We start from the raw sequence: 72,089 nt of genomic DNA on the forward strand, positions 1-72,089 counted from the left end.
TTGAGATGATCCCTATCCCTGCCTACCAATGAAATGATCCCTATCCCTGCCTACCATTGAAATGATCCCTATCCCTGCCTACCATTGAAATAATCCCTATCCCTGCCTACCATTGAAATAATCCCTATCCCTGCCTACCATTGAAATAATCCCTATCCCTGCCTACCATTGAAATGATCCCTATCCCTGCCTACCATTGAAATGATCCATATCCCTGCCTACCATTGAAATGATCCCTATCCCTGCCTACCATTGAAATGATCCCTATCCCTGCCTACCAATGAAATGATCCCTATCCCTGCCTACCATTGAAATAATCCCTATCCCTGCCTACCATTGAAATGATCCCTATCCCTCCCTACCATTGAAATGATCCCTATCCCTGCCTACCATTGAAATGATCCCTATCCCTGTCTACCATTGAAATGATCCCTATCCCTGTCTACCACTGAAATGATCCCTATCCCTGCCTACCATTGAAATGATCCCTATCCCTGCCTACCATTGAAATGATCCCTATCCCTCCCTACCATTGAAATGATCCCTATCCCTGCCTACCATTGAAATGATCCCTATCCCAGCCTACCAATGAAATGATCCCTATCCCTGTCTACCATTGAAATGATCCCTATCCCTGCCTACCATTGAAATGATCCCTATCCCTGCCTACCATTGAAATGATCCCTATCCCTGCCTACCATTGAAATGATCCCTATCCCAGCCTACCATTGAAATGATCCCTATCCCTCCCTACCATTGAAATGATCCATATCCCTGCCTACTATTGAAATGATCCTTATCCCTGCCTACCAATGAAATGATCCCTATCCCTGCCTACTATTGAAATGATCCCTATCCCTGCCTACCAATGAAATGATCCCTATCCATGCCTACCATTGAAATGATCCCTATCCCTGTCTACCATTGAAATGATCCCTATCCCTGCCTACCAATGACTGCTCCAGTGGCCTAGTGGTTAGAGCATCCGCCTCGGATGCGGGAGGTCGTGGGTTCGATCCCAGGCCGAGTCATACCAGAGACTTAAAAAAGGGTACTAACAGCTGCCTTGCTTGGTGTTCAGCATTAAGAGGTTAGTGTTAGGACTGGTCGGCCTGGTGTCAGGATAATGTGACTGGGTGGGACATCATGCTACATGTCTGCGGCATGATGCCCCAGTGCTAGACATCACTATAAACTGCCACACTGCAGACATCATAGCGATATGACTGAAAAATTATTAAAGCTACGTTAAAAATCAAAATCACATCACATCACGCCTACCAATGAAATGATCTCTATCCCAGCCTACCACTGAAATGATCCTTATCCCTGCCTACCAATGAAATGATCCCTATCCCTGCCTATCAATAAAATGATCCCTATCCCTGCCTACCAATGAAATGATCCCTATCCCTGCCTACCATTGAAATGATCCCTGTCCCTGCCTACCAATGAAATGATCCCTATCCCTGCCTACCATTGAAATAATTCTTATCCCTGCCTACCAATGAAATGATCCCTGTCCCTGCCTACCATTGAAATAATCCCTAACCCTGCCTACCAGTGAAATGATCCCTATCCCTGCCTACCATTGAAATGATCCCTATCCATGCCTACCAATGAAATGAGGACCTGTCCCTGCCTACCAATGAAATGATTTCTATCCCTGCCTACCATTGAAATGATCCCTATCCCTGCCTACCATTGAAACGATTTCTATCCCTGCCTACCAATGAAATGATCCCTATCCCTGCCTACCAATGAAATGATCCCTATCCCTGCCTACCATTGAAATGATCCCTCATATATATCCCTGCCTGCCATTGAAATGATCCCTATCCCTGCCTATTTCTGAAATGATCATTATCCCTGCCTACCATTGAAATGATCCCTATCCCTGCCTACCATTGAAATGATCCCTTATATATATCCCTGCCTACCATTGAAATGATCCCTATCCCTGCCTACCAATGACATGATCCCTTATATATATCCCTGCCTACCAATGACATGATCCCTTATATATATCCCGGCCTACCATTGAAATGATCACTATCCCTGCCTACCATTGAAATGATCATTATATATATCCCTGCCTACCACTGAAATGATCCCTGGCCTGCCTACCATTGAAATGATCCCTATCCCTGCCTACCATTGAAATGATCACTATCCCTGCCTACCATTGAAATGATCCCTATCCCTGCCTACCAATGAAATGATCCCTTATATATATATATCCCTGCCTACCATTGAAATGATCCCTATCTCTGCCTACCATTGAAATGATCCTTCCTGTAAATATGTGCAGCAAGGACACAAAGCAATGGTTCTGTTACAACTAGGTCTAATATTACTCTGGAGAGATGTACACCTAAATAAAATCACTTTTCTAGTAAGTAATAAAAAGAAAACTTACAGTGAGTGTGCGAGCTACATATGCTGGTTGTTTATAAATTATAATAGCATGGAGACTTGATGCTTTGCTTCAAAAAAGATTTCTCTACCATGAAAATGCTGGATTTGAATAGGATATAATTACACTGTGCTGAGTTCTGACTTACAAGAGACCAAGGCTACTGGTGTGACACCTTACATGGGGGAAACTTTTTGACCTGAGACACTAAAACGACATTCAAAAACATTGACATATGACGTTTATGATGTATTGAGCCAGCTGCGGAAAGAGTTGTGAAGTATTTGAAATTTTTTCTGCATTATATATGCAAATGTATTTCTGGATGTGAGAAAGCTGTTTTAAATCAGGCGAGGGTGCAGAACTCCAAAAATATTGCAAAATCCAATGCATCTTGAATGACAAGCATATTCCCTTCATTTGCCGCTGTAGTATTTGATATATTCAAAATGTTGTTAAAGCTGAAGATTACAACTGTTGTCACCTCGTTCTCAACAAATTGACCATATCGAAGTGTTCGGGGCGGTAAAGCTTATTTGCATATATAAATGCTTTCTTGTTATATTTTGTTATGTTTTTTGATCAACTTCTTTTTCTTCATATTTATAACTTGGGATTCACTTAGTAATCTATATATTGTTGTGTCCATACTTTTTCGATATTGATCTAAGATATGAAGATTCTCTACTTGCTCTTTACAAGTTGGTATTATCTTCAGCAGTCATGAATCATTTGCCCTGTTATTCTTTAAATTGAGATATCATCTCAGATAGCCATAGCAAAGAATCAGCAAGGAGGTAGATTCAAAACCATGTAAATTAAAGTCAGCATGTTAGTTTGTTGAAGGGGATTGGCAGACCTGACAACCCTCCTGATTTAGGCGTGAGATTTGCAATTTTTAATGTACTCTTCTGCCTGGACTATAACTTTTCACGATTTTTTATCGTCGCCGACAAGAGACCCTGGTACAATTGTAAATTCGCAGTCCATTTCCATGTCTCAGTGTAGAGTCTGCATCCTTTTATATTACACTGGGCGACGGAACCGGATACTCAGTTGCATTAAACATAATAGTGGAAAGTTCTTTGTTCAACATCGACCATGTTGTTAAATTTTATAGAAATATATCATGCAAAATGGCAAAAATATCAGACACTTTTCAAGAAGGGATATACATAAGAGTTCCCATGTATAATAGAGTTTAGGAAAGTTATTTCTTGTGCATTTTGTAGCATATACTGGTGTGATTTCTCAAACTCTCATGGCAGGAAGAGTGATGTAGTGAAACACATGGATACAAAGAAACATAAGGATAATGTACATTGCATAGAAAGCAATAACAAAGAGATTTCATTTTTAGAGTTTTAGAGCACATGATGACAGCGTTATTAATGCGGAATTGTTCACGCCATTCCTTATTGAACACAGTTTGCCCTTAAACTGTGCTGATCACACTGGTGCATTATTTCAGACACTGTGTTTCCTGATATTGAAATAGCAACGAAGTATGGCTGTGCTAGAACAAAAACTGCAGTTATCATCAGGGAAATGGGTTATAGAGAAAAAGAAAAAGTTGTAATGGCTTTAAGAAGTGGGCTTTTTTCATTTGCTGCAGATGGAATCAACCAAAGTGGCTCAAAGTTATATCCTGTTGTAGTAACTTTTTATAATGAGGAGAGGCAGCAGATTGAAAGCTGCATACTTTCAGTACCACCATTAGAACATCACTTGGCAATAGCACGTTGGAAACACTTTTGATTGTTAAATCTTGGCAGCTAATGGTTGCTGTTTTGAGCAACAATTTGACACAGCATCTCTTAAGAGGGCAAAATCTGCAACAGTGTCGCTTCTGAAGAAAAAGCATCCTGATAAGTAATTCTACTTTGTCATAATGAATGAAACAATAACCAGTATAAACAAAATATCATTGCATGTAGACATGTTTATGATAATTATGCATTTAAAGTCTTAAAGGTCATGAGAGAAGAATCTCCTGATTTTTTATGTTTGAAACTGGGAGATTTTCTGATTTCTCATTTGGAAAGTTGGCAGCTCTGGGAGTGGGTGTTGTTAAACTTCCTTTCTCACTCACAGAAATAAGTGTATGTGTCCATGGCAGTTGTTTTGGATCTGGAGGAATTTAAATGTGATTTATTTGGTTCTTAGTTGTCTCCACTTCCATACTCAATGTGCACAAGGAATGTTCACTACTTTTTAAAAAAAGATACTACCTTCCAAATTTGAGCGAAGACCTGAAATAAATAATAAAATGTTTTAAAAGCATTTTCATCAATGGCCTAAAAGGTTGAATCAAAATCACTGACACTTGCATATTAATTTTTCTTGTCCAGGATGACAACAGCAGAAGAAGATATAATGATATGATATGTCTGTGTCTGTCTGTAATCTGATTGATAGAAGTAGTCAATATGCAGATACAAAAAACTTCCTCACAATACCTGACCAAGAAGAAAATATTATGAAGTTTGATATGAGTATTGATAATGTATTTTATCAGGATAATGTATCAGGAATCGTATTGATATGTGGCTGAGGTTTATCGTTTCATCACTATTTATAATGTTTGGAAATGTTCAGAGAATTGCTTCAAATTTATTTATATGTTACAGATTATTCATAAGGCACATAAACAAGGTGACAAATATTTCAGCCTATACAACACTGGAAGATTACTTTTTCCTACTTGCAAATAATGTGTAATGAAAAGAGTTGCTTGTATATACATGGACAAGGAAAGGAAATGTGTCACAAAAAGTGCAGATGTTGGAAAACAGTAATGTCAAGATATTTATAATTTACACAGTTTGATTTATTGTGTATTCGTGATTGTCTTTTTGTGTACTGTTCTTTTGAATGACACACATGTCAGTAAGTTGAAAGATTTCATTTCTCCTTGTTGTTTGGTGATAGATCCTAACTTGCATGGTACAGAACCTGCATCTCTCTCTGCAAAACCTGCTTGTGAGACTATATGTGCACCAGTCACCATGCACCTTCCATCTGCAGATGTACAAGATTTTTCTGCATCATCTTCCATACTGATGGAGCATACATCTCTAGGTAAGGGAGGTAATGATGTACTACATGCCATGACTCTCGAGTCTGCTCCACCTGTTAAAGTATTTCAAAAGAAATCTTTTGTTGGTTTATTATGGGTCTTTGTTCATAGACAGCCTGAATGACAGTATTTTCAACTTCAAAGTAAACCTAACAGTCTTCCTGTAGTCATGGGTCTTTTGTACAGCTGAAAATTAATTTTTGCCAAGAAGGTGAAAAATATTTCAGTCTTATATAACACTGGAAGATTACTTTTTCCTACTTGCAAATAATGTACTGTAAGGAAAAGAGCTGCTTGTATATACATGGACAAGGAAAGGAAATGTGTCACAAAGAGTGCAGATGTTGGAAAAGAGAAATGTCAAGATATTTGTAATTTACATAGTTTGATTTACATGCTATGAATCTTGAGTCTGCTCCACTTGTTCAAATATTTCATAAATGTTTTGTTGCATTATCATTTCTGTTTTTTCATAAGGCAACTAAGTTGAAGCATTTTCTAAATATTAAGATAAAATTTACAATCTATAAGCTGTCTCTGGATTTTTTCTACAACTGGAAATTTAGTGGGAATTCCCCCCCCCCCAACTATCCACCCTTACATATTCACTATACATTGGAATTGTCAGAGATCATAGTCACCAGAAGTGAACTTGATTATGCACATGATGACAAATGTACTTAGCTCAAGCCAAGCACATCCAATTTTTATAAACTTCACTGATGTATTACATTGATGAAAGGGAGTTCCTGTACATTTTTCAATAGAGATCAAAGGCCAACGCTACAAATTACATCAATTTTACATTTGTAATAGCGTATGTCCATGGGTCCAGGTGGGGGAACAATTAGGCATTTTCTGATATTTTTGTGGAAAGAATATGACTTCATACCATTACATGAAGAGTTGTGAAGCATAATGAAAGTAGACATCAAGAGTGTTGGCACATCAGCACATTAAATATAGGAATTTGTTAGCAACACTACAGTTTTGGACTAATGATTTAATTTTTAGGACTATTAGGGATTTAGTACTGTTAAGTTCCTTTTAAATTTTCATTTCGCAGTCTCTAGGGAAATAAGTTATTTGAATTTTACTTAAAGTGGTGGGGTATTTTTTCTGTTACTTAGCTTGAGACCATTGAGTTATACCAGTTGAATTTGAGGATTTATGGTCATATCTCAGATGCTATTCATTAGTCATAAAGTGAGTACATCTCCATGGGTACTACATCTGTATCAAAGAGGTATCTTAATGAGACCTAAATTTCAACTTGTAGTTTGGACTTGAATGTATTTTTATTCTGAAGTAAGAAGAACAGAAAATTTCCTTCACATTATGCCTAGAGCTAATTAAATATTATATTAGTGGTCCAAATATCAAGGTCTTGCTAGCTTGATGCATTTTTGTATGACAGCAAAATAATGCTGATAGACTGCTTGTCCATTATAGATCGTGTTTTTCTTTTCAGACATTAGACATTAGCTGGTGCAGAGTCCTGATATTATTGATGCATCTTCCGATTCCAGTATGTCAGCAGTGTTTGAGGTCCAAGTTAGTCTCTAGTTAATATTTGTTTCTCATTTTAGTTTGATGGTCTTCATCACATACAATATTACATTTTAAAAATGTTTGAAGTTTCCTGAAAGGTACTTTTTGTACATATTTTGACAAATTCTGTGCAAGGTAGCATTAGAAAGTTAAAGGAGATATATTTTCTTTCATTCCATTTTGGCATACGGGAGAGTTAATTATTATTTCCAAATTTCTAGATTGATATTCCCAGATTTTTTTAAAATCAGAGGTCCTTAAAATATACTTGCAATTGCCATGTAAATGTGTCATGAAATGTAAATGCTTGTTATTGCCTGCATACTTTACATAATATTTAATGTGATGATCGGATCAATATTGTATATTTCAGTTTATGTTCAAATAAAGAGAAATAATGGATCATCGTGCCACACAGCACTCTCTACTTTTTTGTGAACTCTTAAGAAAATTCCACATTCCTTTGAATACATTCCCCAATCACATTGCTGTAAGGGATGTTTGCCTACTACCTCATGAATCCAGCCTAACTTGAAAGACAAAAATATTTTGTCTTTCTAAAAATAACCTGGTTTCATCACCAAAAATAGGTTGCCTTCAGTGGATAACCAATGTATTGTCATTAGATCGCTAACGGCTATCAATAAGTCATCAGCAACGTTAAAACAAGATCAGGTTCATGCTCTCAGACTTTATCAGGGTTGTATGAAATTGATTAGAGGCAACCGTAAAAGACTCTTCCTACCATTGCGGGCTGGACAAGAAGATATTACAGCTCAAGCCCTAGCATCCTTGCTAAATTGGGTCATACGTGCCCATGAGATCAGAGCTATTGCAACCAGTCTGGCCTTTTAACGCAATACGTCGCTATGAGACATTATTCAAGCTGTGGGCTGGCATGCAGAATCGACTTTTTCCAGTTTTTATCTCAGGGAACTTTCTCTGCAGATACAAAACTTAAATATGGCTGGTCCAATAGCAGCTGCACAAATGGCTTTGAGAGTAAGTAATCAACACACACAACACATGCCTCGTTGGACTTGCCAGATAAATTTTTGGAATACGAAGAGTTCACATTATTACCTTTGCATATGCCTCATACATGTCATATTTATGACACTTTGTTGTGTTGATTATGCTTTGGGGAGATCGAGAGATCCATCGCAAAGGGAGAGAACTCTTCTTTCCCTAGATGGATAATCAGTGGGGGGGGGCAGATGCTTACCATTCTCACCACCTCTTACTTATTCTTCCTATAGTAATGTGATTGGGGAATGTATTCAAAGGGGAAAGCAAATTTTTGTAAGTTAATTAGTGTTTCTCCGAGAATACTTACCCAATCACATTATGATGAGACCTTCTCATCTTCTCATCCTCCCCACTTTTCGAACATCCGTGTGTTGTACACGTGGCTCAGCAAAAAAGAACTGAGCTAGGCTAGACTACTGTAGCCTGCTGGGTGGGAAAGGGGAGGTAACTAGCTATTTGGCTGTTCCCCTTCGGTCAGTAGCTATTTTTAGAAAAATGATATTTTCTCTCGTAATATCATCGGGTAAGTATTCTTGGAGAAACATAATTTACATAGAAAATTTGCTGTTTTTATGCATTTTCTTTTTCATCTTTAGGTATTCCAAATTCCATGTTTTTCTTGCGTTTCTTCTTTAAGACAAATAATTAAATGGAGTAAAAAAAATTGATTAAGTACATACTGCAAAGAGTATGGTTGTTTTGTTTGCATATTTTTGAAGAATGGTAATTATGTATATTGAGAAAAGTATCATTAAGTAATTATATATGCTTACATTATTTTTTCATTGCATTAAAATTCACGATACACAGCCTATAGTACAATACATTATCAATTCTCAGTTTTAAAAAGGCAAGTGACTAATAATTATTTATGACTGCTGAAGATTAAAGTAACTCATATAGTGTAAGTATCATTTTAAATAGACTCTTCACCTTGTGTATCAATACATGTAGCGATATGGCTAAAGTATCGATATATCGATGAATCGTTTCACCCCTAATAGTTTCTTTCTCTAAACTCGTTTGGTTTCATCTTTGGTCATTCTTGATACAGTCTCATTTGAGGAGAGTTAGCTCTTTATTCACTTTGAAGTCATTGGAGGTCAGTAGTAACTGCACTCTTGCCCTTTTAGAGGACTATTAACAAAAGGTTGTTGTAGAATGTACCATTTTCAGTACTGTTGGCTTTTAGCATGAAATATAATATAAGAAAATGTGGGAAAAGAAATGCCATTAGTATGCTTGATGTTCTTGGATCAAAGTTCAGGGACACAGTTGTCAGTACCTAATTGTTTTAAAGATCAGCAACTATGGAATGTGGTACAGTGTCTAGCAGGTGACATATATATCTTGTAAAAAATTTAGATGCGACAATTTCATCATGTGGCTGATTTCAACTTGTCATGTTTTAATTTGTGCAAATTCTAACACACATTTATTTTTAAGTTTTAGAAAGGAAAGAAAGTACTCTTGCATATGTACATTCAACAAAAATAAATGTTGTATCATGTTCAGAAATGCCCCTTGTTGATACATCCATTTCCTTTTTGTCTGTGCACTATAACCTTAGTTCAGCCTCATGTACATTTATGAAACCCTGTTGATAATATGCACTAGATGTATTGAAGAAAGGTGTTCATTTTTGAGTGCAGTGGTTAAATGCTGATGTCATAGGCCACCCCTCCATACTTCCACCGACCTGCCAACTTATGATTTTGCCATAAGTCTTACGAAAATTACCCTTGAAATATGGACTTATGGCATACTAGCAAAAACTACAAAAAAATGATTGTTGCCAAAAAATCTGGATAATTGGTTCATCTTAGAATTAGTGAAATTAGTCAGGGAATCACACTAACTTTACAGCAGCACCCAGACGCTTTAAAGTGCACCTATTTGTTCATGCGAAGCATCTGCATGATCAAACTGTTGCTTATAGAATTTTAAAAATGTCATCCAGAGAGTGATGCATGTTTAAGACGAAAGGGAAAATAAACTTCTAGAAAATTGTTAATAATCAACACAGAAGAAAAAAAAGAGTATTCAGATTCTTGTGAATGAAAGCTGGAAAGGACACAATTACATTTATTGGACATCCCATGCCATTTTGTATATGTTTCATGACGGGGATATGATTTCTGTCGTCATGTGAAATGGAAAAGAATTTCCAAGAATTATGTCAAGTTGAGAAATAGCAACAAGCCAGTGTGCTGCATAGGGTTTGGAACTAGAGTTTGTGCAACTGTACTAGTGGTAAATAAAGCCAACATGTACTTTAAATTTGTTTTAGTTGAACATAATGTTTATCGTCAATGCGTCGAACTTTTAATTACGTTTTTCAACTTTATAATAGCAGTTATTGATATTTTGTTACACCTTACTTAAAACTGGTCAATCTTATGGGAAAAAATCAACTGTCTTACTGAGACAGACTCATCAGGGTTGGCAGGTCTGCTTCCATTCAGTAAGGTGTAATAAAATATCAATAACTGTTTCCATTCTAAATCATAAACTTTCACTTAACATTGTACTTCATGCAAGACAAGTCTGTTCATATGCGGGTGAATGTGAAAGTCAAATATCACAAACATGGTGACTCAAAGGAGGAATTGTTCTCTACATTAAATCAGTTCCTGTACATTACATACTTTGACAAAACTTGGTTGATGTCTTACTAAACCATCAATAATTTTGAATTTTGACAAACAGTTTAATGGTCAAGTTCAGAGTGAGGAAAAAAGAAAGAATATGGTTTCAAGATGAAAACTTTAATTTCATTGCCAAAACTTCAGATCAACATGCTGTCTTGCAATTAAGGAAAGAATTAGGCCTGTTGTTGGGGTGGGGGTGAGGTAAAGGGTAATAGTTACAACTTGCAGTGATTATAAGACTAATGCAATTTATGTACAATGACTTTAATTGCAGAACATTTGTTTACAGTTTTCCAATGATCATGCATGGTATCTGTGGGTGCATGTAGCACTTGGGTTGTCTCTGTATGTGCAGCTGTTCATTGCAGTAAAACTTGTGTCTGCCATTTTTCCATGTAGTTTGGGTTAAGATGAAGCAGAGAAAATGTCGAAGTTTTTCATGCACTTTATTTTCATTTCATGCATTATAATTATCACCAGGCTGTTGGAACCCAATGCAAGAATTATAGTGATAAATCAGAAGTCCATTTTCATGATTATGACATTTTTATTCACCAAATAGCCTGCAACTACAGTTGGAATACATACAATTTGCCTTTTCTTTCCAGACAAATTTGTCTAGTAACGGTTATTAATTAGTGGGCTTTTATCATCAATGACATGGATATTTCTGAGGTTTACCATTTGTAAATTACTGTGGAAAAAGTCAAAGTTATCCAAATTCCTTCCATTATGGGAACTGGGGCTTCACTCAATTTGTTAATGTCAAAATTTGGCAAGGACAGTAAAGGCCTTTCATTGGAGGAAAAAGTTGTTACTGTCCAAGTTAACGAGAAATCAGATGAAATCACCAGATGATATGTTATATTTTTTAAATAGGTTATGAGTCTCAAAGAAGGTGAGCTGGATTGGCTGTCATGCCATTTAGGCCTTGAAGTTGACACCAATAAAACTTGCTACAGACTGCATGAGTCATCAGTAGAACTTGCCAAAATCAGCTGCCTATTGATGGCAATGGATAAGGGTAAGGTGGCAAAGTATAAGGGGAAAACACTGGAAGATACTGTCATTGATGATTTACAAGGTATATTAGAGTAGAATCTTGTTTATTACCAAAACATTTACATTGCTAGTGGAGCTGAAGTAACCTCAGTTACGTCTAGAAGTTAAAGTGCAGTTTGAAGTCTCACAGTAAGAGTGAACAGCATAAAATGAATGAAATTTTGACAATAGAAGTGAATTTAGGCTAATTTTTGCTTAAAGTCTGCCATCTCCGGAAACTTATATAAAGGACATGATCAGATTGCAGATTGCACATCAGTGATCGTGCCTCAAAACCTCTTGAGATAGTGTCTTCACCTAGGCCTAGTTGAACAAAAATATTTTGCAGTTCTTGGTTAACAACAAAAAGAAAACTGAGAATTTTGTGATCGGAGATTTAGAAGGAAATTATTGTGCCAATATTCGATACGCGATATAATGAGAATGATTCTGGCCTTCAAGCAATGAACAATAAAATAGTCAACAGCTGCAGTTCTTACACTGTCATTTTGAATCAATGGTTAATGAGTAAAGTCTGTTCTGCAGGTGAAATTAATGAGGAAAAATGCAACAAAGTTTTCTTTGAGAAATAATGTTCAGTTATTTGCAAATTGTATGACCTGCTCAGAATAATTTTTCATTTTCTATTTATTAGTATTTTTAATCTTTCAGAAGATGCCGAAATATGTGAGATGGATACTGATGGTGATGAATCAGATGAAGATGGAGAAATTAATCTGCACAGTCATGATGATATAGATGTCTTGATGACAATTTCATTACAGGTATGAAGCCATAACAGCAGTGGCAAGAGTTAATTTATTCCTACCCCTTAGCTGTGGTCAACTCTGAATGTATTAAAAATGGCATTGACATTATGCTCATCACAGTATCCCCAAAACCTGCCTCGCTGAATGATTTTTAAAACTTTTTCTTCAAAAATATGTAATGACGTTGCTGCATTATCTTCCTGAAAAGAAGTCGGTATATTAGGTACAGATTGGTATTTTTCCTCTTCATAAATCCAAAGTTATTTTCAACTATCAAGATACATGCATAAACTTGGTATTTGAGTTGGTACTGAAGTGTTGAGTTGCATTAAATTTTCAAAGTGCTTGTATGAACCATTGGTCAGTGGGGAGATTAACAGGTCAGAGTGGTCAAAAACTGGAACAAAGCAAAGTATATCATGAGTATGAAAGCAAGGGATTGTATTTTCTTCCTCTTACTAACCCCAAGGGTCATGTGGCAGGTGCAAAATGCGTAAATGAAAGTAGCACATCACCAAATTATATCATCTTTGTATCAGAATTAAAGGTTTGTGTGAGAACATAAAATGTACTATCTGCCCAGTGAAGTTCCTCTTTATTGACCACATTCATGAAGATGTGATATATTCATATGCATTTGTTCATAGGTTCTTCCATTTTGGAAATTCTGTCAGCACAAAACATAAACAAATGAAATTGGATAGGCATGTTTGTATTTATATGTAGATGACTTGGTTAGTATTTTCAAAATAAATGTTTTAAAAATAAACCTAAAAAAGGTATATACTTTGTAATGTTTTCAATTATTATCAATCATTTCTAGTAATTGACTGTCAAGACTGGTAATTTTCTTCATTGAAGTAAAATCTGATTAGTAGTTAAATACAGCACATTATTTTTCTGTGTTCCAAGACTTGGTCGTTGAGCTGTTGTTTATACTCTTTATGCACATATCAAATAAAATTTCAGAAGGTCTTGATTCTGGTCATGAGATTAGGGAGAGTGACATTGCAAAGGATGACATATATAATGGATCTAGTACAGGTAAAATTTTCAGAAAAGCTTAAATATGGATACAGTTTACATGTGTGGAGAGGTCAAGTCATTACAAAGCAAGGTCAGAGTCATATTGTCTTCCACTGTTTCAAAGTGAGCTCAGATTTATGTGAAAGTGCAACATGGTGGTAACATTCTGCTGCTACAGCAGTGACAGGTATTCATTAACATTTTTCATTTGCATACATATCCATAACCCAAGATGAACTTTTATACTTCATGGCATAACACATTATGCCTGCCTGTCTTTTTTCCTATGCATTTAATACATCAATCAATTCCATTTGATACAGATTGTTATAATTTTTTCCATGAATATATTAGTGGTTTGGTTTCTACACAGTAGCTTGAGTTTTCCATCAACATTCAGAGTTACCAAACTTTGTGGATACCTTGCACAATAACCCTGTAAATTTTGGGCACAAAAGTTCTTTGATCTGGATCGCAATTACTGAAAGTAGGGAAATCCATTTACAGGGTCAGTACAGGTCCTTGAAAGCAATTGAATTGCAAAGGCTCCTTGAAAAGCCTTGAAATTAGCTTGAAGTTTGTCTCACTGGGAATTATTTTAGGCAAGCTTGAAAAGTCAGGAAAAACCTTGAAATTTCCCAAAGAAAGAAAATACTGACAATGCTGGCTGAAATACGATGGAAGCCAGGAATGCCAAAGTCGGATCAAGTTGAAGAATATTTCTTTAACAAAATGAATAAAAATATACTAATATTGAAGTTAGTGTTTACATAACTTATATTCGTTCAAGATATTCATCATAGTTTTAACTGATTTTGTCATTCCCAACTTCCGTTGCATTCCAACCAACTGAAATGCTGGTTAACAGAACTTAAAAACACATCCATTTGCTTGTGAGAATTTGAATTTATTAGAAAAGATACATCAGAGTAAGTAAAGTTCGATAAAGCAACATTGTTTTAATTTGTGGAAAAGTGTCAATATGTGCTGCCAAGTGTGTTAGACATTCCTAAACATTTGGTGAGCACATCTAGAAAAGAAATAAATGGACAAAAAGAAAGATCCAGGTAGATCTGAGTGACCAGCACTGTACCTACTACATCTCAGAGAGAATATTATAGTTGTATCTGTCAAAATAAGTTGTGTGAGGGAATGCAGTTTTTTGTTTAGAGGTGGGGCATTTGTGTTCTTGGAATACATCAGGTTCTGTAGTTGCCATACTAATGAAATTTTTTTTTTCTTCCACAGTTCCTACAAGTAAAGAGACCTATGATGTGGTTATATAATGGGTTTGTTTATAACTTTTCCACAAATTAATTGTGCAATATTGTTATGTATATTTGATTTAATTTAATCTGATTTAATTGTTTGTAAGTTTTAAAATCTTTTTATTTTTTAATTTGATTATATGTCAAAATAATGTAGTTTTGTTTGCTAGGAATTTTATATTTTCCAGAAAATTCAGTTTGATCTCAATATTTCATCAATTAATTACCTACTATTAGAAACACTGTTTCTTATTTTGACTTAGTTCTTTGCCTTGATTGGGGGTCAAGTAAACAAATTTTTAAAATTCATTGTTAATGTGTGAATGATAATTGTGAAATCGAGGCTGTATTGGATACGTGACCCTCAACTTGTAAATAGGTTTTTAGTGAAGCAAACAACTTTTATTCTTAGAGTAAATTGATTGGTTTTCGGCAGTGAGGGCCATGCTGAGAGTACATGATGTAAACATGATCAAGTGACCCTTTTACGGGTACGCATTCTGCATCTCAAAATTACTGTATAACCATTGTTTTAGAGAAATAATCTCAGTTGGGCTTTTACAATGGAAAGTGTCTGTTGTGTCAGTTGGAGTTATAATTTTTATTCGAATTATTTGGATTCTAAAAGATTAATTCGTTTCTCTGGAAATATTTTGAGTGGTCATGCAGAATTCTTGAACAAAGAAATTTCATTAATTCAAATGCTGGATTATTTCTTGTGTTTCTACAGGGAACTGTAGACTTCAACACAGTACAGGTTACAGCATACATCATTGCCTTCCATTTTGGATTCTTCGTTGGGATTGAACTTAAAATCATTCTAACATTTTATTCGTGGATTATTCTTGGATTATTTTTGGATTTGTTTCTTAAAACCGTAAGTTCTTATTTTTTTCATTTTTACAGTATTTTTCCAAGGGAAATAAATTATTTTATTAAATTTTTCAAAGCTTGTTGTTTTCACTCTTTCTTGTGTTACTGCTTTTTCAGGCCTAAACACGTAACATAAGAGTATATGGGCTTCACATTATAGTAACAAAGATAGAATTATCACTGAAGTGAATGTTGTGTTAGAATAGGGCCAAAACCCATAATGGAAGATGTCTTGAACCCTTGCTAATAGTTTTGATTCTTCTTGCAGATTCGATGACAGATCCCTCGACACATCAGAGGAGAACATGTAAAAGAAGTAAGTTGCACAAAATTTAGATACGGTTATGAAGTGTCTTGAAAATATTTTTTTAATCTGAGATTGGCATTATGATGTATTTCAAGCTGCCCTAGTTTTTCATCCTTTATGTTCCAAGTCCCTTTCTTTCCCTAGTTTTTCCAGAATAGCCCTAGTATACCGACATTTTTAAGATTCTGTGTTGAAAGTCACTTAAAGACTCCATAAATGGCCATAACAAAGTCAGTTCAGTTAAGGTGTCTGTGATGTGGAACAGAGTGCTTAAGATTTTTGTGTGTATTTGCTACTACAGTAAATGTAATTTTTTTGAGTTTCTGAAACTTCAGTAAAATTTCAGTCAAAAACATTATAAATATATTTCTAAGAGTCTGGTAGGGTGCACAAATGCTTGAGTCATGACATTTTTTTAAATGAATTTGATGGCTTGGAGAGCAGTAGTGCATAAGAACTTGTGCAAATTAGTTTCAGGTCATGCATGGAATAATGTAATTTTTGCACTATAACATTTCTGTTTAACTAAATTTTTTGTCACGACGCAAGTCATACTGCTGGTAGATATCTCATAGCACATGCCTTGACCTCCCGTACAGAAATTTCTCATGGATTCCATATGGAATACTTCAGGAATCCGTATGGAAGAGATATGGACTGAAAAACGTATGGAATCAGACAATTTATTCCGTATCAGTTCCATAAGTACTTCACAGCAAGTGAAAATTCCATATGGAATAAAGTTGCAACTTTAATCCATAAGCACTATTTCCATATGAAAAGCAGGCTCATGTATTATAGCATCATGGAAAATACTCTGAAGAATTAATAACCTAAACTATCTGATTCAAATAGAAATATTGGTGGGAGTTAGAGCACATGTATATGTCTGTGTAGCTGATGTGGAAGGATGAATATATACTCAGATAAATTTGAAGAAACACATGTCAGTTTTCTTTAATTTATTTCCACAGATGTTTAAAAACAGACAAAGACAGGACCAAAAGAGTAGAGAAAATGTAAACATGATCAGAAAATTAATATCTGGTAGTACAAGCATAGATGAATCTTTGGACTTAGAAAATTTGGTGCAAGGTGGATTTTGGGCTTGATCTGATGTTTATTCTGAAAAGTAATTTGTTTGACTTACTATTAAAATATGCTCTACAAAAATCATACCCTAGTGAAATATGATTTAAATTTCAGTAAAATCACTGAACATTGCTTGACATTCACTCAAATGTCCTTTCTCACTAAAATTATAGTATTTTAGGAGATTTTACCAACATTTCTGAAAATATCAGTGGGAATTTGTGATTGAAATTTCACTGAGAGTTTGTCAAAAATTCTAAAAATATAGTGATATTTTGTGATTGTAATATCACTGACATTTAAGTAAAAAAACATCAGTAAGATATAATAAAATTTATTTTTTGTTTCTTGTACAGTTTGAATGATTTTCAGTAGCATTTATATTCCCTGCTTCTGATAGATGTAATTGTATTGTTTATTTTGGGCACAATAACTTCTTTCCACATCTTTCCATGTTATATTTCTTTATCAAGTTTTATTATTGTTGTTGCTGTATTTTTGTTTAACTTAAACTGGATTTAACTGCCCTCAAACAAATTTTCTTGTTTTCTGTTTTAAATCAGAATTTCGCTTTTCTCCTGACCTGAATCTGATTTTCCTAGATACGGACCCTTTTTTTAATATCGTCTCCGAATCTTTCTTTAAATAATGCACTATCTGGTCCCATTCTGCAATCAGTTTTCTAATAACTATTTGTTCCGTTTATTATTTAAAGGATGATCACTGTAAAGAGCTTTCTGATTGGTCAAAATTTTGTACTTGCCCAATGAATTGTTGTGTAAGGGAAAGTGATGGGAATGCTAAACATGGCGATTCGAGCGGGATACGAGTTTGAATAACCATTTGAAAAATGTGCGGCCATGAGAATAGCTTGAATATAAAGTTGATGGGAACGTAATTGGTCAGTCTGTATGAAAACTGAACGCCAGGACTAGCATTTTGCTTTTTGTGCCATAAAGAGCTTCACAGTAGCGGCAAACGTGCTAAATAGGACAAGGAATTGAACCAGGATGGTTTCAAAGTTTTATAACTCAAAACTGATTAACTTCCAGAATGAATTTAAGGAGGACAATGTATAGATCACTGGTGGGAATTATTGCAAAATACCCATGTCTATCAAAGACCGTCATAGCTTTGCGGAATTTTCTTGGCCCACACATAGACTCATCTTTCAATATCGTGAGGCATTATAGGTGTGTTGGAATTCAGTGTAAAATAAGAGTAATTATATCATGATAAACGTTTGTCATGGCTGCTTATGGAACAAGGACTAATTCGAGAGACCACAACAGCATCATAGTTTGTGCAATCAAAAATCCAGTCTACAGTACAAGTGACATATGGCAGGCTCCTAGTGTTTCTTCATTTCATGTCTCAAATGGATGCTTTTCTGTAATTTTGCATTATTTTCACAGTTGAATTTTTCAATGCAGATTAATATTTTATATATGTTTATGTGTTCACAGATGCCTGTGCATATATTCCAGGCTTGATACTTTGATTTTTAAAATCACTTAATTATTTAGTGTCAAGCCAGATTCTTCACATCATGTTGTATGTACTGTATATATTGTACATAACAGATAGAAGGCCTCAAGGTAGATTAGTTCTGTAACTAACTAAGTTACCTTCTCTAAATAAAGCCATTGTTATTATTATTATTATTATTATTATCTTCCATATCTCTTGCCTTGGATGTCATATAATTACAACATCTGTACAAAAAAATCATGCAAACTTAATATCACCTTGGTTAATAAAGTCCTGTTTAATTCATATTCATTATTAATTTGAAACCTTCTCAAATGTCTGAAAAACTATTGAAACTTCAGTAAAATACCATACAAATGTTTTAGTCAAATATTTGTGAAATCTCACCAAACTTTTCAGTGAAATGAAAAAGGCTTAAGTGATCCCATCATGGATTAGGTTTTGTATGTGAGAAAGAAAATGACAAGAAAAACCTAAATCTTATTTGATAACGTCTGTCAAAATAAAATTTATGATCCATTTTAAAAATTATTGTGAATATTCATCATTGATTCCCAATAATATCTAAGAATCATTAGGCAGTTTAATAGAAATCTGAAGCCGATTTTTTTTGGTTTAGACAGAAAATGCTTAAAAAAACCAGTTTGAAATCTGCTTTAAGTATGCCTGGAAAATTTTGTACGGGATGAACTATTACCAAATTCCATATGAACTATTTACAAATTCCATATGGACCATTTACAAATTCCATATGATATATTTGCCAATTCCATATGGACTATTCACAAATTCCATATGGAGTATTGCCAGATTCCATATGGATTATTCACAAATTCCATATGGACTATTCACAAATTCCATATAGAATTTTAATTTTATTCCATATGGACAACCTACAGATCTCATGGACTAATTTGGATATTCCATGAGATTTTCCATAAGAGTACGTAGGGAATCCATAACATTTCCATATGGATACACTGAAATCCATAAAAGTGCTTCAACTATAGAATAAAAATGTCCATATAGATATTTTTTTAAAAGTATGTACGGATTCCATATCCAATCCATGTGGAAAATTTTGTATGCGCTGTGTCTTTTGTTTAAGTAGGCAGTTGTTTGCAGGCATGAGTTTATCGTCTTGACATAAATGGTTGTGAAAGTAAATTTGATTGACACATTATGCCCTCATTCTGTGGTAGTTATAACATTGCAAGGAAGTTTTACAAAAGCAGGTTTAAAATATGTGTTGTCTAGAAAAACCAAAAATGGATGAATCCTAACATGGTTCATTTTCAGATGATTTCATTTGGGAAATGCAAGCTGATGATAGATAACCATTTTTAAATTTTTCAAGTATATCAGATTATTGGAGCTTTAAATTTTTTACTCATAATGTCAGTGTTTTTAAATGGTGTTGACTGCGATTCTGGTGTTCATTCAAGATTGGACAAAACAGATGGCATGCCGATCATCCCCCTATTCAGCAGTATTTTCAAATTAAATTTAGAAACACAGATTACCACGCCTGAATAAAATACAAGCAATTTTAAAGTGGAGAGTGCATTTTTTATCCCTTTTTTTGAAACAATTCAGCACTCAGGAATCTTTTCCTGCAAAACTGTCTAAAGTACTCTTAGGGTTAAGATACATTGAATCAATAAGAATCTAAAGGTAAAGAAAAATGAAAAAGAAAAGATATTTCATTTGATGAAATGCCTCAGTCTGAACAAGATAACAACGGAAGTGATGGACTTGAAACTCTGATACAGTACTATCATCAATGGAACAGATAAGAAATCTCGCACAGTAGTCAGCAAAACACTGATTCATGACTGAAACATTTGCAGAGCTAGTGTTAGTAAAAGAAGATTATTTGGGATCAGAGATATTTTGAGACCATACCTATGAGCTGTGGAAAATTGTATATCAGCAATAAAGAACCATTTCCAAACTTGTTCAGGCTGGCTAAGCTACCTGTTAGAGGCAGACTGAATGAGATTCTTAGCAAAGAACAATATTTATACATAGGAAAAGAACAGATTAATCTAAGAAACCATCAACAGATTAATGTTTCTACAACTATAGAAGACATCGTTCAAGAATTTTGAGTTCAGTAAAATTTAAACAGAATGGAGCAGGCGGAAAATAACATGGATACTTCAGTGTTAAGTAAATATTGAAATATGGTCATGTCCTCTGCCTCCCCCCTTCTTTTTCCTACTCACCTCTTACTCAGTAACAAGGTGCTCTTCTTGTAATAAAATCATGGCAGCATCTCTGTACTTAAAGGACTCCTATAAATGGGTATGAGAGAGCATCCAAAGATGTCTAAACACCAGGGTGGTCATCTAGTGATGTTATTGATGAGTAACCTCAACTTCACAACATGTTCTTAATGCATACTGCAAAACGTTTTAAAATTCTTCTGAATTTTGGAAACTAAAAACAGTTGCTTCTTTGATTGGCAATTGAGATTTTTTTACAGATTGTGTAGTTGTGTAGTAATATAATTTAGGTACTCTTGTCAGTTACATTAATTACATTACTTGCATGAAATCATGTGATCAGCTATAGTGTAATGACCAAAGTGAGAAAATCAAGCCTGAGAAAAAGAAATGACCAGGAGTAAAGACACAGCTAGTATGTAAGGTCATGCTATTGTTGAAGCTTACAAAAGGAAGTGAAGTAATGTGATTTTCTTTCTCTCAGTAACTTGCATACATTCATACTATTTTTAAATATGAAATAACCATATTGGCCCTTACTTTTTCCATTGTTTTCTTGTTTTTAGTGTAACCGTACTTGATCCCAAAATCATAAAGCAAGGGAAACTTTTTCAAACCTGCATTTTGGGCTTTGAATTTCACAGTTGCCATCTTAACATAAACTTCTCAATGATCAGTGCAAATAATGAAAATCTGCTATCAAGTATCTCTGCCAGTAGTAGAAATGAAGAAACCTTTACACAGCATCTTTAGATCTGCAGGATTTTGACATTTCATAGTGCATCATTCTAACTCTGCAGGATAGAATTTTGACATTTCATAGTGCATCATTCTAACTCTGCAGGATAGGATTTTGACATTTCATGGTGCATCATTCTAATTGTGCAGGATAGAATTTTGACATTTCATAGTGCATCATTCTAACTCTGCAGGATAGGATTTTGACATTTCATGGTGCATCATTCTAACTCTGCAGGATATAATTTTGACATTTCATAGTGCATCATTCTAACTCTGCAGGATATGATTTTGACATTTCATAGTGCATCATTCTAACTCTGCAGGATAGGATTTTGACATTTCATAGTGCATCATTCTAACTCTGCAGGATAGGATTTTGACATTTCATAGTGCATCATTCTAACTCTGCAGGATATGATTTTGACATTTCATAGTGCATCATTCTAACTCTGCAGGATAGGATTTTGACATTTCATGGTGCATCATTCTAACTCTGCAGGATAGAATTTTGACATTTCATAGTGCATCATTCTAACTCTGCAGGATATGATTTTGACATTTCATAGTGCATCATTCAAACTCTGCAGGATATGATTTTGACATTTCATAGTGCATCATTCTAACTCTGCAGGATAGGATTTTGACATTTCATGGTGCATCATTCTAACTCTGCAGGATAGAATTTTGACATTTCATAGTACATCATTCTAACTCTGCAGGATAGAATTTTGACATTCATAGTGCATCATTCTAACTCTGCAGGATTTTGACATTTCATGGTGCATCATTCTAACTCTGCAGGATAGAATTTTGACATTCCCATGGTGCATCATTCTAACTCGAGAGATATCACATCTGTAAAATTTATGCTGACAGGTTAGTACATGTGAAAAACTTGGAAAATCTTTTCAAGACTGTTCTTGAACCCATCCATACAATGCTTCTACATCAAGTTCTTTGACATCTTTACATTGGTAACTCTTAATGAGTGTAAATTTTATATTAAATTACTGAATCACACCAATAATAAGTATTCAAAATACTGCAGTAAAATTACTGAACTTAAGAATAATTTACAAGAAGATGCATTTAGGAAGAATCATATTCCCAGTTAAACAAATGTCATGATTTTGCCAAATTCACTTCACATGTATTGTATCTTCATGTGTATTGTATCTTCATGTGTATTTGTATCTTCATGTGTATTTGTATCTTTATGATACATATGCATAACTAAAAATCTTTATCTCCTTGGCTAGAAGTAGACATATGCAAGTATTTACCTTCAGTTCCACATGGGCGTAGTTGCAAATCATCTTATTTCAATATGAACCTCCCATCACACAACCAGCCACATATATTGATGATATTCCAGGAATATAATGCCTGTAGACCAACCTCCAACCCCAAAAGTGACATATTCTTTACTCTTATACAAATAAAGGATGAAAAATATGCATTAACAATTTTATCATCAAATGTGTAGTTCAGAGCCAATAGTTAAATATGTACATATCATATCCTTATTTTATTCTAGGACTTGATGGACCACAGATGAATGTTATTGCACATTGAAATGTCTAAATGCAGTTGTACAAAAATCTGTTTCAGGAACAATTAAAATAACTGAAGAAGGAGTATCCACTATCAAAACAGCATTTGGCTACCTGCTTGTGAAAGGACTTCTTCCAGGATGCCGCCAAATAGAGAGCCTGCAGGATAAGAAAAGGTGCCTATAGAGGTGGTCAAAGGCACGAATCAAGAGTAAATGCCACCAGCTCATCAATAAGGAATACTAGAGATCCTCAAGCTGGCATGGTGGTCATCCTAAAAAAACATTTCTATTTCCTCATTAATGGATTCCCACATTAACATTTTTTTTCTTCACTGAAACACTTCTTATTATATCTTTTTGACTTGAAATGAAAATGGTGCCCATTGGAAATGCAGTAGGTATGTTATTCTGGCCATCTTGAAATTCATTTTATCTTCCAGAATAGCTGATTTTATTGAAACTTTGGTTTTAGTAACACTTTTTTGGTGTTTGGTTGGTGCTTAATGAAAGGATTGAACCAAGGTGTAGTTATATCTTGACATTTTTGCACCACAAGTTTATTGATCAGTGAATTTTGTACTTCACTTACAGGTTTACTTTTGGACATGTAAACTTGTACTTATCATAAAACATTTAGATCACCAAATTTGGCATATTGCACTTTGTTAACAATATCATATATGATTTCAATACTCAGTCATTAGTGCTGTTCCTGTAAAACGTACCTGGGACCCAGCGAAAGCACTTCTAATGTGGGGTATTCACCCATAGATGCAGTTAAAATTTTATTGTAAATTTTTAATAAGAACTCTGTGATATCAGAGTACCCTTGCACATATTTAAAAAAAGGCCTTCCCTGGGTATAATGTATGTTTAAAAGAAACTGAGCGTAGCAACTGTATAGAGACAGATGAAACAATAAATGGGCTTATATTGGAATCCTAAAAAACTGCCATTACAGCATGTCTCTTTGAGGGATTTAAGATGATCAGAACATCAGCATATGAACAAGTGACTTTGTTCTAGTAATGTTTTTTGTAGTTGCTAGCCATTTTTGTTGTCTGCTAGCACTTTGTGACACAATCTCATTAGTGGTTTGTCAGCAAGTATTTTGTATGATTTTGTGCCAAACCTTTACATATTATGGTCATTGTCAAAAGATGGGCATATATGAATCTTTATTCTCTATCAAGTTTTTATGCAAATTGGTGACCTCTTTGGACTTAAAGCTGAATATAGTGTATGACAGATTTTTATGAATGCAACTTCATGTGCAGAATTTACTGGGTTGCTGTGAAACTTGGTACAGATCTTATTCATCATCATCAGATGTGCATGTTGACAAATCATTGTACCTGAACTCTTCTGAGAACGGTTCTGTGTTTCATTGCTCTATACATTCCACTCCATCAAGGGATAGGTATGCAGGAGATGAGAGAGTATATGTACACATACAAATTACTGACTGTTCATTTAGTTTGTGGCACTTTCTAAGGTCTGTCTTAGGTCTTTGACTGCCATTTGTTTTCTTCATAATGTTAATCGGGTTCTTGAGGGTATTGGGGATATTTGGAAACACTAGATTTGAGCAATACTAAGTCATAACTGGGGTAGCCACCCATAATTTCAGGTACAATTTTGCTTTTGGTTTACTTATTTTAGACACATATTGAATATTACTGCGACTAAAGCATCCCACCATGTGGAAAAAAGGAAACGAGAAGCAAAAACTTATCTTAAATTATTTGACTGTAATACCAGTTATCACACCGCATACAAGCTGTTTTACTGTAATGTTTCCTGTATCCAGGAATGAAATGACTGTAGCAAATGTAATGAAGCATATATTTGGTATGTATTTCCGATATGGATATGCTGTTATTGCGAATAAAAACTCAAACACATCATTTATCAATAGTGCATTTCTGTATTGCTCATTTGTTTAACCTGTGATGTCACTATTAAATAAATATTTTTGTAAAAGCAACAGTGCATGTTTTTAGCACAAATATTTTTTCAGGTCAAGACTTTTGTACTCCATATCAGATAATGATCATAAATTTGATTAAATGGCGTGATGTATTGCAAAACAGCAACAGTGTTATAGCAACTGTTCTGTCAGTCTGCCTATCAGATATTTCAGGAGTTTAAATTGAAAACCATTTAGAATATATGTTTGAAACTTTGTTCATGAATAAAACTTGAAGTGTAAATGTCCCTTGTACCTATTTGCAGCACTTCATTATCACTTGCTTTTCATGCAAGTGATAATGAAGTGCTGCAAATAGGTAAATAGGTTATCACTTGCTTTTCATGCTACCGCTCCGATGGCCTAGTGGTTAGAGCATCCACCTCGGATGTGGGAGGTCGTGGGTTCGATCCCCGGCCGAGTCATACCAAAGACTTACAAAAACGGTACTAACAGCTGCCTCACTTGGTGCTCAGCATTAAGAGGTTAGTGTTAGGACTGGTTGGCCCGGTGTCAGGATAATGTGACTGGGTGGGACATCCTGCTACATGTCTGCGGCATAATGCCCCAGTGCTAGACATCACTATAAACTGCCACATTGCAGACATCGTAGCGATATGACTGAAAAATTGTTAAAGCTATGTTAAAAATCCAAATCACATCACACATCACATCACTGCTTTTCATGCAAACGAGTTATAAATTGACACAGACACTGTTGAAACAAGGAACAAAATCTCATGCTAAATATTCTTAACATTTTCCATGGAAATGACTTGAAAATGCCAAATTTATTTGGAATTGGTCTGCCCCCAAACTTGTATTCTGGATGTGCTATTAGGAACTTATAAGCATATATATGTTTCCATAGTAAAGAAGCTGTATAGTTGTAAGATTTGTTTTGTAAGCATAACTTAGAATCCATTTTGACACATGTTCCTAAAGCTCTATACATCAAACTAGTGCTCTAAATGTGCCTTCGTTCTCCTTGGTTTTCTTTTCGTTTAAACAAGTACCATCTTGGCAACCTTAGTAACAGAAGTGTGGCTCTAACATTTTCATCATATGTGTTCATGAAAACTAGTATTAAAAAATGATGAAATAGTTATTTCAGTTGAAAGGGTATCAACTTTCACTGAAGGAAATCCTCAAAAACTGAAGAAAGTTCATCAGATCTTCTATATTCATGCAACCAGTAATCTCATGTGCCTTGTCTAGTAAGAATTTTTATCTTATGCCATTCCCATGGGTTGAGCTGCATAAAACTCAAATTTGATAATTACACTGCACATTACTTGCAAGATTATGTGCATCTATGGGGGGGATTATCTGTTAAATTCTAAAGTGTAAATATTCATTCCTGATTTAAATTTGTGCAAATAGCTTGATCTATCAACATGCAGAGGCTGGGAACATAGGTGTCTGTTTTCGTTATTAAATATTGATGTTTCATTTTGACCTCTGTATAAGGGATCAGGATTAAACTTCGGAAAAGGCTGGATGTAAATACAGAAGTATTATTTGTTTACAGAGGATTTAAATGTTATGGCAGAGTGTGTTTCAGTTTCACACAATAGTTAACAGGGTTCCCGCACTACTGGAAAATTGGGGAAATAATCGTGAGAAAAGTTTTTTATTTTTCCGACCATGAAATGCCCTTGAGCTTTGCAACTATGGATGAAAGTTGGGAAAACTCAGTAATTTTTTGCCACCACGTGATGGAAGACTTTTATAACTGAGTTGTAGCTGAACTAATCGTGATTTAAATTTATTGAGTTCTGATCAGAATATTCTGAGGTTACAGTACAGATTATTTGGGTGACTGCCATACACATATTTATATAGTCAATCCTAATGCACAGTGGATTAGATTCATCTAGTAGACTGTTCAGTTCAAAGACAGCTAGATATCTGTATCATATCTTGCATGGAAGTTATGAAAACCAGTCTACCATCACTATAAGCCAACATGGTGGCAGCATAGGGTAGCCAATTACCAGATTCTGTGTAGCAAACTTAAGCACTGTTGCATCAAGTCATACCTGCATAAAATTGATAGGAAAATTATTCATTTTCTCAGTTTGTAAATGTGAGCTCTTTTGTGTTGCACATTTGTTATCTTTCAAGATATTTTTTTATAAGGATTTCAGCATTTCCTAGTTTTACCAGTCAAAAAGGAACAAACATAATGGAATGGCCCTTTATATTTTCCTGTCTTGCCTGTTGAGTATTTCATATCACTACTGTTCTACAGGTAAAGTTGTCACATGTTTTCTTAATAGGGCCTACTTAGTTAAACTAAAAAAATAAAGTCTGTTTGATGTTTTGAAATGCTTTGGCCAGTGGTAAAGTCATTTGTTGGTTTTGAAGAATAGTGCCTGTATTTTTCCAATTTTATCAATCTGTGTATTTCTTTATATTCCTGCCATAATGTGGAGTATGTTGTGTTTTGATGATATTTTATTGTCTAGTCATGTGACTGTTTAGTCTGTTACTAATTTCAGGTGTAAAGAATAACTTGATTGGTCCATCATCTAAATTTAAGTTGGTTGATGACTTGCACTTAATAGGAAGAAGAACCCTATTGATATCTGGCTTAAAAGTCATTGTCACTTACTGATAGAAGAAAAATGGTTTAGCACAGTAAAAGAAGGTGTCCATCATCTGCAGTTAATAAACATTGTGGAGAACTTGCATTTGCATTAGGGAAGAATCCTACTGATTTTAGAGTCAAAAAGTGAAAGGTCAAGGTTATTGAAAAAAAAAAGATCTTTACATGATAACAGCACAAAGAGATAAAATTTCAGCACAATGTTATAGTTGCCTTACACGGTGGTTAGAAGCCTATTGATTTAGAGGTCAAGGTCATTATAAAGAAAAGTGGTTTCCACACATGTCAGTTATGTTCATAAAACACTTTTAAAAAAAGGGGCAGGATGTATTATAAATTGGAAATTGTTTTTGCTAATATTTTTCTGACAGTTCTTTAATAATCATTTGATCGATTTTAACTTCATGTATAGTTTCTTTAGATTCATCTTAAAAAAAGGTTTGTACTGAAAAGCAAAATTTCATCATTTGCAATGTTATTTCTCTTACCTACCAGAACATAAGTTGGTAATAAAAACTGTTTTCCAGAAAATCGCTTTTTTGTCATTTTTATCTTTGAAGATAAAACTATTGTGCAAGACATTAATATACATCTATGCATTCATGTTCCTTTGTACACTCTTTTCTTTGAAAACTCCATAGCTACAACATACCATTTATTAACATTTTGCCTGTTCTAGACATCATCTTGATGTTCATATTGTTAAAAATCAGTTTATCAGGAATTTACTACTGAGATTATGTGTTCCAAAGGTCAGCCTTAAAAATTGTTCTTGACTAATTGATAACAAAAACTTTTAAATGAAATCTGACCATAAGCAACTAATATGCAAATATCATAGGAATGTGGTTAAGATAAAAAAATGTTTGGCCCTAAATTGTTATGATTTGGATTTACCATTATCTTTCATTTTAGATCATTTTTTAAAAAAAAACATTTCACATATTTACCTTTAAACTTTTATCATTTTTATATTTTTGGAAGGCTTTATTTTCCCAAATCTATTCATTTATGTTCATGCAGTTAATTCCCTCAGCTACTATACTAATTCGTATTTTATGTTATAGGCAGTAAACGGAAATATGTACATATTTATACACATGTATATTTATGTAAGTTTCGGATGTATGTACTGCAAGTCCTCTTTCAGTAACCCAGGTTAGAAGATTACTTCTGAAAATGTTTTATTCCAAGACTTCTAAAAGGGAGACAAATCATACTTTGAACCACTGACTACTAAAGAAGTGAATTTGTAAAAATCCATTTTTTCCTGTCATAAGTGTTTTTTTTCTCCAATTCCATCTTTTCAATTCCTATCTCAACAACCAACTAAATTTAAACTTGGTAAACAAAAATCCTTATTTAACAAGTGGTAGGCATAATGGAATGATGCTGATAATAACAAACACCTTTTGACAAACCTACCTTAGATGAATAGACTACTTCCAACAGAACCGTCTGTCAGGAAGAAGTAGTCATTGCAAGGATTTGAATTGGTTACACTTGCATAACCTGCTCTTGCATATAAAAGGGCAAAGTGAGTTTCTTGCAATGACGCACTTTATGATAAATTCCAATCTACATACAGTCAGTACATTCAGCACATGAAGGAACTTTTTTATACCTCAAATGTGTCTTGTCTTGTTAATTTCTTGAAAAAAAGCTAATATATTTTCTAAAATATATCTTGTATGCAACCTATTTGAATATTTGTAACCAACGTGTACAGTCAATAACAATAGATTATTATGTCTAATTAATATTTATAAACACTATCAACATTACCTGTTGACTGGGAACTTTCAGGTATTTTCCTTGCTGTCTTGTCCTTCCATCTCCTCCTTTCACATATTTTGTCAAATATGACAAACATGCTGATCAATACATATTTCAAGTTAGTACTAATATTAGTGACCGCTACTCCTACCTCGTGGATGGGGTACTAACACAAGCAAATATGTGTCAATGGAGCAAACCTAATATCAACAATTCGAACATATTCCTTGCATATCATGAAATACATGGAGTAGTCCTCTTATTTAATACTGGAAATATCACAAATCATTGTAGAAATATTTAGTTGTAAAATCTCATTTACCTTTCTTATCCAATATTTTCATTTAGATTATCTGCCATATTAGTTCAAATACTGATTACTTCCTTTCCCAGCCTTATTTTTTTGTGTGCCATATTAGGACATTGAGGCCTTATTTGGAAATGTAAACAAAGCGTTGTAAAAATATGGTGCAGTTTGAGTAAAAAATTATGCACATTAAAAGTAAATACATTTATTGGCAACTTTGAAATTCCACCAAGAAGCCATTATTTGCCACTTGAATGAACTAACATAGCGTAGAATATGTAAATGTGGTCTGGCAAGCCTTATATAGAAAAGGGGTCATGGCACAAGTCTCGCGTTATCTGTCATGGCAGACATGGTGAGATTAGTGTAACCAGTATAATGGTGCCAATTGAACAAACCCAGGTGGGCGGAGCTTAAGGTGTAGGGAACATTGTATTCAGAAATAAACAATAAATCTAGCCATGATTGGTGCAATATGTAAGAGTTATACTTTCTGTCAGGCTTAAAAAAATGTTGAGCCTCTTGGCAACATGTGAGATCATGTTAATTTATATGTAGATCATATTTTGTACTTTTTAAGATTTTTCAAAAATGTGGTACACATGGCTGAAAATGTTTATGTTGTGACTAGATAACTCTTACCCATGTCTAGTTTCAGTAGAGTTATCTCTCTTAAATGCAGTGGAGTACCTGGTATTGTCCTTGTCAAATTGACAATCTGATATTGTTCTCTATGACAGTGTGTGACATGCATGCTGAGGTAGGATAGAAAGTATATTTATTTCACAAAACATTAGCATTGAGGTATATGGAAAAACTACTGGTAACATGATACCTATGGGGAAGAACAGCCTCACAATGTATCCATAGAAACACATATATGTAGGCAGCATTGATGAACTGTACTAGTTTGATGTAGGAAAACAAATGGATGCTGAACAGTTTTGGTCAAATATTGAAAGTCTTTTAAGAAAAAATGTATGAAATCTTCAGAAAATAGCACAAGTTGGCTTTGGATGGGGTCTTTTGATAACTAAAGTTATGACAGATATAGACTTGTATTACCTAATGCCTTTATGTCTGTGTTGTCAGCTCCTTGATTGGAATACATGCAGCAAAATAAGTTATGTAACATAATATAGTTGATTTTGGCCAAATATTGACTATTTTACCTGTAAAAGATGAAAAATCATGTTACAAAAACAACTATCTTGTTCTTGTAAGGCATGCCATAAACCAGGATAGAGAACACTAATTACACTTGTAGATAGATCACTTGTACCATGTAGGATGTTCTGGCATTAGTAATTTTAGGTAATTTATTAAAGATATGGTATTCCTTCTCACTTTGATGTTAATTTTCCTGCTCTAATTGTCCATTTTTGTACACTTTCTTGCCTTGAAATTGTTCATGCAGTTTATTTAGTTAAGTTCTCTTTCATTCCCTTTTGTTGAAGTAGCAGGGAATACCAACATACAAGAGCAGTTTCTTTAAGTCAGCATTTCCCATTGACACTTGTATAAACCCAACTATAACCTACTGTTGACTTTCAATTAATTCTATTTCTGTCCAGCTGTTCTTGTAGAATTTCCACATTAGGTTAAACATTACTGAGTGATAACCGTATTAGTCACAGATGGCCCATTCCTTTCATTCAAGTCAACACTGTTCTTCAAACTTTGCATCCCATCGCATGAATCCAAATTGACATGGTATCATATCTGCATGTTTATGGAAGGCTGAACTCCACATGCCGGCACTGTAGAAAACATGAACTATGTGATATGAAACAGCCATGTCATATTAGGAAACATAATTACATCACTCTTGAGGTCTCTACTACATATATGTCTGAATGTTAGGTACTCACTTTATCAATAATGTATTTTTGGATAATTTAATTGCATTGAAGTTAATACATGTGTTCATGAACTCATTTATAGGTGGCGCTATACAGTTTCACATTTTGCATAGGGTTAGGATTTTAAAGAAAAAGAATTTCCCCGGCTTTCCTCACTGGTTATACTGGCTATTTAAAAAAGACCTTGTATATCTTAGGTATAATGCATTAGAACCTTTAATTCCCTTTATTTTGGTGTATGATTGATGGGTGAAATATGGGTTATAGAGTATACAGCTTGGCCCTAATCCAGATGTGCACCTTTCAAAAAAGTGCTAGCTCCACTTGGTCATTTTCACTTCCTGAACTTGTAAATTGTTTAAAAAAAGAGCCAATAACTTTTTTTACATTTTATATATTTGGTAATTCATTCATTGCACTTTCAGAAGCTGGTATTGTCTAGTCTGGCAAAATTCATTTTCCCTATTTTAATAGCTGCTATGTATAGTGTACTTTAGACTAATTCAGACTGATTTTTTAACACAAGGGAGCAGTCATTTTAGTTAGCAGTGTGCTTAAATCATGTAAAATTTCCAAAAGTACAATATCCAAAAGAAATATCATCCACATTACATTAATGTAGCATAGAGGTATGCAAACATTCTCTCCACTGTGCATGTTTTAAATGCGAACTACTTCACCTTACATACGTCATTTTTCTAAAAAGTATATATTATCTGGTGAGCGCCACCATATTACATGGATAATATATTGGAGGAAATAAAAATACCACACCTTATGTGTATCATTCAGTTGTCTCCCTTACACTAGACATAACATTACATAACATTTAATGCAATGTGGGTTTCATTTTGTTTCAAATGCTGGTGTAAAGGCCGCGATTTATTACTTGGACAGTGAATACAAGTAATGGAAACTCAATATTATGTACACAAATGCAGATGCTTCATTTTTATTGCTCTGAAAATTTTACGTGAAAATTGACGTAACAGTTCCTATCACCGTTTCATTACTTCACAGGCACAAAGGCATGACTAGCGGTCTCCCTAAACACAGTAATGGAGAGTAATGGGCTGTAATGGACAGTAATGGAGACGAAAATACTATAATTAAGAGAAATTACAGGAATGGAGTAAATTACTAGAACTAGTTTTATAAGATTTATATGCAGAAATTGATTATTATTTTAGTTCCATCACAATTGTTATTTACAATTTTACATTCCAGATGACATGAATCACTGTCCTTCTGACTTTGTCATTCTTTCATCCCTCTCATTTAATTCTATGTATGTATGTATGTATGTATGTCAACATGTTTGTCAACTGTCTTGGCTTTTTTGAGACCTCAACGCTTGTGTGTTCATTAATTATGTTTATAATGGAGTAAAACTTGTAAGTTGAAAAACTTATGTGCAATCCTTTTGCTCTGTATACACACGTGATCTTCTGGGAGGAATAAAATATGTATAACAAAATAAAATATACATGCTGGCACTTGTAAATGGTATATACTAATCTATGTTATCAAATAATAACATAGAGTTGCATAGCTATGGAACTTAATATATTCATCATTGTATTTCTGTCTTTTTAACAGACTCCATTTAAGTTTTCGTTTTTTTCAAAAAAGTTTAAAAAAAATAGTTAACTGATTTATATTGTAGGACTAATGGCTGAAACATTTCAATTGCATAACCACCTGAAACTAGTATAGTGTGGTTTCATTCAATTGCTGCATTCACACCTGTCACACGTGTCTTTGATGTCCACTTTAGCTGCACATACAATCCAGTAAGTTGAGCAGGCAGTGTCATGTATGGCCTAACAGAATTATCGTTTAATGAGATACTGTGAGATGTAAAGGTCAATGAACATCAGTATCAACAATATTATTTGTTATAGACTTGCATTGATATATGAACAATAGTGCTTGTTACCTACTTTCCCTAATGTTTAAACAGTGATTTGTAATGTCAATAATCAGCCTTAAGATAAAAAGAATGAGAAGGCTCCAATAGACATATATTCCTTATAGAAATATATAAATGTTGTATATATATATATATATATATATATAAAGGTTGTAGTCAAACCAAAAAATAATTTTCTATTCACTGTGTTAAAATTCTCAATTTTGTGGATGTTTGTGATATCAGGATGGTAAAAGGAAAGAGTAAGAAACAGTTTCCTTGCGGTGACTGTAAGAAAGCTTGTGAGTCGGGCTGTCTTTTATGTGAGGTATGTCATCTTTTGAATTGCTTAAATATTGTTAAGTTTCTATTTAACGATCTTTAATTTATATCAGTATTATTATATCATCTCTGCAAATTCTTTGAGCTGTCTGTACAATCATTCATTTGAATATGCAAACCTCCTGTTATCTGTGTTTAACATTAAACAGTATCTACATAAAATACATAATTTATCTATGTTTAACTTTAAACAGTATCTACATAAAATATATAATTGCCAATAAAATGTATCAGTTGTTGCCAGTTATAATAAACACAGTGCTTCAATAATATGCTTTCAAATATGAAAAGATGAAAGAAGCGATTAAAATAATTAATAACATGTTCCCAAGCGTATATATGTCGTGTTTGTGTAATGTTAACAACATCGCATGTAAAAAAATAATTAATAACAGTACATTTCTTAAATTCAGTTAAACTTGGTAAAGTAGATGTTTTTCAGTATTAAATGCATTTTATCATTAGCTTTATTATCGGATTGATTATTGTATTTCACGATCGCAAAATGATGAGTTTTAGTCTTTAAATTAGCATTCTATCTTTCCATCTTATAATTGAGTCTTTGATAAGAAAATTTGACCAATTCGATGTTATTTGTTGACGAGTGCATACCAGTATGTATCTTGAAAATGGTCAATGTAATGAGGCCAAATCAATTTAAAGGAAGAAAATGTACTGAATGTTATAATAACATTTTGGATGATGAATTCCATTAACTTGATAATACATATTCTCTCTCTCTCTCTCTCTTTCTCTCTCTCTCTCTCTCTCGTAATGGTGTCATACATCTCAGCAACTTTATTGCCAGATGATACATGATAAGCATATTAGGTGTTTTACTGTAGTAATGTATTATACTGTTTCTGTATTTTTTGCAAATCATCCATGTTGTAACGACTCAAGCTTTTTTTTAAAATGATGTCGATAATAAGCTCCCTAGAACTATTGTTGGATCGTTCTTTTAAATCAGGCCGTTAAATAAATCATATTTTATCTTTCTCATAGATTATTATATTTAAACTCCCAAAATTATTTGCTGGAATATTACAAGAAAAGGTTATCTATCTTCTCATTTATTCTTTCTGTATATCTAGATTATGTATATTATTTTCAACATACTCGATTATTTTAAGAACCCACATCACAAATTAATTTGTTCTGTTTGTAAAATCTAAAATATCTGATATACCTAAATTAGATACACCCCCACCTTCCTAGAACTAATTGTATTAGCATAATAAAATATTATTATTATTATTATTATTATTATTTCAAATACATATAAATGTTACTAGTTTACCCCTTTCAATTTGTGACTGCCGGCAGTTTGCATCTATACATTTTGATTCAGGTATGTGATTATTGGTTCCACTCTATGTGCGAAGTGATAACAAGCAAAGACTTTAAGACCTGGTTTTCCATTGATGAGGGATACATCTGTCGTCAGTGTCGTTCGCTAGGAGGCAAATGTGATTACTTGATGGGTATCAAACGACTTCAACAAGTAATGCATTATTGTATAAGGATTTAATTGTTTCTTTTCTAGGCTATTCGATAAATTTCTCCCAAAAAATTATAATTGTCCTATTATTAGACTTGTAAATATATAACCTCGATTTCAATTTCTTGCATCTTTTCAGAAGACCAAAAATAATTTTAATTGTAATGATTTGCAACTTTATGAAACTGTAAAATTACTGAGACTTACTGAAATTTGATTTTAGTCTATGTGTTTACTTACTTAAATATAGTTATATGTGTACATGTCTTGTATTTATTATTGCGGAGTACATGTTGGATTGTTTCGTTTTCATCAATATATCTACTGTTTAAAAATGATAAATTACCAGTATATTAGATATCTGCTTGACATGAACGATTTCATTTTATTGGTACATTTATTAAATTTCATTTTGATATTTAAAAAAGTATCCTCCCAAGAAATTCGTGGTAGAAAACCTAGGTTGGAAATAGATATTCTACAAAATTATGAATGTTTATAATATTATATTTTTCTTTTTCGCATTACAACAGAGTGCTAAGATTGGACTTGAAAAACTCAAAGCTTCAGTTGAGCCAGAGGCTTTATCGACTGATGAAAGGTATTGTTCTTGCGAGTATGCTGAACACCCCAGTCTACCAGTAGATGCAATTGCTGCTGACATCTTGTTCGGTACTGTGCTGAGAAAGGAATACCACTGAGAACAACTGGGGACGGAGACTGTCTTTTTTTACGCCGTCTCAATCCCTTTGTGTGGTAATGAATCCAAGTCTATTGAACTGCGCTACACGACAACTTTAATGATGGTGCTTGGAGAGAGCGATTTTCGGGCATCCAAAAAAAATAATAATAAAGTATTCAGTTATTATCGCCAGATTGTTCCGATGCTGCATTAAATTGCGCTCAGATTGGGAGCTTTTCCTCTGTGTGGACTATGATTGCCCTTGCCCTGGTTACGAAGCGTCCGTTACGTAGTGTTTATCCAGCTGTAAACGGGACAAAGGAATTGCCATTTAGGGCTTTAAATACAACCTTCAACCATGCAGCAGAAGGATCGATGATTTCAGTGATGTGGATAAATTTATTCAAACCAGCTAACGTTCTTTTGGTAAAAAAATAAAATAAAAACATGGACCCGTAACCATTTCGTGGCATTAGTTGAAAATAAAGTCAATGACACACCATCAATAACCAAATCATCAGTGAACCATCAATCAGTAACCCAACCATCAGTTCCAGGATCGTCAGTGAACCACCAATCAAGAACCTGACAATCAATACTGAAAGCGCCAGTGAACCACTAACCGTCAGAGAAACACCAGTCATTAAGCCGACAGTCAATGAACCTCCAATCAGTAACCCAACCGTCACTGGCCCTCAAAGTAAATTCATAGCGTCAACTAGTATCCTAGCCATCAATGTCTATCCCAGTAAATACACACCTGAACGTGACGTTAGCATGAAAACGTCCACACATAAGCGTCAATCAGATGACGGTGACTGGCAGACTCCGAAACGTTGTCGTTGCTCATCGTGGTCATTCAAGAATAATGTTTCCACATACGTCAATTGTTCGATCAGATATACCAGCCTAGATGACAGAGATGACACCAATGACCTTGCACTGATGCAATAAACACAAAAAAAGGTCTGTTGGGACAATGTTTCTGTAACAAATAATGAATCAGCATCAATAGTTGAGAATTCTGGTAAGGTTACTGTTGCTGGGCCTCACAATGGGATTTTGAAGAAAGAGAAGTTTATGGACATAACAGAAACACTGAGAATTTTAAACCTAAATGAATATCATAGTGCACTACCACGTGTACCACCTGGCATAAAGGAAAACGTGTAATTTATAGTTGACAATACACTAAATGAGGAGAGAACGAAAACTATGATGGGAAGAGAGTTTTGGGATGACTAGCACGTGGGTGAAAGGTACTTCTCTCACAAACTAACTTGTTACACTAAACGAGAAACTGGTCAGCGTTATAAAGAGAGACGGACAATATTGCACTGAAAAACAATTAAACGGTGTGCGCGTCTACTGTCCAATTGAACCACAACCAGATGCTTCTGACATGTCAGTTGTGCATCGGGCGTATAGCAAGCACAATAAATCTCTAAAATACAAGCGACATGTAACTTGGATAGGAAATGTGCCACACTCTATCACACTATCTCGATTATGGAGTATGTTAGTGCATTTCCCGGGAGGACAATTCATGGAAATACATTAAAACCAAAAGTACACGAAGAATATATAAGAACTACACAACAAGCAAAAGTTGTGGCTGCAAGTATAGTAAAACAGGACTCCGCAAAAAACGTGTACAACAAAAATAAACCAAGGAGGAGATGTTTAACACATTCCCAGAAATATCAAAATTGTCCAAAACATTAACACAGATAAAAAAGACAAGAACGACAACCGATCAAAGACGTTTACAACATAAATCTTGTCGACCACATTCTAAATGTAGAAAGTAAAGTGTATTCTCAGCACTCTTTCATTAGATTTGTTTGTTGTTGTTGTTGGGTTTAACGCCATTTTTTCAGCACACGATAGGCTATACATGGCGGCTCTTTCATTAGAGTTGTCCAACACGTAGATTCCGGTCCGTCCATCATACTATACACTGACGCACAGATACAGGACATTAAACGATTCTGTTGCACGATGAAGGGAACGGTATTAGGTGTGGACAAATCATTTAATCTTGGAGAAAAGTATTTAACATCAACATTCTCCTATTTTTTTCGGCCCCTCTTTTCTAAATGGTAAATCTGACTTTGAAACTTACAATGCTTTCTTCTCACAAATTGCCAGTCATTTTACAGATGAAGAAATAGAAAACATGATTGTCGGCTCAGATGACGAAACTGCGATTAGTAAAAGTTTAAAGCGGACCATGAAGTGACACAGGTTGTTTGTACACTTCACTTGAAGAAAAATGACACTTATTATTTAAAAAATAGGGTCGGCGTCAACGTGCAAGATAGAAAATCAATGGTAAACAATGGCAAACACCCTTTTCGGTGACCAAGGAACTGCACAGGCCAATAATTCTGTAGTATTAGAAGCAAAAATAAAACATGCAACATATGTCATTTCGGAAAAAGCATCGGGTTTCCAGTCATACTTCGAAAAACGAATGCTACCAATACTGAACGATCATGTTAACTTTCCTTCGAGGGTAAAAAATGTAGACGCCCACTGGACAAATAATAATGCAGAGTCTGCCAATATCATGAAGATTGGAACCAATTGGAAGCAAAAAAATATATCCGATCTGATAGACGTACTGCAATCGATTGTCAGTTCCCAGTATAAAGACGCCGAAAGATCACTGATTGGAAGAGGCAATTTCAAGCTGGCATCCAATTATATGCACCCAGGGCCGTCTTAACAACATTGTAGGCTCTGGGCAAAGTAATGCACTGGGACCCTCTACCGGCCCTACCCACACACATGAAATCCGCTAGATGTCACTATTTTTTAAAAATTGGGAAACGTGCTTCTCACTGCACTTTTAAAGCAAATTAAATTGCCAAAAGATATTTCAATATTCATTTACAACATGGGCAGCATGATGCCTATAGAAGCGTGAGGCCCTGGGCAACTGCCCAGTGTGCCCATGCCTTAAGACGGCACTGTATGCACCACAAAGTTTCTATTGATGTCAAGAAACAGAAACTGGACGAGAATCATTATTTAGAAAGTATCTCAAAGACAAGGGTACAAATAAGTTAACAGTAAGGTCGACATATGGAAAAATCACTATACCAAAGACACCTTCAGGAGGGAAAAAAACCTCACAGAGAAAAAGGATGAGTCAGACGAGAACAAAATAAAAAACGTGGACAGTCTTAGTTTTATATATATATATATATATATATATATATATATATATATAGAGAGAGAGAGAGAGAGAGAGAGAGAGAGAGAGAGAGAGTTGTTCCATTTTCGGCATTATTTGAATTAAAGCGTATTATGAGCACTAATAAAACAATATAACAATCACATTTGTTATTTATGATTTATACATTTAAATCCGTACAATAAAAAATTATAATAATTAATGTACATTACTATAATTTCTTTCGCAACACTATATTTTTGTCCCCATTACTGTCCATAACTCCCCATTACTGTACATTACTGTGTTTAGGGAGACCAGTGACTAGGATTCATTTACTGAAAATTTCGAAGAAGGGGGTAATAATTTATGCAATTGTTTTGGCGGCTCTCCTCACAAGTTCATCGGTTGCAGTCAACACGATTCGTCCACTCAAATGTTCTTAATGCAAAGTTAACAGTCAATAGATATTACTCTGAATTTGTTCCGAGTTTGAAAATACCTTAATATATTTCATGTATTAAGTCCGAAACGTTTGGATAATTTACATATATCTGTAATTCTCTCAAAACAAAAAGTCTGACCAGAACATGGAAAAATGTGCCTCTTTGCTTTTTCTTTTTTTCTTTTCTGTGTTTTAACGGCACTTTTGACAAATTATTGACTATATCACGCCAAAGGGAAGTAAATGCCTTTTCCAAGAACAGGCTGAGGAGAAAATCTGAATAAATCAATTATTATTATGTATGGTGCCGAAGAAAAACGGATGAAAAGGTTGAACGATGATCAAAACTTGAATCCCATATGAAGGAAAATGGAGCACTTGGTACAGATTAAAATCACTTGAAGAAATTATTGCAATGAGGGGCAATAATCCCAAAATACGCCCAACCCTAAACGTATCCCAAAGTTTTAACGGTTAAATTTTGTTGAAAGCCATCTAAATGGTTGAAATTAAGACAGACTTAACTTTCGCCAGTCACATTTCAAGGTTCTAAATTTCATTTTAAATCCATAATTCATGGAATACATAAAAAAATTCTTATTGGGCGATATTCTAAGCCCGAAAGGGGAAATAACTAAGACTTAATGCATATTATTCATTTCATTTAACACCTTTCAGAGGTCTTTTTACCGTATGACAGAATATAAACAAATTCCGTCTGTTATACAGTTGGTAGGTCCGTGTAAGATAACCCAATACAAAATCCCATACAAGGTGATTGGATCATCGTCCACAAAAGAGAATACTATAAAATGAAAAGTCCTTTAGATGTACTGATAATAGTACATACTTACAAGGTGTAATGTGGTATTCAAACCAAGACGAACCAAATTTAATTTAGTAGAAACAAGCCGCTGTACACAGGTGAAGTATGTACATAGTACATAAATGTGCTAATAAAGCACAGTAAGGCAAAATAAATAAACTACAAAATAATAGTGGACTATTGTACGGGATCTGAAAAAAAAGAGACATCTTGAGACATCTTACTATATTGACCTACCTTTTTGCATATGGGAATCTTAATTTCTTTAGCAAGATGACAGAGGGCAAACTCTTCAAATCCTGTCAAATTTAGAATTCGTTAAGGTCTAAAAGTGCATATTTATTAAGACAAGTCCTCTCTCAATACTACGACCACTGCTACTAATCATTATTTAACGAGTATAGCAAAATTAATAAAAAATTACCCAACTCCCGAGTGGTCCTCAACACATTTATAGGTGATATTATAGTAAAATCACACATACATGTGCACACACACGTTTCAACCAGGCCAAAAGGGGCTTCTATGTCTATTACATTTACGTTAGTGTTAGGACTGGTCGGCCTAGTGTTAGGATAATGTGACTGGGTGGGAACATCATGCTACATGTCTGCGGCATGATGTGCCAGTGCTAAACATTACTATAAACGGCCACACTGCAGACATTGTAGCGATATGACTGAAAAATCGTTAAAGCTCCGTTACAAATCCTAATCACATACACTTCATTTTTGCTTCACCTATTTTAACATTACAAAGGCAAAAATGGGCAACTGGTTTCAGTCTTTTTACTTTGTCTATGTCAATCAATGAAATTAATCAAAAGTAACGAGTACTCTCCAAATTGTTGCCTTAAATATTCTGCAAGCCATGGAAATATAGCGTAGCTGTAATTAGTTTAAATATGTTTGATTTAATAAATTTGTAATTTGAGATTACAAAATGTACAATAGAGAAGGTAAACGATCAAAACGAAAGCAAATGCCTTGCAATGTTCTTCTTGCAGACGATATGAAATGCCTGCGTACAGTATCAGCCTCGAAAACTAAATAGTGTCTGTTACAACAGATGCAAGTAATATTTATCTTTCCAAATATTTCTTTGAAATAGATTTAAATTTATGTTCCAGATTCACTTGAATTTATTTTGTATTCACTCATCTAAAGGTTGCAAAATTTGAAATCTGTCTAACAGTTAATTATTTTTTCTCTCCCATTATTTACTTTCAATATCGGTATCATACTATTTATTTATGAATTTAATTTCGCGCATATGCCAGCCATCTTTAACGTTAAATATGTCACGCATTGTGCCCTGCTTCTATGTGGTGTCGTGAGCTTTCTCAAAGTGGAAAAAAGACAGTAGCATGCACTCATAGGTGTTCTGCCGTCTTAAAAGTATGCATCCCAAATCAAAGGAAAACATTAAGCGCACAAAGTAGACTTACATCTATAAAACAGGCAGGTGTAGTCACATTTTTAAAAGCAAACCTGTGCCAGTTTACACAGTAAGAAATCTTGCTGCGATTAGCTGAGGAGTGTTTGTATGTGTAAGTAGAGCTTGTGTGACTAAAATATTGACCTACCTTTTTACATCTTTTGCTTCGTCTAGCCAGTGTATTAACATCTGTACGACAATGACGGACTATACTACAAAAAATGAGGCAAAATTACGATAAAAGGTTACAATTTCCATTTCTGTTAGAGAAATTGTTCTTTATCCTCTTCGCGCATGTCCGTATCAAGGTCCAAGGTTATTTGAAAGAGGATAATATCGGTCAGTCACATGGCTGAACTCAACCAAATGTTAATATCTGAGGCAGTATAAATAGAATTTATTTCGTTTTTGACACAGTTAAAGTGTGCATCAATGAGAACCTGGCATAAGTAAGATTATTTTTTATTTGGTTTTAATGCTGTATTGTTTATAATTTGAAATTACGGCTTCACGCAACTTATAACCATCAGGTAAACTATTTGTACCTATAATATCCAAAATTATAACATACTTTATTTTAAATATTTTGATTTATTACAGTTCTATGGATCAACACCAGTATGTATTTTCTGGTAATAAGTTTAATTTTTTTACATAGTATGATTTACTTCGTAACTGAAATGATGTATCTTAGTCACATGATAACAAAAAGTATCTTTGAACGTTCACTGTTATCTGGATATCTTGTCACGGTTTCTTAATTTTTAAAATTATTATTTCTGACACACTCAGCACTAAAATAAACAGGTACAGGTGTGCTCCATGCGTTTGTCTGCTAGCTTGTCTCGCTACGTCAGCGAAATGACCGAGTTTTCTTTTTCCCTGGGCCTGGGGTTTCTATGCGATTGTATTTGGGAATGTGGTACCCGTTTTGATGTTTTCTTCAAACCTGACGGTACACCAGTAGGTGTCATTTGATGCAATTCTAGTTTCTTGACAGTTTCACCAGGTCAGTATCGACCTCCCTTTTCATTATCTACGACTGATACCAGGGCCATTAGCCTGGTTTGACTGATTGTAGTGTTACACGATTTGGGGGAGCCAACTCACAGAGTGCAATAAATAGACCAAGCGATGAAGAGTAAATCTCAATTTTAGCATTTCTAATACAAATAACATTTATTGCATTTATCGCATTTTTTAAAAAAAAAATATAGCTCATTTATATTTACAGCAATTTGTGTTTTCGGAGGATTCAATGTAGCTCACATCTCGGAGTATGACCAATTTTTGCAGCAACGTAAGTGCATATATGTAGTTCATTATGTTTTGCCAACAAAAGGTAATGTTCGAAAAATATAAAATGAAATTGAACAGTAATTAGGAAGATCAAGCTTTCCAGATAAATGTATAATTAAGTACAACAATATAAATTATAAAGCATAAAGACCTAAACATTATCTAAAGTGTATATAAAATAAAGGATAAACATAACGGACGTAGAATCTTTAAAATACGATAACAAATTTCTTGTACAAACCGCATACTCTTAAACATTCCAAGATATTCTCGGTTGATACATCCTAGTACAAACAAGCAGTAGACTTCAAAATACTTCTCTTTCACAAGGTGGAAATCGACAGCACAATAATGTGCTCCACTGTCAGTAGACACTGGCATGGTACACACTCAGGTCGAGGTTCACCATTCAGGACGTATGCACGAGTCAGGTATTTGTGTCCGATACACGATCGGCACAATAACACATGATAATCTCCAATTTTTGTTCTATACGAGGGATACCACTCAACTATGATGGATGTGAATTTCTTAAATTTGTTTGTGAAACTTTCAATCCGATGTTTTTTTTATAGCGTGTATGACGTTTTGATTTGTACAATTTGAAATTAGCATATGCAATCATCCATTCGAAAACGGGTGACTGAAGGGCAGTTTTATCGTTGTTTTCATTACCCTATATGCCAATGTGATTAAGAAGCCAACATAATACTTTTCCCTATTGTACGACAACATCATGTTTCAATATTTGGGATATTAACAGACTGTCAAATGCGAGATTCTGCATGGCTCTCAATCTGGACAGGAAATCGAAAACATCATGTAATTTATTTTTTCCATTCGGAAAAGGACTTGATTGCCGGGCAGCTTTGGCTACTCCATGTGCCCTTTTATTATCATATATGTCGATGTGACCAGACAGCCTAGAATACATAAAACCTTCCCAGACTGTACGAGAACATAACGTTTCTATATACAATAAGGTTTTCAATGTGGAAAGGGGATACGAACGTGGGTGTACAATTAGTGATTTCGGAGGATTCAGTGTAGCTCACATCTCGGAGTATGACAGTGGAGCACATTTTTGTAGTGTCGACTTCCAACTTGTGAAAGAGAAGTATTTTGACCTCTACTGCTTGATTGTACTAGGATGTATAAATATTTGAGAGATTTCAATATAGTTCAAAGCTCTGAATATGGCTGTAGTTTGTTTTTATCAGCTTAGATAATTTTTAATTTGTACTCTACGGAGATTCGAAACCAGGTCCGCGGGTAAACAACACCCATCGCCTTCCCTACACACACAAGCCCATATTCCTTCACAAATAGCACTTTCCATTCTGTCTGGTGTATATTTATAATTCTATATAATTCATTCTATACACCTTGATTTCTTTCATAGGACTCTGGAATGACTGTGTAGATACATGAGAATTTCTCTAACCTGTATAATTGTATTATTTGTATTAAAATATTAATTCTGCCTACTATTACACTGGACAACAAATTTTTACAAAAGTCATGTTACTGAAATAAAATTAGTCAATTCTTATCAATTTTTATGTGCTGAACACGAATATGACAGTCAAATTGCAAAATTGGCTCTAGTTTTGTTGTAATCTGCAAGAAATTAATGTTTACATAACGAAATGCATTCCAATAGTAAAAGGTCAACTGTAATAGCCTACCTATAAAAAATCAAGTCATTGACTACATCTTAGATTTCTTCGCCTGTCTCTTGTACAGCTGTTCGGGAGCATCTCTGAGGAGTGTCCAGCAGTAGTCAGCCAGCGTTGTAGTGGACCATTTTCCCTGGTATCTTTGTTCCATTGTTGCGATATCTTGATGAAAACGTTCGCCGTGTTCATCACTAACAATACCACAGTTGCTAGGAAAGAAATCCAAATGGGAATGAAGGAAGTGAATCTTTAGAGACATATTGCAGCCAAGTTTCTTATACTTCATCAACATGTCTTCTACTAGTTCCTTATAGTTTTCTGCCCTAACATTTCCGAGGAAGTTTGTAGAAACTAGGCGAAAAGCATTCCATGCTTGTTTCGCGTCACCTTCCAGCAAGTTGTTGAACCGGTCATCTTTGAAAAGCTCTCGAATCTGAGGACCCACAAAAACTCCCTCTTTAATCTTTGCTTCGCTGAGTCGAGGGAATTTTTCATGCAGGTATCGGAATGCTGGCAAAGTCCGGTCAATGGCTTTCACGAAGTTCTTCATCAAACCTAGTTTGATGTGAAGGGGTGGTAGCAAGATTTTCTGAGCCTCAACCAGAGCTGGGTGTTGGATATTCTTCTCTCCAATGGCTACATTCTGCCTGTGAGTCCATTCCTTCCTCATGTAGTGCATTTCCCTTGCTCGGCTATCCCACTCACATAAGAAACACATGTATTTTGTATATCCTTGCTGCAGTCCCATTAAAAGGGCAACTACCTTCAAATCACCACAGAGGTGCCAGCTGTACTTGTTATACTCAATGGAATTCAGTAGCTGCCTTAAGTTATCGTATGTCTCTTTCATGTGGACAGCATACGCTACTGGAATAGATGGAAGAATGTTTCCATTGTGCAAAAGCACAGCCTTGAGACTCAGTTTCGAAGAGTCCACAAATAGTCTCCATTCTTGTGGGTCATGAGTGATTTTTAAAGCATTCATGAGGCCCTCAATATCGGAACAGAATATCAGATTACTTTCCTTTCTGAAGAAAGGCTCCAATTGCTGGTGGCGCTTTCGATATGCAGTAATTGTGACATCTTCTTCTAGAAGATTCCATTGTTGGAGTCTTGATCCTAGCAATTCTGCCTTGTTCTTTGATAAGTCCAAATCACGAATCAGGTCATTTAGTTCTTCCTGTGTTATTCTGTGTGGGGTTGATGATGCACCACAGTGAAAATCTGGATCACTGCATGCTGATGGACCAGGAGAAGAACAGGTCGACTCACCTTTGTCTTCGTCAGATGAATCAAGAGAATATTCTGCTGGAGGTTCTGGAATAGGAAGTCCCTCACCATGTGGAACTGGTCTCAATGCAGACGGAATGTTTGGGTAGACTATTCTCGACTTCTTTCGCTTCGTTATTCCGCCGGAAAGAGGAGGAACCAAGCAGAAGTAACAGTCATTTAGGTGGTTGCTTGGCTCTCTCCACACCATTGGGACTGCAAACGGCATTGATGACCTTTTGCAATTCAACCACTGTGAAAGCTGTGTTGTACATGTAGCACAGCATATATGCGGAGCCCAAGGCTTGTCTTGGTCACCAACCTTGCATCCGAAGTAAAGATGATATGCCTTCTTCACTTGAGAATTGATACTTTTCTTCTGGTTGGCAAATGTCACTTCCCCACAAATATAGCAAAAATTGTCCGCGGTATTAACACACTTTCGAGGCATTACTGTTCTTTATTGTACGTAAATGGATAAAATAATAAGTTTTATGTAACAGTAGCTTGAACTGTCTCGCACAACGTCTAAAATATTTTAAATGCTGAACCTATCTGATTGGGCTTTATATAGTACACTGCTTACGTCAGCTTCAGCAGCCGCCTGGCATTAGTATAATAGGCCTACACATGTATAGTACACTGCTGACGTCAACTTACTTCAGCAGCCGCATGGCATTAGTATTGCATTGCATCAGAAAATGATGCAATCAACTGTGGATGATGTGAGCATAATGGTATTATGCAATGTTACATCATTATTCCGGATGTTGCTGCAGTCCTACTGGAGAAATTTACACAGTGAAACATAGAAAATGAGGTATATGAATATCTTCAAAACGAGAGCCAATACAAATTTTTCACGGTTATATTCGTGTTCGGCACACCAAAATACTACAGATTAGGGCCTTTTCAAGTCAGTAATGATTTCACTGTTGACCAGTGTTATCAAGCATTCTTCTATAGGAATCCAGGGATAGCATTTTTTATTGTCTGATGCATGTTTATAATTCTGTGTGTGTGTGTGTGTGTATATATATATATATATATATATATGGGGGTAGCGTCCAGTTTTAATGTACAAATTAACGCCACAATCAGCGACCTAGTATAAAAAATCAAATACGCAAGTGAGGTCAAAAAGGTCCATATTTGTTATTCCTATATTAAAACAAAACATAAGAATATTATCAACTTAACCAGAGAAGTCAATGGCAGTTCATAGCAGAAGAAGTTTATGTACTCCAACCCCTATTTTATACATGCATTGTTCACACAGGAAGGCCATTTTTGACAGTATGTGGTGCTCACAGTGCAAACACAAGCACTTTCCCTGGATGAAAATTTTGAAAAGCACTGTCTACTAAATAGCTTGATGGAATTCAGAATAGTTGTCATCCAAGCCGTTTTTTTAGATATTCTACTTGCCTTGAACCCACGTGTCTACTGCTATGGGATGCTAGTTCTTCTACCTAGCCCACTATTGGTCAGTCCTTTTTTGAAGCGTAGAGGGTTTCAACATAAGATATGCTATAGAAAGAAAAACTAAAAAGGGGGTTATGTAGTAAGAATGAACATTTTCAAAGGCTTTTTTCTAAAATCAACAGATTTCAACTAAATTGGATGACACAAAACACTTTGTATGGTCTTGAATATCCTTTATCATTCAGATAGTAATGGTATCTTCCAACACACATATGCACACACACACACACACACAACAACCTCTAAAACAAACTTGCTTCAAATAAATTGTGGTGGTTTTTATTGACATTAAAAATTATGGTGTTTGTAAAAATATTTCAGAAGACAGATTGCTTGAATGATAAATGACTTCATACTAAGATTGCTTTGCTGACTGACAAAATTAATTTAATCACTTGTACACTTAAAAAAGTGGTTGTTTGCCAGTGTTACATTATCAAAGCTTTCTCACTTTCATCCTGTTTGTAGATGGCTTACTTAGATCGGATGTGTAATCTCAAACGAGCTGTCATGAAATGTAAGCAGACAATTCTTGCTTCACAGACATCAATTACTGGGCTCAGGCCCAGACATATAGATGCTTTGTACCGACTGAGAGAGTCCAAAAACTTAGTAGTAGTACTTGAACCTGTCAATGCTATTCTTAATCAGCTTTGCTCCACACTTGATGGACATGTGATACGTGTCACTGAACATTTTCAAGATCACAGTACCTTATGCATGTGTGAATTTTCATACATGGCTGGACACCCAGAAGACATACTGGATAAAAATGTTCTTGAATGCCTACTTGAGGCTGAATGGACAAAGCAACAGGTATGCTTGATTACTGACGAGGTCCACTGTATTCTGCAGTGGCAATATGAATTTAGACCCGCTTACAAGGAGATTAAAAATTTTCGGGCCCTTTTCCCAGTCTGTACAATCTGTGCTATGATAGCAACTATTAATAAAAGCAGCATCAAATCTATCAAGAAAGAGTTGAAACTTTCCAGATGCAGAAAAATTAATTGTACACCTGTTCCATGTCAAAACATCAGTTTGCTGGTAGGAAGACGACCTCTATATTCAAGTGACACAGCACCAACTTCACCTTATGACTGTTTGCAAATCACTGTTTGAGGACCTTATTAGAACAAAGGAGACTGGGTCTTGCTTTCCTGTCACAATAGTCTACACAAGACTTGTATGGTGTGGTAAAGCTATTGAGCAAGCTAAGCTACGTCTAGGTGATCAACTGTACAATGGAGAAAAAAAAGGGAGAAAATTGCATTGTTTTGCAATAACACTCTCCACAATATCACAAAGTAAATGAATATATTATGCACACCATACAGTCTTTGTTATATGTATATTAGGTCTGAAAATATATACAATTGGATACTTGCATATTTCTACTACCTCAGATATAATAGTTGGAGTTTGATGGTCCTTAAGAAAAGGTCTCTGCACAAAACAGTGATAGAAAATGAACTTCTTCCCTGTATTCTCAATTAATTTACCAGTTCAGTTAGTTTATTTTAGTAGTCCAAAAACATGTATGTATAAATGTTTCTCTTCTCATCAAGTCTACTAAATATGGATATTTTTTCCTTATAAATTTTAATAAGGAAATGAAGCAGAAAACCCCCGTTATATTGACTTCCACCACATCATGAACTTGTCTTTAGGATATGAGAAATTACTTCAAGCATAAATCCAATATATATATATATATATATATATATATATATATATATATATATATATATATATATATATATATATCAGGTCTGCTTATAATGCATGGTACGTCACATGTAAAGCCATTCATTGTTCAGAATGTTCTTTTTTTAGTGTAGTTATTCTAGGATAGAGCCATGGACTCTTTGTGCAATAAGGGATGGCCCTAAAGCTGAAGGCAATTTTTTTATACAACAACAATGACTTATCTTCAAAACTTCTTGAGAAGGATATGAAAGGATATTTAACACTTGAAACTGGCTGCTGACGCCAATTTTTGAATAATTGTTTTGACTCTCCATATGAGGCAGCTGAATTTATATGCTGTGACCTTTGTCAAAATGATGCACTAGGAAATGTATTTTATATGAAACAGATTGCAGGACAAAATCAAATAGATAGATACCTTGTGCATATGGCTTTAAAGGAATATGTGAGAGGTGATATATCTGGGAAATTGCATTTTAAGTGAATGATGATTTACTTCCATGCATAACAAACATCTGATATTATACCTATGAACATACATGAAATTGTTCAGCAATACTTGTTATCTTTAGGAAATAAAAAGTTATTCAGACCAAGCAAGTAAATGTCGACCGCTCTGGTGGCCTAGTAGTTAGAACATCAACATTGTATGTGGTAGATCACTGGTTCAAAACCCGGCTGAGTCATACCAAAGACTTATAAACATGGTACTAATAATAGCTTCCTCACTAGGCTCTTATCACTAAGAAGTTACGTGTTAGTACTGGTGGCCTGGTATTGGGATAATGCTACTGGGTGGGATGTGATGCTACATGTCTGTGTAATGCTAGACATCAGTATAAAATGTTGTACCACAGACATCATAGCGATATGACTGATTTTTTTTTAAAGCTAGGTTAAAAACGCAAATCAGACACACAAGTAAATGTATGTCCTGTCACCCTTTTTAATTTTCTATTGACTATAACCTTGCCAACAGGACAGAAATGAGGCCGGCATGTGTATAGGTGAAAGTATAATTTAAAATAAGACCATTGCCTGCCACCCCATCACCTTAAATTTGGGATTTGACTATAATAAGAAATTATTCATTATTCTCAAAGTACCTTAATTTTGCATAATGAGCAGGAGGAGACTATGGTTTTGTTGAGACAATAAAGGGAAATATATGACATAAATAACTTCAGAATTTGGGAATAGTATCGGAGGAGCAGAAAAGATAAGCCCTAAACTGACCTCTTTTTAGACACTATCAGTATAGAACAAACGAGCGATGTCTGTGTCTTGCCTCTGCCAAAGTCGGAAATACTAGAGAAATGTCGTACAAATTGCTTACTTAAACAAACCACCAGTTCCCCATCACCTCACACATGCATGGGGAGAGGAATTATTCTGATGTTACTGATTATCATTGATTAGCAAGTGTGGTACTAGTGCAGTCCTGCAGGTGTAATTAAAAAATTGTGTGTTTGTGTGTGATTGGATTTTTAACGTAGCTTTAAAAAAAAACGTCCAGTCATATCGCTAGGATGTCTGCAGTGTGGCAGTTTATAGTGATGTCTAGCACTGGTGCATAATGCCACAAACATTTATCGTGTCCCACCCAGTCGCATTATACTGACACCAAGCCTACCAGTCCTAACATTAAATTCTTAATGCTGAGCACCAAGCGAGGCAGCTGCCAGAACCACTTTTATAAGTCTTCATATGATTTGTCTGGGATTCGAACCTGTGACCTTCTGCATCTGAGGTGGATGCTCTAACCACTTAGACTGTCAGAGCAGTTGGCAATAAATATTGCTAAATTTATAACACTGATTAATCCATGTTTCCATCATTGTAAGATGACTATGCATGTAATATGTACAATTTATCACACAGTTCTGTCATTAACTAAAAATAAAGGCAGACAACCCTGTCATTTATTGTACTGAGGTTTAATTTAAAATGGGCTGCTATTTGTATGTTTTGTGGCAGATGATGGTTCTGTAAACTTCCATGATGCAGGTTTACTTACTGTTTTTAGAAGTTTAATGTTACTTTCCAGATCCAAATGCCAGTCTAACTTTGTGATAATCGATCCAGGACTCAAACTCAAGTCCGTTTACTAAATCTGCTGGTGCTTGTATACTTTTATGAGCACTGAAAGACCTGCCTGAATGTGGTACAAAATGTTTTACTTCTCGCAGAACATATATCATTTTCAACTCATCAATATATAGAGGATATTTGCTTGAAACGAGTGAATAACGGATATATTTCATCGAGTGGATGAAAAACTCAGTATTTTCACTAGTGGCGAAGCCACGAGTGAAAATTCTAGAGTTTTTCACCCACGAGATGAAATGTATCCGTTATTCACTCGTTTCAAGCAAATATTCTTTTTATTTTATGCTCACATAAGTTGGCTACCTAAAGTTTGTGACACAGAAAATTAGCAGATTTCTTACGGTAATGTCAGCTGTTTACCGTACATGTTCTGCTGTGCTATGTGTACCTGCGCACAAAATTAGTTCCACATCAGAGTGATAAAAATTAACTGATATTTCCAGACTAACAAACTACAAGTTTCAAGGATAACAGACAGGAATTATTAATAATGACAATGACATGTACATAAGTTAAAAGTAGTTCACTGACAGAAAATCAAAGGGAGGTAAGTATGTTCTGACCAAAAAAAGTAGTTCCTGTAGTGTAAAAATAGTTATTTTTTCACTGCAGTGAAATATCAATATTATTTTAATTAGAAAATCGAGTAATTCACTGCTTAGCATAAAATAAAATGGTTTCTCTGTTTGTGATAGCCTTCACCCACCTTTACATCAGATACACTGTCAAACTAAATTATCAGCAATGTTGTCCATTACCGCTACTGCTTTAGATCTGACCAGTAGGTTTTTGTCTTTTTTCATATGGCCCAGTCCTTTAAGCAATGTTTTTGGTCCTTTTTACAAGGTGTTCCATTGCTTTATCTGCTGGTATATGACTATCTTTCTTCCCCCTTATGTTGACAAAAAGGCCATAGATACTTTGATATGTAGTGCGCACTCTATATGATACTTGCTGATGGCATACTATGCATAATAGGCGCAAGATTTCTAAAGCATATTTACTTCTGCTCTTACAACTCTTGAACGTCAACATCATGTATTTAAGGCATCCAAGTAACCTGTCCCCGTCAGGTCTGTGTATTGCATCCCAAAACTCCATGTACAGTAAACCAACCTGTAACACAGTATGGCCATACTGTTGCACATCATCCGTGTCCATTGGCTTTAAAACTGTCATTTTTCCTTGCTTCAAAACATAGTTTTCACTTCCTCATCGCTAACTTTAACTTGAATGTGGATCAGTGAATCCTTGACAGTTTCTTGAACAATCATGTAAATCTTGTGCCCTGAGAAGACATATATTTCAATAAAATGATCCATAGTCTGCTGGAGCCACATATCTGCTATAGGGGCTGGAGGTATGTTCTTGGTTGGAGTAATATTTAGGTCACAAAGTCTGAAGAAATCACACAGTGCCTTAATAATGAATGATCTAGCAAATGACAAAAATAAATCTCTGTCTACATCATAATGATTCTTCATGTGAACGTTCACATCATACTGCCTTATACGAACTATCTCTCCATTCACAGAGGCAGTTTTAAAACTATCCAAACTAAAGAGCTTCTGATAAGCCATTGTCAAGAAATTCATAGCTGTATTTCAGAGTTCAAAAGTAACTGGATACAGATCTCTGAGTCTCTCTCTGGCATTAAAAGCACCTTCATGTAATCATTTCGTACCACTGAATCTCTCCCTGGTCAATTTATCACCATTTATATGCACTGGAGGATGATCTGTGCATCCACAGATTTCATCTATCGTTTCATTGTATGACTGCATTATCTTAACAGACATTCTTATACTGTTGTCCATTGTAAGGAAGTGGAACTATGACAGATTTATTTGCAAGCTCTCAGAAAATTTACCTTCAGTTTCACTACAACAAAAATCTTTAAACTTTTCAGAAAGGGAAGTCAATACACTGATGCATTTAAAATCAGGGTTGTGCAGTTGGATTTTAAATTTTTCTTATCTCTCTCTGAAGGAGATCCAAGCTTAGGTCTTGAACCGACCTCTGTGGCTGGTCTGTTAGATTGGTAAAGGTCATGTGTTGCACAATAGCAGCAGATGCAAACCAATATTTTGTCCCTCCATGATAATTTTCCCTTTCAGGACACACGGTACTAATTATACGGAAGAACTGTGAACCAGTCTAGAAATGGGTGAAGAAATAATAGAGTATTTACGGGTTTGGTGGTCCATAATTGGTTAATAATGAAAATTAAAATTATAGTAAAAATATCTTTTGAGAGCTTATCCTATATGTAATTTAAAAACAATATAGACAAATGTCTACTGTTGCAATTTTACTGGCTTGACTCAGGAGTACTCAATACTGAAAGTAGCACCTAGTTCATTTGGTGCAGAATCAATAACATGTGTTTCATGCACAAATATATAAACAAAATGCCGCGGGTCATATGGTGTTCTCCACACATAAGCTTGCACCAAGGTTAGATGTGAATGGAAAATTATAGGTCTCATCATCAGCATCCAGAAATTTTAAGTTATTGAATTTTGAATATGATGGTGTTTCCATATGTTTACTATTGGAGTTGAATTAGTACCGTGTGTCCTTCATGTCGCACAGCAGTTGTAAAATTTACATTGTTCCCAACAATTCTGAAAACTATTCCTGCCCTGACTATAGCTCCTTAATTTGTCAACTTCTCTATTGGTAACTTCATAGCTACTGGACAGAACCAGAATCTGCATTCTATCAAAAATCTGTTGGGAACAAGAAATAAATCAAAGAAACCTTCTTGTGTCATATTATCATACTGATGTCTTCTATTATTTATACTAGATAAAAGGTCTCATATGATTCATTGTATCGACAGTAAAAGATAAGATATTGAACTTGACCACTAAAACATAAAATATTGTTGTCTGTGATAGCTGACTGCTTATAAAATTGACTGATGTATAATAAACTAGGGGCATGTGAGTGATCAGCCAGACATACGATTTGAACCTGAATCTATGTCTACATACGCTCGGCCACTATGCTATAGTAGCTTATAATGCCAAGCCATGCATCCAATATAATCCTTATAAATAAACATTGGTAGAAAATGAGTGTTATATGATGCTATTGATTCACAATGTGCATTTGACAAAGTAGTTTGATCATATCCTGTCAGCCATTTACAATGTATACCAGTATTTTTAAATATATTAATTGTATAACATTTTATTGAAAACTGAAGTTCCTTTATGAAATTATTTGGTTCAGGTTTGATCCATTAGTTTAAATGATAATTACTGGAACTTGGATATGCTAGTTCCATTTCTAAGCATTAAGGTTATGCACTTACTATTCAGCTAAAAAGGGTTTCAAATTTTACTCGTCCTTTATCCATATAAAATTTCCAGTTATTAGCTGCTTTTTAATCTAAAGAACATTTAAAGAAAACTGGAAATGGCTCGTATATTCCTCAGAAACTTAATTACATGGTAGAATAAAAGTTTCTTAAAGCTGCTCTTGTCAGCTTGTAAGACCTCTATTAGGTGTGTTTTCCTTTAGAAATCTGAAAACGGGTAAGAAAGGGGCCAGGAATAATGAACATATAAAAGATGAAAACAATTTTGAAAAAACAAAATAAAATCATTCAGAACTATATAACAAATTTACAATCAAGATTTTGAAAATATACGTACAAAATATAAGACGCAGTTAGAAACATTTGGGTAAGAGGGCAGCAATCTTGTAACAAATAAATGAAGGTGAATAAAAGTGTCCAACTCAATCACTGTGTCACCCAAAGTTTATAATGTATGATAAAATTCAAATGTGTCAATAGAAAATAACGTTCCCTACTTGCTGGCAATAATGGTCACAACTACTGACTTCTAGCTTATGATTATTTTGAAATGATGAGAATGCAATGTCTGTTTTTAGTAGGTCTAAAAGTAAGACGAACCGAAGCTCAATAAAGCATGCAAGTAGCAATAACATTTTCTGAAAATAAAAATAATAATTCTGAGATGCACCATTTGACTAAATAATATACTGAGTGCTAGCTTCTTATTAAAGTGTTCAAGCACTGACAAAAATTGGGGATACATTCTATGAAACCATGAAATCAGAAAGTATGCCATGCATTGTCAACAAGTTAAACTGCTGGAATATTGCAATTATAACAATACATAACAAATGAAAATAACTTAGACCTTTTCACGAGTCTGTTCATTTTTCATAGTGATAACTATTATCTTCTGTACAAGTGACAATTCCACAAACCTATTGCTCATAAGTATTGAGTATACAAGTCCTAACTTGGGCAGAAGTGACCCAATGGGCTGAGTCATGCCAAGTTTGCCTGTTGGCAATGCTACTGTTGGTAATACTTCAACCAATATCGGGTTACTCAGAAAAAATATGTTCATATATCATTTCATGAAAGTCATGATTAGGACATAAGATGCTGCTTTCATCCCATATCATTTTGTTTTAATAATAAGTGGAGGGACTACATGGTGTATGTAGTTAAAATAAGCGAGTGTTCAGAAAGAGGTAATTCGGTTACTACAAGGAATTGAGTTTAGGTTTATAATTGCGTCAGTGGACACTGCAACTGATGTATAGTAGCTTATGTAAAGCCATTTCTCCAGATTGATTGACTGCAGCAATGCATGTAAGATATTATCTGCTTAAACAAAATAAGGTTATAGTTTAATGGTCTTTTCTGATTTTTGGACTTCAGTACCTGTCAATGTTTTATATCCACAGACTTCCATTAAGTGTAAAAGATTTTGAATTATATCACAATTTAATGATATTTATCTATATTTAATTTCAACTTAAAATGCCTGCTCAAGTACCTATAATCTCCACTGTCTCTACCTCTAAATTTTAATTATGGTTTGAGGCTTTTTAAACAAATTTATACCTCATGTTTTATACCTTATGTCCAAAACTGGTAAGACTGAGTGTAATCTGCGTAGGGGTGCTAGTTAAGTGATTGCGGTGGTAAATGTATGTCTTCAGGAATTACTTGTAATTGTTCACGTACAAATCCACGTTGAGGAGCAGTTGAATCTAATCTGAAGATTGCAGGTATACCCGTGGATCTTACTGTGCTAGCTATTTTATGTGTTGTAATACTCGAAATAGGATCAGTCGCTCTTTTTATACCACCTTCAAGTTAACCGAGTTGATATAAATATCTTACAGTAACATTACCTAATATTGGCTGCGCTGAAAAATCACGTCGTTGTACGGGTATGTCTTTTTTGTAATTGCATTAATAGGTTTCATGGCAGTTGTTCGAGTGATTTTAGTATTTAACGCAGCTATCACACTTGGTAATCTTGTAACCCATTCGCGAGATCTTGTATCCTGGATTATTTCATCACGTATTGATATCCAAATAACCGCTCAGCAAGTGTTCGATTAAATCATTCAACAATTGCCTGATCAGGATGAATTGCAGTATGCCTTTGTCGTATTTTGACATTATGTCGCTTCATCAACGATGATGCTGTACCAAGAAATTCCTTGCCAGGATCAACCTATAATTGTTGTGGCCATCGTAATGGTCCTCGTTGATAAATTCGTTCAAAAGCAGATAAAACTTCAGCTGCTGTTTTAGTTGATAATGGTTTTGCCTCTTTATATCTACTTTCAACGTCAATGAGAGTTAATTCGTATTTGTACGTTATTTGACGTCTCCCAATTTTAGTAGTATCATGTGGTAAAAATAAAATATCTGCTTGATGAACTTCATTAGGAACGCTGACATCAACACGTGCATGCTGAATTCGTTTAGGCGGTGGTAGATACATTTGCCATATTGCCTGTCGTGCTAACCACGCTGCGGCGGCGGAACGTGTGACATTTGCTGCATCAGCGAGATTACTAATAGTGCTCTACCTTTCCATTATCCTCTTGGGCTATAATACTTCGATTCCATCATAATAATTGATTAATTAATTACCAGCCCCTAATGCTAGTTTACATTTCATCGTGGATCTTACCAACCAATTCCTAATTATTCTCTGATATCTGGTACCATGACCATAATAATTATATCCTGGAAGATGTTTTTCTCCTGGGTATTTGACCCATGGGGTTCCTCGAACCTTTGACATTAATGTAGCAATATCACCACTGTCTTTTGGGTAAAAACGAAAATTTCTTTCTGCTACATTTGTACATTTGCCACCGTATGCTATTCTTTTTTTTTGTTGTAACACTGGATAAATCTGTGGTTGGGTTTTTGACTCTACAACGTAAACAATATAAATCAATATAATTTATTATATTTCTATAACATGAGTGTTACTGATTTCTCAGCGACACGAAAGCAAGAGCCAGTTAAAAACCATCCAGCGCTACCATATTAAGTCCATCTGGATTGGGTAAGACGCAGTTCTTACTTAATTTGATAATGAGATGGCTCAAATGGGATAAGTTGTATTTAGTATCTCGGTCAATTGATGATCAGAGATGCTACGATGTACTTAAAGATTTTAATGAAAACGCAAGATTGTTGGACAACGATGGCGATGATATTAATTTTATCACTGATATTGATGAAACGCCGAGTGTTGATGATTTAGACGGATTTATTAATAATTTAGTTGTATACGATAATGTGATACTGGACAAACAATCGAATTCAGCTAGAATATTTTCTCGAGGCAGACATAAAAACACTGATTTGATTTATGTTACTCAGCGATACACACAAATGCCAAAAGTGATCAGAGATAACTGTAATATTTTAGTTGTGTTTAATGGAGACGATACACATACGTTGCGAAATATTCATCAGACTTGGCGTAGCGGAGATATGGACATAATTAGATTTAAAAATTTCTTTTCGCGAGCACAGTCAACCACACACTGATTTATAACAATAAATTTACATGATCCCAGAACAAGATATCGTTCGTGTCTTGACAAAATATTTGGTTAATAGCAGCAGAGGACGTGCGACCTCAAGTTGGTTCAATTTCGTAATATAGTCCAACAAAATAGGAGAAAAGCCTTAGTGTGGTTAGAATATTTTGATTTTTAAAGTTAAAACTAGTTGCTAAGCGTAAATTTACTAAGACCATGAGATTATTCCGTCTTCCAAATGAATACGGAGAATTATATGAGTGACATACTTAGCTTCAAAGTTTAGTGTATTTGAACAATGCCACATTACGCAAAATATATTAAACTGGTTACTGCCAGATATAAATTGGTTTAATATGGATATGTGCGTAAGCATTGAAGAGTTATCTCCCTTGCTCATCTGGCCATCCGTTTGTAGCGACAACGACACATCATCATAAAGTTCCTTCAGAGAGTTAACTTTTAAAAAGACAACAACAATAACAGCAGTATACAACAACAAAATAAAAACCCGTCTGTCTCATAGGGTAGTAGAAGGCGACAGACTCAACAAAAAGAATGTGTTCCAGTGACCGGCATGATGCTACGTCGTCTCTGGCATTGTTGTATATGAGGGATGCCACTCTCCACTAGTGGGTTCGATGTTCTAAGGCTTATCTGCGGTGTGTTCATTCAACAATTTTTTTCCAAGAATGAAGAACATGCTGATTTATACAATTCTGAAGTCAATAGATGGAAATTCCAGTTGGAAACTGGTGACTGCCAGGCAGCTTTGATTGCATTACCTGCCCGTAACCGTTGCCTATCCAGGCAGCCAACACTTAATAATACTGTTCAGAGTGTATGAGAAATGATGTTTCCGTATTATCTGGGATATTAACGGTGTGTTATTGTTTTAAAAAGTCTTTCAGCGTGAAAAGGGAATCCGATGCATTGATCTACCCAAGACTAAACTTTTCAAACAGCGATACAGTATAGTGCGCGCCTGGTATTTAAGACAATTCCTTTGTAGGTGCCTACCATTAATAATATCAAGCCTGTTGAGATAACACCAGTTAATATGATAACGCGATGATCGGGTTCCAAAGAATAACATTGCAAGATCGCGTCAACAATTTTTTCGAAACACTTCATAGAAAATGTGCATTGAAATTTCAGTGGCATCAGTTTTAAGTAATGTCTTGATCATACAGTAGATGTTTGTTTTTTTTTCCGTCGGGTTTCATCAGACATAAAATATACTTCAGTTTTGAATTGTATACACGCCAATATGGCCGAAACTGTGCACTGTGAAGATAAGGCAACACCAATTGTTACGAAATACCTGATATGGCTTATTTAGACAACCATAAATTCTAGTATTTGACGTGTTTCGCGCGCCATAGTTTGTTGAAAGCATACGTTTCCTTTGCATCGCGTGATGCCTTCATTGCTTGCGCGGCACGTGCGTAATATATGTTAACGCGCGCGACTTTATATATTACTTAGGAATCTTGACTGACACAGCAATTAGAGGGAAGCTCTTTATGTATATAGCTGTCGGGGCGGAATCGCCAATATGCCAACGAGTTGGGTGAGTTATATTTTTAATCAAAGTTCATTTTAGTCAATGTTCAGTTTCGCAAAACACGTTCAATGTTGTATTATACGTTTGCGTTGTTTTATCGTACTTGTAGCTTAATTCATCAAGAGTGTATGGCTTGTGTAATTTGGTAGCGAGAGATGGTACGATTCGGATTATTAACAGGGATTTTAACATATATGCAATACTCCTGTTGGTAGGTCATCTTGTCGTTATTATTATAACTAATATTGAAGACGTATTATGTATTAAGAGTTTTAGTACATCATATTTCTATTTGTATGCCATTCGTACGTCATAGTCGTACATAAGGAACATTTCAGGTGTGTTAGTATTAATCCATTTGAAATGCTCAGCTATTTTAATCTAGATACACACAAAGCAGACTATTTGGAAAGTGTTTCGTTTCATATTCAGGCAACTGGTTGTGGATAACTAGGTGAGGATTACTAGTTGTGGATAACTAGGTATGAGTATCTAGGTGTGGATAACTGTGCGGACTGACTAGGTGTAGCCAGAGGCCGTAGCCAACGTACATGTGCATGAGAAGTCTGGATGGTTGAAGTGACCGAGCCGGGGAGCGGGTCAAAGGTCATATGAAATGCCAAGTAAACATTGGACATATAAGAGGAATTTCTTTATAGTGTTTGACTATAAGAATGCAAGGTAGTGTCATCTAAGACAATTTGATAATTACTGAATATTTCAAATAAGCATATCTGTTCTTCATAGTTTTCCACTGGATCAATATTATGAACCTTTGTATTTATTTGATGTGATATTACTTCATCATTAGTGTGAGTGAATAATACATCTTTTTATAGTCACTTGCATACGTGTTTGTTATTTCTTAAATACAGATTCCGTCTCAAAGGGTGTTAGCTCGATTACGTTACACCAATCGCAGTGCATATGAATCTGGACAGTAGCATTAAACTTCTAAAAACAGTAAACCTAATTTGTTCAATAGTGATGATGTCATAAACAGGTAAGTTTAGGGTTTATTGTTTTTCTCATGCGATACTATTCCCAAATTCTGAAGCTATTTATGTCATATATTTCCCTTTTTCTTCTCCCCACAACCATAGTCTCCTCCTGCTCCTGATACAAGTTTACGGTAATTTGAGAATAATGAATAATTTGTTATAGTCAAATCCCAAATTCGAAGTGATGGGGTGGGAGGCAGTAGTCTTATTGTTACATTATACTTTCACCTACACACAGGCCGACCTCCTTTGTGTCCTGTTGGCAAAGTTATAGTTAATAGAAAATTAAAATGGATTCAAATCAAAAAGGGTGACAGTACATGCATTTACTTGTGTGTGTGATTTGCATTTCTAACCTAGCTTTAAAAACAATTCAGTCATATCGCTATAATGTATGTAGTACAAAATTTTATAGTGAAGTCTAACATTACACAGACATTTAACATAACGTACCACGCAGTTATCATTACCCCAATACCAGGCCACAGTACTAAAACTTCTTAGTGCTGCGCGCCTAGTGAGGCAACTGTTAATACCATGCAAGTCTTTTGTATGACTCAGCCGGGTTTTGAACCCGTGATATACCACATACAAGGAAGACTGTCTAACTACTAGGTAACCAGAGTGGTCTACATTTACTTGCTTGGTCTGAATAGCTTTTATTTCCGAAAGGTAGCAAGTATTGCATTCAGTGAATCAGCAATGAACCTAGGAATATCGTAATACTGAACAATTTCATTAATGTCCATGGGTATAATATCAAATGTTTCAGTTATGGATTTAAGTAAATCGTCATTCAGTTAAAATGCAATTTCACCAGATACATCACTTCTCATATATTCCTTTAAAGCCATATGCACAAGGTATCTATTTGATTTTCTCCTGCAATCTGTTTCATACCAAATGCACTTCCCAGTGCATCATTTTGATAAAGGTCACAGCATATAAATTCAGCTGCCTCGTATGGAGAGTCAAAATAATTATTAAAAGGCTTGGCATCGGCAGCAAGTGTTAAATACCCTTTCATACCCTTGTCAAGAAGTTTTGAAGATAAAGTCATGGTTGTTGTAACAAGCTATGCCTTCGGCTTTAGGGCCATCCCTTCCTGCTCAACCAACCTCTTGAACATACCCTGAAGTGAAATGAAAATACGTATTAGTCCATATCTCTATCCAAGAATACCAGCATACTAAACTAGAACATTCTAAACAATGTAAGGCTTTATATGTGACGTATCATGCATTTATATATATATATATATATATATATATATATATATATATATATATATATATATATATATATATATATATATATATATATATATATATATATATATATATATATATATATATATATAATGAAACACATGAAAACCTAGTATTTGGTTCATGCTTGAAAATCAAGTAATTTCTACATCATAAAGACATGTTCAGCATGTGGTGGAAGTCAATATAACTGGGTTTGCCTGCTTCATTTTCCTTATTAAAATTTATAAGGAAAAAATGTCCATATTTAGTAGACTTGATGAGAAGAGAAACATTTATACATACATGTTTTTGAACTACTAAAATAAACTAATTGAACTGGTAAATTAATTGAGAACACAGGGAAGAAGTTCATTTTCTATCACTGTTTTGTGCAGAGACCTTTTCCTAAGGATCATCAAACTCCAACTATTATATCTGAGGTAGTAGAAATATGCAAGTATCCAATTGTATATATTTTCAGACCTAATATACATATAACAAAGACTGTATGGTGTGCATAATATATTCATTTACTTTGTGATATTGTGGACAGTGGTATTGCAAAACAATGCAGTTTTCTCCCCTTTTTTCTCCATTGTACAGTTGATCACCTAGACGTAGCTTAGCTTGCTCAATAGCTTTATCTCACCATACAAGTATTGTGTAGACTATTGTGACAGGAAAGCAAGATCCATTCTCCTTTGTTCTTTTTAATAGACTTGACGAGAAGATAAATATTTATATATGCATTTGAATTTAATATTGAATTCCTTCCCAGACTACTAAAATAAACTGAACTGGTAAATAATTGAGAACATAAGGAAGTTCATTTTCTATCACTGTTTTGTGCACAGACCTTTTCTTAAGGACCAAAAAACTCCAACTATTATATCTGAGGCATTAGAAATATGCAAGTATCAAATTGTATACATTTTCAGACCTTATATACATATAACAAATGACTGATTTGATGGTGTGCATGAATATACCTTGCACTGAAGATGGGGATCCAGCATGAATCAATCTATGTACCTTTCTAAGGTCTTCCCCATTCCAAGTGCAATTGTCGCAAAAAATGATATTTATGTGATTGTTTTCACTTGAAAGACAGCACAGAATATATTCATTTAATTTGTTATATTGTGGAGAGTTGTATTGCACAACAACGCAATTTTCTTCTTTTTCCATTGTACAGTTGATCACCTAGAAGTAGCTTAGCTTGCTCAATAGCTTTATCTCACCATACAAGTCTTCTGTAGACTACTGTAACAGGAAAGTAAGACCCATTCTTCTTTGTTCTAACAAGGTCCTCAAACAGTCAAAAAGTGAAGTTGGTGTTGTGTCACTTGAATATGGAGGTCGTCTTCTTACCAGCAAACTGGTGTTTTTTCTTATAAGAGGTGTACAATTAATGTTTCTGCATCTGGAAAGTTTCAACTCTTTTCTTGATAGATTTGATGCTGCCTTTATTAATAGCTGCTGTCATAGCACAGATTGTACAAACTGGGAAAATAGCCCGAAGATTTTTAATCTCCTTGTATGCGGGTCTAAATTCATACTGTACAAAGTGCATGTTGAATTTGTGTTTAAGATGATGTTCATCGTAACACAAGTATAATTGATTCTACATATTGAACTCTTTTGATATGAATGTTACATAACTTATTTTTTATTAATGAACTCATATGAGATTATATATACACACAAAACAATCGTAAGATATGCTGCACGTTCATTTTTTCCCTTTCATACTTGTTCATATGGGCGTAAATTGAAACATGTATCACATTTGCATAGAACTATATGTATTCAATTATCAGAATATGAAAATGACATATGACAAAGAGAAACCAAGAAAGGCACATATACAAGTGCTATATTTGATATATTTCCTTTTAAATCAAAGAAACTCAAAGAGTTACTGCTGTCCATATTTAATCATACAAGTTTATGAAAAAAATGATTTATGTATCAACTTTTATGAGACGGATTGTCTCACAACTCTTGGTTCATTGATTTATTTTTAACGGCTCATCAGCACTGTTTAAGGGTACGTAGAGTAATGCAAAATGTTATATGTATAATCTTTAAAAAATTATAAAACTTCTCATATCAACAAGCGATATAAAAAAGAAATAGTTGAAATTGAAACGGTTAAGATGGTAGCGGTGCAAAATAAAGCTCGATCAACGGGGGATGTAAATGTTGTATGTTAATGAAAAGGTATTAAAAAAGGACGGTATGTATATTGCACAAAACTGCACAAGGTGACAGCATAAAAGTTAGAGCTTAAGAGTAAATATTTAATGCTTTTAGGAACTCTATAATACGAGTGATGTTTATAGTATCAAAAAGTTCTTTCATGTTATGCACACTGTAATAACGATCGCGCGTATGTTGCAGGTCAAAACACTCTATCATAAAGTACTTAACAGTGAATGGTTCATTGCAAGAAATGCACTCTGGTGGGTCTTTACCTTTTAGTATGTGGGAGTGGTTGATAAAGTATGACCAATTCAGATTCTTGCAATGACTACCTCCTCCCTACGCATGGTTCTGTAGGAAGGAGTCCATTCTCTTATTATTATATTGCGGGAGACACTCATATCGGTATTTGTTCGAGTATGCTTTACAATAATGGATTCTCTAGTTTTCTATTGTGTAGTGACTGAAGTACTGATAGTGAGTCAGAGAAGATGATGCTGTTTAAAATACGTTTGTTTTCTATATGTTGCAGAGCAAGGTTTATTGCTCTGATTTCGGCTGAAAAAATTGATGCTCCATTTGGTAAGGGAACTTGCGTTGTGTGATTTATTAAATAAAGGCTGCAGCAACCTTTTCCTCATCCTTTGATCCATCCGTGTAAATTCTTGTGTAGATTTGAATTCGGTGAGATCATGGAAAGGGTTGTGGAAGACAGAAGGACGTGTCTTGGATTTCTTTCCATCGTGTAGCGTAAAAAGTACTTTTGGTTATTTAAGTAACCAGGGTGGTGTTTCGGAGATGGACGTTTTCTGAATTTTAGAAAGATCTATTTTTGTACTGTCAAGGCTGGATGATATTCTAATGCAAAAGGAAGGTATGGCGTTTAGTATATTTTCGTACAAGGTTTTAATTTTGGGTTGAGAAACAGCCGAGAAAGCAGGATTCAGAGGGTTTGATTTTAATTTGAGAGCATATTATGCGGAAAGCATTTCTCTACGATGCGATAACGGTGGTTCGTTCGCTTCAGCCACCAGGCTTTCATACGGGAATGTTTTAAATGCTCCCAGAGCCAGTCTTATTCCCTGATGATGAATTGGATGAAGCATGTTAAGATATGATTTTCTGGCTGAACCATACACAACGCAACCATAGTCCAGTTTGGAGCGAATAAACGTTCTATATAAATTCAGGATGACTTTTCTATCAGCACCCCAGTCAGTGTGCGCCACTACGTTAAGTAGGTTAAGTGCTTTTAAGCATTTGGCTTTCAAATTCTTTAGGTTTGCAATAAAAGTCAGTTTTCTGTCAAAGAGTATAACCAAAAATTGTTTCCTCAACAACTGGAATAGGCGTTCCATCCAGCGTGAGTTTAGGTTCATCGTGGTGTCGTCGTAATTGACAGAAATGCATGCATACCGTTTTAGATTTCGAGAATTTGAAGCCGTTCGTACTAGCCCAATTTTGAATCTTGTTGATATTTTGCTGTAGTTGTCTTTCAATTGTATGCATGTGCTTTGACCGATAACATATGAGAAAATCATCAACATATAGTGAGCAATCCACACCAGGAGTCAAACACTTGGTGACGTTATTAATTTTGATATTGAAAAGTGTCACAGATAAAATACTGCCCTGGGGCACACCCATCTCTTGCTCGTGCAAATCTGAGAGAGTAGAGCCCACTCGTACCTTGAATTCTCTGTCTGAGAGCAAGTTGGATATCAGAGGGCAAATGGCCTTTCAGACCTAGATCGTGCAGGTCTTTTGGTATCCCGTACTTCCATGTTGTCATAGGCCTTTTCTAAATCAAAGAAAACCGCTACTAAATGTTATTTCTTGATAAATGCATCGCGAATGAATGTTTCTAGTCTGACCAGATGATCGTTGGTGCTGCGTCCATAACGAAAGCCACTTTGGAAAGGAGATTTTAAATTGTTACTTTCCAGGTACCATACAAGCCGAGAATAGATATTCATTCGATTGTTTTGCACATGCAGCTTGTGAGTGCAATAGGTCGATAGTTGGTAGGATCTTCGCTATCTTTACCGGGTTTGGGAACTGGTATTACTGTTGCTTCTTTCCATATTTTAGGAAGATTACCAGTAATCCATAAATCATTGAAGAAATTCAAAAGAGATGTTAAAGATGATTCTAGAAGATTTTTTAAAAACTGATAATGTATTTTGTCAGGCCCAGCGGAAGTATCATGGGCCTTTCCTAAAGCCTCCATAAGTTCTGATAGTAAAAACAGTTGGTTGTAGCTTTCCGAGTTGTTGGATGTGAATTTTAAACGTGACTTTTCTTTTTGAGGTTTCAATTTTTGAAAGGCTTCGGAATAATTAGATGACGAGGAATTTTTAGAGAATGTATCAGCAAGAACATTTGCTATGTCACATTTTGAGCTAAAATTGTTATTGTTCAGTTTCAGATGTCGAAAGAATTGTTTTTGTCCGTTTGTTTTGCGGATCGTGTCCCAAACTTTCTTAATTGAGGAACGAGAGTTTAAAGAGGAAACATATTTCTTCCATGATGCTCGTTTACTCTTTTATTGTGCGGCGAGCTTTGGCCCGGAGAATACGATATTTTCTTAAATTCTCGGGCGTCGGATGATTGTTAAATTTTTTCAAGGCTTCTCGGCGTTGTCGTATGGCTTCCTTACATTCCTTAGTGAGCCAAGGTTTTAGGGTTCTTTTACAGTTTGTTGAGTACTTTGGGATAGATTCTTCTGCAATGTCGATTAAAATAGATGTAAAATGCTGAATGGGGTCGTTAACATTGAAAAGTGTATCCTCATTCATTCAGCCTAGTTTTACAGAGTGTTTCAAACTTGGCCCAGTCGGCTTTCTTTAAATTCTATTGTGGAATTACTTCATCAGTTGTAGAGTTAAGATCTACAAGGGAGATTGGAAAGTGATCGCTGCTGTGAAGGTCATCAGCGACCTTCTTTTCATAGTTCAAAAGCAGCGAAGGAGAACAAATTGTCAAATCGATGCATGTGTATGTACCCGTACCTGGGTGTAAATATGTCGGTGTTTTGGTGTTATATAGACACAGATCGTGTCTAGAAATAATGTCTTCAACTGTGTGACCTCTGTCACTTATATGATTTGATCCCCATAAAATGTTATGGGCATTAAAATCCCAGAGTAAAACAAAGGGTGCGGGAAGCTGTTGAACAAGATTGTCGAGTTCGTTTGGTACTAGGTTAGTGTTTGGTGGTAAGTAAATAGAGCAAAATGTAATCACTCGATGTAGAGTGACGCTTACAGCAATGGCTTGTAAATTGGTGTTTAAATGGATGACGCTATGAGGGGCTTTGTTGTTCACAATAAGAGAGACTCCTCCTGAGGCCCTGTCAACATTCTGTGAGTAGGTGTTAAACAGGGAGTCGTTTTTAAGTGTGATGTTATCCGTATCTTTCAAAAATGTTTCTTGAAGACATAATACTGCAGGATCATGTTCGTTTATTAGCAGAAGAATATCATGATAGATGGCTTTAAGTCCTGTACAATTCCATTGATGGTGTTCTTCATTATAAGTTTATATTGGAGATTCTGGACCTAGTTAGACCTTTCGCGGAAGCAATCTGGTTATTTCTCTGGAGGATGTACGGGGGTGAATTTTTTTGTTGTTAGGTCTGGAGCTACCTTGAGCGCATAGAGCAGATTCTTCTGCATCCATGCTCTCAATGTCTCCAAACCTGTTATATAGTTTGATGGGGTCATCTGACCCCTTTTGTTGTCTGTTTCCGTGAGATTTTTTACTTTTTGGTGATTTCAGTGGTTGAGTATTATTAATTGTGGTCTGAGTAGATGCCGTGTTTATCTGTACTTGGTAATGGGGAGTGTTTGAGTTTGGTCTTGAATCGGGTGCTTCTTTTTTGTGTTTGAGCGTCCTTTGTTGTTTTAGGATTGCTTTTCACTACAGTGGAGAAGGATGGGCCTGGATGGGCTGTTTTTGCCTGTACAAGTTTTCTGGCTTCTGGATAGGGATTTTTATTTGTGTATTTTACCCTCTGAATTTCCTTCTCCTGTTTCCAGGTATCGCAATCCTTGGAATTTGCGTGGTGCTCCTTTCCACAGTTGACACAATGCGGAGTCGCTCTACAATCAGATTTCTGATGAGCATTGTCTCCGGATCGGCCACATATTTGGCTTTTTGAGCAGCGGTCTTCGTGATGGCCGTATTTTTGACACTTATAACACCGAAGGGGGTTTGGAATGTAAATCTCTACCTTTATTTGCAAAAACCCAACTTTGACCACTTTGGGTACTGTTGGCTTGTTGAAGGTGAGTACAATGGTGTTGGTGTCCTGTAGGTTATTACGTTTAGAACGTATTCTGCGTACTGCAGTGACACCTTCATTTTTCATTCCTTCAATGATAGCAGTGTCGCTGACTCCAGCCAAGTCGCGACAACGAATTACACCTTTGGATGTATTGAGTGTGGTGTGAGCGAATGAGGTCACTGGAATGTCGAAGAAAGTTTTTATTTTCTTGATATTGTGTGTCTGACCTCATCGCTCACACTCCACAAGAAGGCAACCCGATTTCATTTTGTTGACGCTCTTTGGTGTACGAATCAATCCTGTAATTGTTTTCCGGATCACAAACGGAGAGAGTGAGGTAAGCGGTTTCTTGGCATCTTTAGACTGTGAAGTGGAAATGACTCCACACTGCATGGTTCGTCGTCAGTCAGATAGAGTTTTGGATCGTTTATTTTTATTTTTTTTGGAAGTTTCCTTCTTGGCTTAATTAAAATTCAGCATCCGTGCTCCCCACCCACCAATGGGACACTTTTCAAGTGCCATGGATACACAGATGCCATACTCAGTTGATAAAATTAACTTTGATTGACCCTGAAGTCGCCAATTTCTAGGGTCGGTAAAATTACCTCCCGATTGACCCGTTAAGCCACCGACTTGTAGGAAATCTTCTAAGACTTGGGAAAGGTTAAGATAAAGGAATAGTCTATAGGGGCAACGGTGGTATCAAGAGAGATACAAGGAGAAAGATAAAGAAGGTGAGAGAGTAAATAAAGACTTCCTAGGGCTCGGCGTGACCAGCCGATTTGTCGGAACCGGGCCCATCCCGACCACCCTTCTAAGAGAAGTAGAGGCCAAAGTAGTGTTTTGCATCGGAAAACCTCTGCTCAACTACCAGGATCCTTTCCTCCCCCGACACGGGACGCAACCCATGGCAAACAGGTTGCCTCTACTTAGTCGCCTTTTACAACACGTAGCGAGGCACGTCGGGCCAATTCTACAACCCCGGACCCGCAGAGGGAGTCTTTGATAGAACTATCAGTGAACGAAAAACATGTATCTGTTAATTTCAAGGCGCATTTCTAATGACAATTATTGTAATATCTCACCGATGGCACTGGACACAAATGCAGATCAGTAGTTATTTTTCATAACTGTCGTCGGGTAAAGCTTGTTCCCTTCTTCAATAAAATGGAAAGAAAACTGTTCCTGCAATGGTGATAAAATATAAAAAATTAAAATGTTTACATAAGTAATTATTTTCATTGCAACTAAACCTTAAATATCATGTATGTTCCAGAGAACGGTACATAAAGAAGTGGAAAACAAAATATATTCTGAACATTTAATTGTTATCCATGAATTACTCATATGATAATCAAGCTGGCCTTAAAAATGTAACAGTGAATAAAAAACTGGGTATATAATAGGGGGTTGGGTTATCATTTACCAATGGTCTGGTTTTCACAACTTAAACATAAAGAAATTCATGGTAAGTAACCAATAACATGGTTAGGTTACCAGAAATAATTGTTTTTTATTTATGACTAATGCATTAGGTGGTTTTGAGAGTTTCTCTTCCAGCTTCACGTGCCACTCCTGAAATACATTTCTTCAATAGTGGTTAGCAACCAACAAACATAACTTGTTGTCACTGTTACTATGCACAAGATTAATTTAATATGTTACCCAGTTTATGAAATATTGCAGCCAAATAAGTACAATTGTAATAATGAATCAGTTAATATTGTCATTACAAAGTTACTATAATCATGATTAAGGTCTGGACCAAAATACTATTATCTGCCACAGCAGATGTTTCTAGACAAAATATTTTCATCGCCTAACTTGTTTAATTTTTGTTTGTGATTTCACCAATTTGTGCTGACAGTAGCATGTGATTCACATTTTCTGAAGTTTCAGTGCACTATTATTATGTTCAAAGATACATGAATGAGAAAAGAAATATCTGACAGTAACTGAGTCACACTTTTCAATGTAGACAAATAAAATAACTTTAAAAATGCTTCTTAAAAATCAACAATATTACAGCAACATCCTCACTGACATTCACTATTATCTCATGCTGTTCTAACCTGCATAACAAAGTATATATCTGCAAAAACATTTAAATGGTTACCTACCTGAGAATTATTTTTTAATAGAAACAAACTTCTCAAAGTATCAACATGAACTCTTGACATATAAGAAAAGGAAACCTGCTACAGTTAAGTAAAAGACCATGTAAATGTGTCGCTGGAATTATAACTGTAAAATTAAGTACATGCCTTTCACGAGAAAGAAAAAAAGAAGAATATGACAACAATATTATAACGATGGCTGCACACATGGGCTGTAAGGGGTGGAATCTGGTGAAGAATATTCACTCTAATATAAAAAATTGCGAAATAAAGATGCATAAAAATGTAATTTCCATTATTATTAACATTTTGCAAATATGCAGTTTATGTAAAAAGTGTAAGATAGATTCATACTGCTGGCAATGTCAGTTTTTCACATAAAGAAATGAATAGGCCATTCTCAATCTATGTTCAGTAAATAATCGCTAACAGTTAACAATTTTCAGATGACTTAGTAATCATAATGTAGCAAAGCAGCTATACAGATATCAGTAAATTACTATGAGCCAACAATAGCATCACTGATGATTATTTTCTCGCTCATGTAAAAATATCACATGGAAAAAGGGAAAAGACACGAAAAATAACAATATTAAACAGTAACAACTTTAAAAAAAAGTATGTAAACTTAAGCTGCATTTACCCAGGTTCCAATAGTCTGTAATAACAGACACACATAATGTATGTTGTATATATTCTTTTTAGTTGTTTTAGATGTTTGCAGGCCAGGCAAATGTTTTTTTTTAATGACAAAAAATATTTTTAGTAGTAACAATATAACAAATTTCTTTTCTAACGTGTGTACATGTACAGTCTTAAAATTAATTGAAATAAAAAAGAAACCACTTTGGCTAATAATGAACACATTTTGTTATGACTGAATAATAAATAGTAATTTTAGAAATAATACCATTATAGAAGGTAGTGAAGCAGCAGGGAAGTTCTACAGACCAGACTGTACAGACAAAATAAACCTTCCTACGCAAACTTTCTCCGTAGAAGCCTCAGATTTCAAAAATAAGCCTTCCTACGAGAATTAATTTGCGTAAATTCACTCCCGACTGCAATTTTTTGTGTGCAAATTCAGTGATTTCAGACAACGATTTTAGGGGGGGGGGGTAGGAGAATTTTGAAGTTTGCGAAAAGGATTTGGCTGCAATTTTATGAATAAATTTGATCAAGACCGATTCGATATCTACTACGCGGATCATGAAGATTAATCGTGATGAAACCGTGCGGTATTGCCTGGGCGCGACTGAAGAAATTTTTGAATTTGTTTATGTCCATAT

General features: G+C 35.0%; 1 protein-coding gene and 2 long non-coding RNA genes across 5 annotated transcripts; 2 read left to right on the top strand and 1 right to left on the bottom strand.

The window, feature by feature from the left end:
• Window positions 1-5,242: 5,242 nt before the first annotated feature.
• LOC149779992 (uncharacterized) lies at window positions 5,243-28,229 on the top strand. 3 transcript variants are annotated; one of them, XR_016414971.1, is made up of 7 exons: window positions 5,243-5,497; window positions 6,967-7,049; window positions 11,606-11,750; window positions 12,440-12,552; window positions 13,507-14,852; window positions 15,973-16,020; window positions 23,175-28,229. XR_016414971.1 is itself a non-coding variant. In XM_089936723.1 (7 exons), exons 2-6 carry the CDS (start codon window positions 7,026-7,028, stop codon window positions 16,013-16,015), a joined length of 366 nt encoding a protein of 121 aa, XP_089792849.1. In that variant the 5' UTR covers window positions 5,243-5,497; window positions 6,967-7,025; the 3' UTR covers window positions 16,016-16,020; window positions 23,175-28,229. The 3 variants fall into 3 exon arrangements, 2 of the variants coding, with proteins under 2 accessions (XP_089792849.1, XP_089792850.1); XM_089936723.1 differs by having other exon boundaries at window positions 14,812-14,852; XM_089936724.1 differs by lacking the exon at window positions 13,507-14,852.
• Window positions 28,230-29,970: 1,741 nt separating this feature from the next.
• On the bottom strand, window positions 29,971-42,289 carry LOC149779993 (uncharacterized). Its single transcript, XR_016414972.1, has 2 exons — window positions 42,118-42,289; window positions 29,971-31,541 (listed from the first exon to the last, which is right to left on the bottom strand). It is a non-coding gene; the product is annotated as an uncharacterized LOC149779993 (long non-coding RNA).
• A 17,586-nt stretch (window positions 42,290-59,875) lies between these two features.
• On the top strand, window positions 59,876-60,785 carry LOC149779994 (uncharacterized). Its single transcript, XR_016414868.1, has 2 exons — window positions 59,876-59,945; window positions 60,372-60,785. It is a non-coding gene; the product is annotated as an uncharacterized LOC149779994 (long non-coding RNA).
• Window positions 60,786-72,089: the final 11,304 nt, after the last annotated feature.

The sequence above is a fragment of the Sinohyriopsis cumingii genome, chromosome 16 (assembly GCF_028554795.1).
Source record: "Sinohyriopsis cumingii isolate HCF-2022 chromosome 16, ASM2855479v2, whole genome shotgun sequence".
NCBI lineage: Eukaryota > Metazoa > Mollusca > Bivalvia > Unionida > Unionidae > Sinohyriopsis > Sinohyriopsis cumingii.

What these genes read in the sequence shown, in the direction of transcription:
- LOC149779992 (XM_089936723.1), top strand. Translation starts at nt 7,026, where the DNA reads ATGTCAGCAGTGTTTGAGGTCCAA. An exon ending in ATTGATGGCAATGGATAAGG is followed by an intron (nt 11,751 to 12,439) that starts GTAAGGTGGCAA and finishes TTAATCTTTCAG; the next exon opens with AAGATGCCGAAATATGTGAG. An exon ending in TGATGACAATTTCATTACAG is followed by an intron (nt 12,553 to 14,811) that starts GTATGAAGCCAT and finishes TTTCTTCCACAG; the next exon opens with TTCCTACAAGTAAAGAGACC.